The sequence below is a fragment of the Apium graveolens genome, chromosome 4 (genome assembly GCF_009905375.1).
Source record: "Apium graveolens cultivar Ventura chromosome 4, ASM990537v1, whole genome shotgun sequence".
Taxonomy (NCBI): domain Eukaryota; kingdom Viridiplantae; phylum Streptophyta; class Magnoliopsida; order Apiales; family Apiaceae; genus Apium; species Apium graveolens.
This window is the reverse complement of record NC_133650.1, coordinates 709,293-774,639: the sequence shown is the minus strand read 5'-3', so window position 1 is coordinate 774,639 and position 65,347 is coordinate 709,293. Positions and strand designations below refer to the sequence as shown.

Sequence of the window (65,347 nt, the reverse complement as noted above, 5' to 3'; positions counted from 1 at the left end):
ATGTGACTAAGATGATATTTATCCTCTTTTTGACCACCTGAGTCAACCCTTGCGGACAATATAAACGTTTATTTGAAAGGATTAAAAGAAATTATTTAAACAGAATTATAATTCTCATATATTCATATAAAATCTTACAACATGATTTTTACACATCGTAATATATACATATATATAAATTGTTTAAACAATCCCATGGAATTCAAAAGAAACATTATGTAGTCAGCTAAAAACTCCATTTTTATTTAGAAAAATATAATATTAGATTTTTTGACATACACTTTAAAAAAATTGGACGACATTCAATCACATTTTTAATTACATAGACTTTAAAAATCTGATATTTCTTTTAAATTTTGTTGAGTTTAAATATTTTAACAAAATATTTTATTGAATGTTTTCAAAATGTTGCACCTATAATTGTATAATCCAGAACTTTTATTTAATAAATAATTAGGTTTATATAAGTATGCGTTCTGAAAAATATAAGGACCGAGCAAAAATCAAACAAGTGGGATAGTAAAAATAAACACCTGACATGTTAAAAATTCAGAAAAAAATTATAAGAAATAAGTACCTTAAACCACAAAGTGCATATAAACAGGGCAGAAATTACTTCCTCTCTCCCATTTATTTTTTTACTTAGTTTTTTTTTCAACACCCGACACATATTTTATGGTTAATATAAAATATATTTCCGTAATTTATTTTTTAATTTTTCTTCTTTCGTATTAAATTTTAACATTAATTTTTTCTTAAAATATTTTTTTTATAATAATTTATGAAATCATATATTGTTGAAGCATTAAAATGTGTGTCAAATTTTATGTCCCCAAATATAGAGATCTTAATGGGAGCAGGGCTGAGCAAATCCAAACCGAAACCGAAAAACCGAACCGAACCGTGCTAATTCGGTTCGGTTTGGTCCTATTTTTTCATAAATTCGGTCTATTCGGTCCGGACCGAATAAATCGAAGTAAAATTCGGTTCAGTTTGGTTCTTTTAACAAATATTTCGATTCGGACCGAATAGACCGAACAGGCCAAATAAAAAATACTATAATTTCATATTACATACATTTTACATATATTTTAAAATTTATAATTATAATATATAATTTTTAATTATATTTATAGACTATTGAAACTCTACATATCACATTTTTTTAATTATATTTTATATTTTATAATTTTTGATTTAATTTTCTATTCAATTTTATTTTGAAAAAAAGTTCAATCTGTTCGATTCAAAATCGGACCGAATCAAATAAACCAAAAAATCGAATTTTTTTTTTTCTTTGACCGAACGGGACTGAACGAATGCTCAACCCTAAATGGGAGGAGAGGAGAGAGTAAATTGATTAGCACAAGCCAATAAGTGTGGGGTTAGGGCAGAGTGAGACATGATTTAGATAATGTGGTCAAGGGTCAACGAAAGAAGATGATTAATTTAAAGTAAGTACCCTCATTTTTCGAAATGCAGAGGCCTTCGGAGGCAGATTAAACTTTGGTCCCACACACTTGCACCTGTCCATTCTCGAGGAGACAGCTTTTGTACCCCCTCCATTGTTTATAGTTATACCTCCATTATTACCCCGTTTCTGTATTCTCCGTTACGACGTCCGTTCAGCGAGTTAGATTATGGAGAGATCGGCGATATTGTGTCAAAACTCAAATGCAATTACTCTCGCCGCGTTGATTAAGTTTACTCAATCAATAAAACTTTCATACATAATTCACAAAATATAAGATAAGATACGGATATACTATTTTGAGTGGTGAACGTATCTTAAATCCGTTTTCAAAATTTATTTCAAATAATTTGACATGATTTTTATCATATTTTAAGTTATAAATGTATTTAAATATACGCAAGTCTTATTTCATTATAAAAAATATTATCAAATAGGGTTAAATGACATTTTCGTCACTCAACTGACCGCAAACTTGCAGTTGGGTCATCCAACTCAAAAAATTTTCAATCACATCATTTTACTCTTAAAACTTTTCATCCAGGTCACTCGCCGTTACATTCCGTTAAAAACTTTTAACGAAATGTAACGGCGAGTGACCTAGATGAAAATTTTTAAGAGTAAAATGATGTGATTGAATTTTTTTTATGTTGGATGACCCAACTACAAGTTTGCGGTCAGTTGAGTGACCCAAATGCCATTTAACCCTTATTAAATATCTCAAATCCAAATCCACGTATGAAAACAATTTTAAGAACTATTTGGAGATCCAGGCATTTCTTTACTTGAATTATCATGAACGTGAGTATTTTTCTGATTAATCAAACATGAGTAAAGTAGTATGTATATATACAAACATGAGTAAAGAAGTATGTATATTTTACCCCAAAATGCATATTTAACAATTCAATAACGTCTGAATTAAAAAAAGAAACAAAGTTAGAGAGAAATTTTAAAATTAACTTTTCTTTGAAAAAAAGGTCATTGTTGAATATCTCCAAAATAATCACATATTTTAAAGATTATTTTTTTAACAAGAAACGTATATTAGTTTAATTTTCTAAAAATTTTCCATCTACACTACTAGCTCAGTTGGAAAAAAGTGAAATATATAAATATTGTAATTATCCCGGCAACAGTGACAAAGAAGTAAAAAGCGTATGACTTCGTAGTTAAATTTAGGGGTCAGCAAAATGGAACTAGAATCGAAAAATTGAATCAAATCGTGTAATTCCTGTTTGGATTCGGTCTAGAAATTTTTAAAATTTGGTCGGTTCGATTCATTTAGTTACGGACCGAAATAAATTTAGGTTCAGTTCGGTTTATTAGATAAATTTTGCACGGACTGAACAGACCGAATTATATTTATAACATTAATTTAAATATATTATAGTTATACTTATATTAAATTGTTAATAAACCAAAATACTAACGAAACGTTACATTTTTCCCGTACCTACGAATATATTTGTCAGAGAAATTGATGTATTATCTGCGTAAACTAGGGGTGTGCACGGGTCAGTTCGGTTCGGTTTTTATCAAAAACCGTTACCAAATCGTACATGTCGGTTCAGTTCAGTTTCTACCTATTAATCGTAACCGAACTATTAGGAACGATTTTTTTCGGTTCGGTTAACCGTTTATCGGTTTTTTATTTTAATTAAAACTATTTTGAAATTTTAATAATAATAATTTTGAAAATACCATAACTTAAAAAATAAAATAAAAAATAATACACTTTCTATGATCAAAAAGTTACATGTGTGTTTATATTGAAATTTCAAGTACTCAATATAAATAGAAGTAAATAATAATATAGAGGGTATTAGAAGTAAAACTAAAAAACTTAAACATGCAGGGCATCAGAATTAATTTAAAGGTCAACTAATGCGTGAAAAACTTCGCCTGGGGAGTACAGTCGCAAGACCGAAACTCAAAGGAATTGACGGGGGCCTACACAAGCGGTGGATCATGTGGTTTAATTCGATACAACCCGCAAAACCTTACCAGCTCTTGACATATGAACAACAAAACCCCCCGTCCTTTAATGGGATGGTACTTACTTTCATACAGGTGCTGCATGGCTGTCGTCAATTCGTGTCGTGAGATGTTTGGTCAAGTCCTATAACAAGCGAAACCCTCGTTTTGCTAAACAATAAAAGTATAAGTATTGAATATCCTCCGCTCTCCGCTGCATAACTAATTATATTAGGTTATATATATATCAATTATGTATTATATATAATTATATTATTTATTATTTAATTATATAATATTATATAAGCGGTTCAGTTATATGGATAAAATCATAACCGTTACCAAACCGTTCCATTGGTTCAATTCGGTTACGATTTTTTTCGATTTTTATCTGTTTCAATTTTTCTCGATACAGTTTTTTGATTTTTCGACGCGGTTTCAGTTTTTATTTGATCATCCTAACTTAAACCAACTAACCAAGTGACACAAAATAAAGGTAAAAAGAAAGCAAAAAAAGAAAAAAAGCAAACACGGTTAACATGCGCCAGAAGAGCAATAAGGGTGTGTGCTAACGTACCCTTCCATCCATCCATCTCTCTCCTCAATCTCTCTCTCTCGATCTCTCCCTTCCATCCATCTCTGTCCGTTAATAGCAGGACAAACCCACTTGCCCAATTAAAACACAACAACTTTCCGTTAACGTTTACAGACAAACATCGTCTCTTGTTATCCAATCCCATGCCGACACACTTAACGACACTAACGCCGTTTACTCTTAACCCCCCTCACGAGCCGCCTTTATTTATTGTCTCCCCTTGGACATGCTATTGCCACTCCCCCTCCTTTTTTTAGTCATTTCCTTGTGTGTTTGTTGCGCCAACCGGCTATTCCCGGTTATATTTGCAACCACTATTCACCCTTATTTGGTAATTTTTTTCGGGATTTAACCCAAGGAATATATTTCTAAATAAAATTTCCATCAATCAATTAGTGATATTATTATTTTTATGATTAAATGTCAATCTTCTAAACATCATCAATGAAGTGACGGTAATATATTGATGACTTATGAGATCAGTAATATTAAGTAGGAAAAAGTCATTTGCAGAACAAATTTTTTATTTTCAGAACTGAAAAAGAATGAAAAGATGAAATTATCTTTCATATTATTTTTTTCTTTTATTATTATGTATGCATGGGTAATTGTGTATTGTTTTGTTTCCTCCGGAAATTAAAAATCAGCTCTGAAAATAATATTTACCTATTAAATATCCAAAAAATGTTACCAAAATTAACTTTTAGAAGAAGTGACATATTATATCTCTCCGTGTCATAGTAGTAGTTTATTTTCATTTTTTAATATTTTTATGTTTTTCTAATATTTTAAGTTTTATAAAATAATTATATTAATTGATTAATACATTTTACATGCAAGATCATAAACTCTTTGTCCATCCCTTATTATGGAAACTTAAAAGATGATATATATTGTGAGATTTTTTTTTAAAGTTACTAATATGAAATAGAAGGTGTAATTCGTTAGAATATATATATATATATATATATATATACATGCATGTAGAATCACATATTATTATATTTTTAGAAAAAATATGAAATTGCGAAATGTCAAATCAACATTTACGAAAACTTTTTGGGATTTCTAATATCTTCTCTATATTTTGGTATCAATCAAATATTTGTATATTTTAATCAATTATTATTGTTTAAAAATTGGATGATTCCGAATTCCAAAAATAAAAGACATATCGAATAAAATTAAATATTCATATTTTAGGTGTCTCCAAAATAGAGTCGTATTTAAAGGTGGTGCCCCAAAATATTACCTTAACCGTAATTCAATTTACCAATTTATGATAGCACTACTATTCTGCCAAGGCATTGTTTGTTTGTTGGCATTAAAAAAAACATCTCTCTCTCTCTCTCATTCTCTCTCATTTATCCATCGCGTGCAACATTCATTCTCAAGTCTCCTCCGACGAACTCTCCAGCGAGACTCTCTCTCTCACAAAGCAACCAAACCGTGAAATTGATGATAGATCTGAGTTAACACCGAGTTAACACCGAGTTAACACCGAGTCAACACCGAGTTAAACAATGGCTTCTTCAGAGATATCAAGTAAAGGCAACGCTGCGCAAGCAGAAAGCTTCTCTTCAGGATATAGTGATCGTAACGACGTTGATAGAGGTCCTCGTACTGTTCATCCACCTTCCGGCGGTAGTAGAGGTAAGTTCCGGCTGGTTTGTTGATTTTCCGGCGAGTCTCCGGCGATATTTGTAATTTCCGGCGTGTTTAATGTTTTGTTTTTGTATGTGTAGTTGATGCAGAGACGGCGCTTTACACGGAGTTATGGCGAGCTTGTGCTGGTCCGTTAGTTAACGTGCCATGTGAGCGTGAGCTCGTTTATTATTTTCCTCAAGGTCATATTGAACAGGTATTTTTTTTAAATAATTAAATGAATTAAACTAATTTTAGAATTTATATATAAAAATAAATGAAGTTTGTTTGTGATTTATTGCTTAAACTTTAAAGTGATTAATAAATGTATTTTTTTTTCTATAATTAGTATGTGTGTTATTGATTGTGCTGTACTGCTGTGTGTTTGATGTATGTGATGAATTAACAATAATTTAATCAAATTTAAATATAAATATTATGAAATGATTAGATAAATGATTATGTGTTATATTGTTCGTATCGAGTTTTAAGGAGAATTATGGTGGTGATTAGGAGGTTTATTTGTGTGATGATGTGTAGGTGATTTGGATTTTGTGTAGAAATGATTAGTTTTTTAGTTACGGAGAAGGTGTGTTGAGAGGTTTACAGATCGAGGTAGGTTTATAGTGTTGTGATTATTTTGATTCTGATGAGCTTTGTGTTTTGTATTGGTAAGGTGGAGGCATCTACTAATCAGGTAGCTGAACAACAAATGCCTGCTTATAATCTTCCGTCCAAGATACTATGTCGTGTTGTTCATGTACATTTGAAGGTAATGCTCTTGTCGAGCTTGTGGTTTAAATTATAGAGGTTAATTTGTGGATTTTACTGTTTATATGGAATTAGTAGTGTTTGGTGTAGTATTCTAGTGACTAATATTGGGATATTTGTGTTGATCTATGTATGTAGGCTGAGGCGGATACGGACGAGGTGTTTGCGCAAGTGACTTTGATGCCCGAAGCAAATGTAAGCAGTGCTTCAAGTTATATAGTAATATGTACCTGGGTTTTAAGATAGATAGACATAGATTGATGTTTGTGTCTTTACTTTGATAATGCCAGCAAGATGAGAATGCAGTAAAGAAGGATCCTGCACCTCCTCCCCCACCTCGCTTTCATGTGCATTCCTTTTGCAAGACACTTACTGCATCTGATACGAGTACTCATGGAGGGTTCTCAGTGTTGAGAAGACACGCTGATGAATGCCTACCCCCACTGGTAGGGTGCTCTGTTTTCATTAGATTATATTTTATTTCTATATTACATTAAAATTCCATTCTCAATTGTCGTACATTGCATATATGCAACAGGACATGACAAAGCAACCTCCTACACAAGAGTTAGTGGCCAAGGACTTGCATGGAAATGATTGGCGATTTAGACACATATTTCGGGGTATTTGCTACTATGCTTTCACTATCACACTTTTGAAATTTGGTCATTTTCTCTCGTCAAACTGTGTAAACATTGACCTAGGAAGCTGATGATAGTTCTTGTTTTATTATCATGATTGTATTTGTTTTCTTAATATATATCAATTAATTATTTTATGCAAGACATCTGCATAATGTTAATATCCAATTATACCTTCAGTAGAAGTATCTGCTTAACTTTCTAGCTGTCTAGCATATTCATCAAAACAAGATGTGTTTTTATGTTAAAATCTAGGATTTAATTTCTATGCTCAAGAAGGAACATATTAAAGTGGCTGTGTACATTTGTTTCTCATACATGTTAATACCACAAAACAATGTCAGGTCAACCAAGGAGACACTTGCTTCAAAGTGGTTGGAGTGTCTTTGTCAGCTCAAAACGGCTCGTCGCTGGGGATGCTTTTATATTTCTGAGGTTCAAGATCTTATCCATTATCTGTGAAATTCTGTATTTACTACATGCGTATTAGTATTAATAGTATCTAATTGAAAATTATACAACTTGTAGGGGTGAAAATGGTGACCTTCGGGTTGGTGTTAGACGAGCTTTGCGACAGCAGGCTAATGTTCCATCGTCAGTCATATCAAGTCACAGTATGCATCTAGGTGTCCTTGCAACAGCTTGGCATGCAATTCAGACGGGCACAATGTTCACAGTTTATTACAAGCCCAGGTAAGATACAATATATAGTGGCCGGTAGACAAGTAATAAGATCTAGCTTTAGAAAGTAGTATAGTTTGAAACTCCTGTTGCATTAATTTTGACAATAATTTCCAATATCATATACAACAAGCGAGGTTAAATTATGTAGATTAAGCTCAATTTTATTATTAAGTATTGGCAATTATTATTAGTTATAGTTTGACCAGTTTCAGTTATGATATTTTTGTAGTAATGTTCATCAGATGTATATTATTAGAGTATTGAGCTGATTGTTTTCATCGTTCTTTTGCAGAACTAGCCCTGCGGAGTTTATTGTTCCATTTGATCAGTACTCGGCATCGGTTAAAAACAATTATTCTATAGGAATGCGGTTTAAAATGAGATTTGAAGGAGAAGAAGCGCCAGAACAAAAGTATGGTTAATCAAGTTTGCATTTTTGAGCGTGGCCTCATTTCTTCGTTATGATCTTGGATGTGGTTTTAATATATATCTTTCTTGTAGGTTTACTGGTACCATAGTTGGAACTGAAGAGTCTGATCCCAAAATATGGCCAGATTCTAAATGGAGGTCTCTAAAGGTTTGCAACTCTTGCGTCCTTCCGTTCGCATAAATTTATAATTCTGATAATGTTTACTAATTTTATTATATCTGAAGGTCCGGTGGGATGAAATTTCTAGTATACCTCGTCCAGAGAGAGTTTCTCCGTGGAATGTAGAACCTGCTCTTACTCCTCCGGCAATAAATCCACTCCCAGTGCCAAGATCAAAAAGACCTCGATCTAGCATGTTGCCTTCTTCCCCGGACTCCTCTGTTCTTACAAGAGAAGGTATGACTCTCCGCATCTGGTCATCTTGGATATCTAATACTTTGTGCAAGTTAATCTAAAATACTTATGTAACTCTTATATAGGTTCATCTAGATTAGCAGTAGACCCTTCGCCAGCTAGTGCATTTTCAAGGGTCTTGCAAGGTCAAGAAATACCGACCTTGAGAGGTGCTTTCGCTGAGAGTAACGAGTCCGATTCATCTGTTAAGCCTGTGGCATGGACACAACCCACTGATGAGGAGAAAATGGATGCTGTTTCTGCTACGCAAAGATATAGGACAGAGAAATGGTCGCCCTTAGGTAGGGCCGAATCATCTTTCACAGATCTATTGTCAGGTTTTGGTGGACAAACTAATTCCTCCAATGATTTTTCTACTGCCTCAAGTACCCAAACTGTAGCTACTCCCCACTCAATAAAAGTCCAATTGCCAAATAAGGATGGAAAATTCAACTTAATGTCAACCCCATGGTCCATGATGCAATCCAATCTCTCGCTGAGTTTGTCGGACTCCGTCACTAGAAATCATTTTCAAAATGATGCTTCTTACCAGAATCGAGGGAGTACTAGATATGGAAATTATAATGGTTACACCATGCATCCTTCTGGTCAGATAGATGATCACCAGCAGGGGAACTGGTTGATGCCTCCACCACTTCCATCTTATTCTCATGTACCTGCACATTCGAGAGAACAGATACCAAAAAACATGTCAGCCCAGCAGCAGGGAGTGAAACCTGGTGATGGACACTGTAAGCTTTTTGGAATACCCCTCATCAGCAACCCAGTTACAAGAGAGCCAGAAGTGTTGCATGGAAATACAATGATTGAGGCTACCCAACTGGGGGTACACTTGCATCAGTCACCTACCTTTGAATCTGATCAAAGGTCTGAGAAATCAAACGTGGGGGACAAACCTATTGAAAATTGTGAGCAGGAGAAACCAATCCAAAGTCAGCCTCTTCCTAAAGATGGTCAAGGGAAAGTTCAGGGAAGTCTAACTAGGAGTTGTACCAAGGTACTCATATGTCTGCACACAGTCATGCTTTGCTGTATTCATCTTTGTGAAACTTATAAAGAAATTGTTTTCAGGTACATAAGCAGGGGATTGCACTAGGTCGATCCGTAGACCTTACTAAGTTTAGTGACTATGATGAACTTATAGCGGAACTAGACCAGTTATTTGAATTCAATGGCGAGCTAAAGGCTCGGGGCAAGGATTGGCTAGTTGTTTATACTGATGATGAGGGTGATATGATGCTTGTTGGAGACGATCCATGGCAGTAAGGATCACCTTTAAATTAATGCATGCATATGGATACAGGATACATCATATACATATATTTTATGATGTGATGTCTCAGAGCAACTCCGCTCTATTTCATTGCCTGAAAGACCTTACTCTGGTTTGTTGTTTATGTCATAGGGAATTCTGTGGCATGGTTCGTAAAATCTTTATCTATACCAAAGAGGATGTCCAGCGAATGGATCCAAAAAGGTTAAATCCCAAAGGAGAGGAAAGTTCATTAGCTGCAGAAGGCGCAAGTGCAAGAGAAACAAGAAATCTACCACTTCTATCCATTCCCGAAGATTCTTAAGTTTGGCTCTGTTTATAGGTAAATGTAATGGAAACTGCACATCTTTTAAAACTCTCTCATTTCAACTGGAGCATAAAAAACTGATCATTTAATATTCAATTCTTTTACAGGCACATTTATGGGTACTCTGCTTCCTAAAGCTATTAATAGCTTTGGCAGTTGGGACATTGAATTTAAATTCTGAGATGCAATCTCGAACCAGACAAATTCTTATATTGCAGTGAAACTCTTGTTTCACAATTTTGGACAGCTTATGGTAGTGTGTATTGTGTTCTGTATAATATATAAATTTATACATAATATACTTAGTAGAGTACTTATGCAGCAGTTAGGACTGCCTGCCTATGGTTTTTAGCCCTTTCAGGCTTCCGGGCTTGTACAGAGGTTCTTTTACATATACCTTTCCATGTCAAATTCTAATATGAAATACATCTATTTGAGAGTTATATGTAGCATAAGTAGGATAGTTTGCCTTTATATATTGTTGTCTAGGACGACCTGGTGACGGGTTGATCACCGCGATGAGAATGGAAGATTAGTAGAGAAGCTGATACATATCACATATATTCTTTATAAAATCTGCAGAATGGGATGTTGTTTATACCTGTTTAGTTGGTAAATCAAAGTATCTTTTGGATTGAGCTTGGGTACTTTTGCTGTAGCCGGAGTGTGCAACAGCCAACAAGTTCTTATTCATGTTGTACATGGCTTCACTCAAAGAAAAGTATATATCATCAACTTTGTCCGGACGTTATCAGTAAAGCTTCATGATTTTACAATTTAATTTTTTTAAATATATTAGGAAAATCATAAAAAAATGAAGGGAAGTTTTGGTATTTTGACATTTACTTTCATCTTTCTTCGACAAAAAACTACTCTCTATTTCATTTTCATTTTAAATGCAAACATGACTGCCTAGTAAATAATAATTATTTATTTTTTATTATAAATAAAAGTTTAAGTTACATAATTTTATTCAAAACAAGAAATTTTAGAAATTGTTATTTTAACTATGCTATCAAGATACTCGAAAATGTGCGCAAAAATGTCAAGTTACAAGTAATGGATTTTCAGAAAAATTGCTTGAAAATATGAAACTAACGTTGAAATATAAATCCCCGATTTTCGATAAATCGTAAATCGGTACGTCAACCGATGTAATTCGATTTCCGATTTTTATAACACTATGAAATTACAGACAAACATTGGTGCAATGTAAAGTTTGACAATGTCAAAAAATGGGTAGAAACATGGCATGAACAAGAAATGATAATCGTGGAGGCGTAATTAACAAGAATTATGTTTTTGGGTCCCCTACGCACCTCGAATGAAAGGCCCAGTTTGTAACATGTCTCGCTTCACTCTGATATTTTTGTTTCCCCAGTTTTCAGTCAATACATCTAAACCTGCATATCACAATCACCGTTGCTTGTGAAACTTGTAAATACTAGCTCCAAAAAATATATTTCTAAAATTAAAATAAATAATTATCAAATAGGTAAATTTATTAATTTACACAGGGAGATTCCTAACTACTTGCAGTTAAACCTTTTTAATGTAATACGGTCAGAACCAAAAACAAATATTATTTTAGCGAGTTTATTACTTTACCGGGAGTAAAAATACACTGTACATTATATTGGAACGGGAAAAAAATATTATTTTAACGAGTTTATTACTTTATCGGGGGTAAAAATATACTATGTACATTATATTGGAACGAAAAAAAAATATTATTTTAGCGAAATTATTTTATCGATTATTACTTAATCGAGGTTTAACTAGCTTGTTCGAATAATTAAAAGAGCCCCAGTATATATGTTTTTGCTAATAATTTTCAACCGACTATTAGATCATATTTAGATTTATTTTGATCTAACGAGACAAAAATAGAAAAACAACACAATACACAAAACAAATTTCATAAATAAATAATCACACTCTCTAAATGTAAAACCAAACCTTCTTTTGACTACATAAATTTCCAACTTTATTATCATTCTCAATTACCCAATTTTTTTAAAATACTTACATATTTGTTCAAACTCAAATACACAATTAAATAAATTCACATAACAAGACATATTTTTTCAATAATTATGTGTCGGGATCATTTCACGCATAATATATATCCCACTTTCAATACCACTACTTAAATTCGAATATTTACTTATAATCGAATTTAAAATTTTGGGATCAACTAATTCTAAAAAGGGACAACGTAACATTCTAGCATCACGATTCTTAATTAAATCTAAGTATGTAGAACGAAAGAAATAAAGTTCCGGCCTAAATCAGCTGAACTAATTGCGGTGAGTCAAAAATTCATAACTTCACTGTCGAAACAAGTCGGTTCTCAGATTTTTTGTAAAATAATAAATTAATATTGTAATTAAAATTAATATAAAAAAGTACCACAATATAATATATATCCACAGTGCAGCCAATCTATCTAATCTTCAGCCCCTCTCTGGTCTCTTCTCATATCCTTTTATTTTTCTTTCTTTCTTTTCCTCTTTTTCATCTACTCATCTTCGTCTTCAGGTACACCATTTTTTCACCTACGTTTTTATCATCCTTATCTTAATTATACTTACATGTTTTGTGTCTATATATCGTTATGCGTGTTTTGTGTATTTTAGTCTTCGTTTAGGGTTTCAATACGTCTTCGATTTGTTGATTGTTTTGCTCAATTAGGTTGTAATTAATTGATTTTAAGTCATTTTGTGTTTAGTTATGTTGAGTTTGTTGATAATTAGATTGTATTGTGTGTTAATTTGAGCTGTCAGTGAAATGATGTGTTTAATTGCGTAATTCTAATGGAATTTAGGAAAAGGATTGTCGATTATTGGTTATCGGTTGTGCTTGCTGGTAGAATTTTAAATTTAGCTGTATTGTGAATTTGTCGACTACTGGACGTGATTATGTATTGTTGCTATATTTATTGTTTTTCCTCGGGAGAAGGTTATACAGATTAGACACTACGTACATGATTTGTAATTTACGTATATGATTTGTAATTTACGTATAGTCGTATACTGACAAGATTAATTGTGTTGAATTTGTTGATAATTGGATTGTATTGTGTATTAATTCGAGCTGTCAGTGAAATGATATGTTTAATTGCGTAGTGTTAATGGATTTTAGGAAAAGGATTGTCGATTGTCGGTTGTCGGTTATGCTTTCTGGTCGAATTTCAAATTTAGTTGTATTGTGAATTTGTCGGCTACTGGACGTGATTATGTATTGTTGCTATATTTATTGTTTTTCCTCGGGGGAAGGTTATACAGATTAGACAACACATATGTGATTTGTAATCTACGTATAGCCGTATACTGACAAGATTGAGATTTTCTCTAAATGCTTTTGGATTTGCTATTTGTGAACTTATCGACAAGTTGAAGTTCAGTTTTATGGAAATGTTTAGGTTGCATTCTTGTTTTTCGGAGGCAAATATGTGTGAGTGATATTATTGATATTTTGCAGATTGCTTGGTGACAGTCATGGCCGGGGCTTTGGTTCAGTCGACCAGCTTCCCATCTTCAGTTGCTGGAGAGAGGATTGCTCAACCAAAATCTGGGAAGACCAGAACGTCGAGAAGGACGGTGAAGATGATGTGTACCGTACATAATGTTCCATCGAGGGTTAGAGGTTTTTCAGGATTACGAGGAGCCAATGCTTTAGATATGATTGGAAAATCTGGCCAAAGTTTTCATTCAAGGGTGGCAGCTTCGACCTCTGTCCAACGTGGAAGAGCTAGCCGAATTGCACCAAAGGCTATGTTTGAGAGGTTCACGGAGAAAGCTATTAAAGTTATTATGCTTGCACAAGAGGAGGCAAGGAGGCTCGGTCACAATTTTGTTGGCACAGAGCAGATATTGTTGGGTCTTATTGGCGAGGGCACTGGCATAGCTGCTAAAGTGCTCAAGTCAATGGGTATTAATTTGAAAGATGCACGTGTGGAAGTAGAAAAGATCATTGGTAGGGGTAGTGGATTTGTTGCTGTTGAGATTCCTTTTACTCCGCGTGCAAAGCGTGTTTTAGAACTCTCACTAGAAGAAGCCCGTCAATTAGGTAGCTTCACCAATCTCTTTCCTGTCAATTTCCGCTATTTGTTGTTATTTTTTGATCATTTTCAACAATATATGACCAACATCACTAATGAATACCGTACAGTTAATGTATACAAGCTGATTGACTAACCCCACTATTTTAGGTCATAATTATATTGGATCTGAGCACTTGTTGCTGGGGCTGCTACGTGAGGGTGAAGGTGTAGCAGCACGAGTTCTTGAGAATCTAGGTGCTGACCCTAATAACATTCGCACACAGGCAAGAGATACAACCTTCACATTTTCTTGCTAGTACATCAACTATAATCCACTAATATGACGTTATAATTTTGGTAACAGGTTATTCGAATGGTTGGGGAAAGTGTGGAAGCTGGTGCTACTGTTGGAGGTGGAAGCTCTGGCAACAAGATGCCTACACTGGAGGAATATGGTACCAACCTAACAAAGCTAGCAGAGGAGGTGAGTTTGTTTGTTGTCCTGTTCACTTTTCAGATGTCATAGATGATTTCAAATATTGATATAGGAACTCCACTTTTGCATGTTGTAGGGTAAATTGGATCCTGTTGTGGGAAGGCAGCCACAAATTGAACGTGTTACTCAAATTCTGGGTCGACGTACGAAAAACAATCCCTGCCTAATTGGAGAACCTGGTGTTGGAAAAACAGCCATTGCAGAAGGCCTTGCTCAAAGGATTGCAAATGGTGATGTACCGGAAACAATAGAGGGGAAAAAGGTAATTATGATTTTAATAAATGTTGAAAAAATCTGTGCAGAAGAATAAGATTAGTAAAAACATATGGCCTATAGCTCATAAAACCTTTTTTTTGGTTATATTATTAAGTGCATGTTACATGGTATATAACCAGGCAGTTGGAAGATATATGCAGTCTTGAAATTTTTTCCTGTTACAAAGTTATAATATTGGGCACCAACTTTATATGTTGGGAGGATTTTCCTCGATACTGGTTTCATATTTTTTGTGTTTGGAGCTCGTTCTGAGATTTATATGTCTTTATGTTCAGGTTATAACCCTTGATATGGGTCTTCTTGTTGCTGGAACAAAATATCGTGGAGAGTTTGAAGAGAGGCTAAAGAAGCTTATGGAGGAAATTAAGCAAAGTGATGAAATAATCCTGTTCATTGATGAGGTTCACACTTTAATTGGAGCTGGAGCTGCAGAGGGTGCCATTGATGCTGCAAACATTCTAAAACCAGCCCTGGCTAGAGGAGAACTGCAGGTTAGAAGCTGAAATGTATCATGGTCTATTATTTGTTTATAGTCCTTCCCTTGTCTGAGTTGATGCACATAAAATAAATACTAGATCGTTGAATCCAAATGTGGTTGTGTATATAGATGCATAGAGTTGTTCCTTGATCGGCTGTCACTAAAGTGGAATTTGTATTATTTTGTCAGTTTTTATAGTAGTAAGCGTTATATATACTTGAGTATACTATGTTTGAATGATATAACAAATAGTGTTTTTTGGTGTTCATAATTATAGCACCAGCACCTTAACCAGATGCAGCTCAACCTGAGAGCTTATGATAATTGATAAAGAAAGCTGCTCAATTAGTTTTCAATGCATTTTGCATATCATGTGCAATCTATCTTGACCTCAAGTGTCGTAGGTGTTTGCTGTCATATTGCCTTTTCAAAGTAATAAAATGCTATGTTGTATTGTTCAGTGCATTGGTGCTACAACTCTTGACGAGTACAGAAAGCACATTGAGAAGGACCCTGCACTAGAAAGGCGATTTCAGCCAGTCAAGGTGCCTGAACCCTCTGTGGATGAAACCATACAGATTCTTAAAGGGCTGAGGGAGCGATATGAGATTCACCACAAACTTCGATATACCGATGAATCACTAGTTTCTGCAGCACAGCTTTCATACCAATACATAAGGTACATGGCTCGGTGGTTCCAATTTCCATATGAGTTTGTCTTCTGTATTGTATTATCTTTTACCTTTCGATCTTTTTCTCTATGGCTGGGAGGTACCTATTTGTTTGTGTAATCTGTAACTCTTGTTATGTGAAATATTGCTGATCTTTTTCAAACTTCCATTTCCAAATTAGCCTTAATATAACGGGTCAAGGGTGGTATTTTTGTTGTAATTAATTAAGTTAGTTTCTAAAATTCTAGCTCTTATCAGGGAAATATCTTCTTCTGTTCCCTTTAGCTAGGCAGATGTATATTGATAGCAAGTACTAGGAGTCTATGATGTTCTTGTAAAGTGTGAACAACTGACAATAATAGCGGTGGTCACTGATTCATTTCTTTACCTTGATGAATTCACTAATTTTAAATGTCTCCATCTCTCTAATTGATTTTTCGTCTACTGTGTGTATTAGTGATGTTGCCACTTCTATTTTGTGCTTCATCAAGATTTGTTTACTTAAATATCTAATTTTGTGTTTGCTTGGGGTGAATGAAATAGAATGAGATTTTAAGTAAAAAATGGTTCAATGTTCAAAACTTTCTTTCTTTGGCCAATTCCATTTCTAACCACCTAAAACTATAATTTAAACACCCCAATTTGAGAGGGAATGCTCCATTTCTTACTACATCCATTTCCTTCCCTATTGGCAATTCTTATCATAAAAAATTTGCACCACATCTTTACTCCAAATCTTCCCTCCAATTCCCAGTACTTGCCTTTAATTTCATCCATTCCATTCACCCTAATCAAACACAACATAATTGATTGCTTAACTTATACTGTGTTTCTATAAGGCTTTGCGTCATAGTTACCTTCTTACCTTAGTGGGAAGTAGTTGTGGCTTGTTCCACTTATTCCGTTGTTGAAGTCCTTCAGACTTCAGTGTTGTATCTCATTTTTTTTCTTCTGTTAAGTTATTGCATCTGATTGCTCTAATGTAACAGTGATCGCTTTCTTCCCGACAAAGCAATTGACCTAATAGATGAAGCTGGTTCAAGGGTCAGACTTCGTCATGCACAGGTATATAGTTAAGCTGTTTTTGTTTGTTGTTTCTCAAGGGATTTGTATAATATTTACGTTCTTTGCAGCTTCCAGAGGAAGCCAGAGAGCTCGAAAAAGAGCTTAGGCAGATAACAAAAGAGAAGAATGAAGCTGTTCGTGGCCAGGACTTTGAAAAGGTACATATCACCAGAGGAACTTTTAGTCTGGTGTCAGCCTAATTAATTTTATTTTTATATTGTAGTCTTAGTAGATGGAAAATATTGATTGGTTTATTATCAGTAGCCTTGCTCTGGCAAAGTCTGGCTTGAATGGACTTGTTTGCAGCGGTATAAACAAGAAAGATGGTTCTTGATTATAGGAGGCAGCCATTTTCTCCCAAGTTTTTGCATCTTTATGTATCTGTCTATGGTGCTCAAAAATATTTTTTTTAATGTTTTTTACTTAATCCCGCATACTTTAATATTTGAACAGGCTGGGGAGTTGCGTGATAGAGAAACAGACTTGAAGACACAGATATCAGCTCTTGTAGACAGAAACAAAGAGATGACCAAGGCAGAGACCGAGGCAGGGGATGAGGGTCCCATGGTTACAGAAGTGGATATTCAGCACATTGTCTCTTCATGGACCGGGATACCCGTCGATAAAGTATCATCTGATGAATCTGACAAACTCCTGAACATGGAAGAGACCCTTCACACACGAATCATTGGTCAGGATGAAGCTGTTAAAGCCATTAGCCGTGCTATTCGTCGTGCCAGAGTTGGACTTAAGAATCCTAATAGGCCCATTGCTAGTTTTATCTTTTCTGGTCCAACTGGGGTTGGAAAGTCAGAGCTGGCAAAGACATTGGCTACGTACTACTTTGGCTCTGAAGAAGCTATGATCCGGCTTGATATGAGTGAATTTATGGAAAGGCACACGGTCTCAAAGCTTATTGGTTCACCTCCTGGTTATGTTGGGTATACAGAAGGTGGTCAGCTAACTGAAGCTGTCAGACGCCGTCCCTACACAGTGGTTCTATTTGATGAGATTGAGAAGGCTCACCCTGATGTTTTTAATATGATGCTTCAGATTCTGGAGGATGGGAGGTTGACAGATAGCAAAGGTAGAACTGTTGACTTCAAGAACACACTCTTAATTATGACATCAAATGTTGGAAGTAGTGTGATTGAGAAGGGAGGTCGCCGTATAGGTTTCGATCTTGATTACGATGAGAAGGATAGCAGTTATAACCGTATCAAGAGCCTGGTTACTGAGGAACTCAAACAGTATTTTAGGCCAGAGTTCCTTAATAGATTGGATGAGATGATTGTATTTAGGCAGCTCACCAAGCTTGAGGTGAAGGAGATTGCAGATATTATGCTGAAGGAAGTGTTTGAGAGGCTGAAGGGTAAAGACATTGAACTCCAAGTTACAGAGAGGTTTACTGACAGAGTGGTTGAGGAAGGTTACAATCCAAGCTATGGAGCCAGGCCTCTAAGAAGAGCCATAATGAGACTCTTGGAGGACAGCATGGCTGAGAAGATGCTTTCCAGAGAGATCAAGGAGGGTGATTCTGTTATTGTTGATGTCGATTCTGATGGTAATGTTACTGTTCTCAATGGCAGCAGTGGTGCCCCACCAGAGTCATTGCCCGAGCCAATTGCCGTGTAAACATTCATCTGGACTCACCAGTCACCACCTATCCCTTCCCGGAAGAAGGGGAATAAGCTATTGTACCTGACCTGAGAGGTGATGCTACAATTGAGGTGGGGGACGATGCATTACAGTAAGTCTCCCTTGTAATGTCTTTCTAGTCTGTATGTTCCCTTAAAAGGCATGTATAAGTATAACTGTACAAGTAGATTCTGTTCATCTTAGATTTTAAGTTATTTGATAATTGATAGAATATTCTAAGTTATAGTACTCTCTAATTGAAAATTTTCAGTTTTGTTTGAATGATGATCAATTGTCATTAGGATTTTCTCATCTTACCTCCTTATTCTTTACTCTTTATAAGAGTAAATTTATTATCCCCAGTGCCATAATAATTAACTTGTTATTAGCCATTTTCTTTGTGAAACAGTTGACCTAGTTTGACTGTTATTTATTGTTCTATTTGATCTTCTAGAGTACATCTGTACAATACCATCAAAATTCAAAATGCTGCCATGGCATTACAGACCATCACAAATTTGCATTCCAAAGAACATGTCCCGCTTAATTTACAAACAGAAACTGGAATAGCTTAAATGTTAAATGCGGCTGATTGTAATCCACTGGCTTGGATTTAGGATTGTTACCATGAGCCCTGAATCCCTGATGAAGTTATGCTCGTAAATTAGCTTCTCGGCTGAACAGGTTTCTGGTTCTGGTCCTTCTGATTATGAGCTTGTAGAATAGCCATAATCGGACAAGCCTTGTAGCCCTGACCGGGGTAATGAGCATGTAAGTTATTAATATTGCCGGCAACCATAGGTGCTTGAGGGATATATGATTTACGAGCTTGCCTTGCAGCAGAATTGTATCCAAATAGTTCTAGTAAATCGCCCATCGTTATTTTGTAAGGGCCTCTTCCAGCTCCAACACCAAGGAGGTGGGTGCTCTGGGAGACCTCAGTAAGCAACTTGGTGCCTCTTTATACCCTTGATGGTCTTGATCTTTTCCTCAGTTACTATGCCTCTAGCTCTTCCAGCCTTTTGCCTAAGATAAGGGCTACAGTTGCAGTATACAGTGCTCGCTACTGTGGCCTAGCAGCCCTTCCCTCGCCAAATAGCATATCCCTTGTTTGTATACTCGTTTACCCGAGAGTGCTTGCATTATGGTTGTAAACTTCCCTAGTCTTGGTTAATCTCGACAAAACTGCCTCTCCTATCGGCCAGGGACCTCAACTGCCTCTCCTATCGGCCTGGGACCCTCTACGCAAGTGACAGCATTACAGCAACTGTACTATTTCAATTAGATAAGATTATTTGTGTGAGTAATGTGAGCTTATGCTTTCTTTTTCTAATGCCCCCCCCCCTAGCAAGCTGAACCTGAACCCTCTGATACGTTTCTTAATGCTCCTCTGTGTGGCCAGTGTCTTTTGCACCTTCTGCAGAAGGTATCACTCCTGAGATAAGTTCTTATTGTTGAATTAACTGAACTTTGTATCCATGGAGTCCCACCGTGGACATTGCTTATTTGTCAACTGGTTAATCGATTGCCTCCATCTATCAGCTTCCTGCTTCTTGATGCTGCTCTTGCCTATCTGCTGCTCTCATCTTTCTGTTTCTTTATTCTTGGCTTTACCTTTAGTTCTCTGATATTTTTTCTTGTACAATGACTTATACATTTGATGGGTATATAGAGCAATTGACAAATGCAACGTAGGGAATCAGAATCTGCCATCAATACTTCCTAGATTTCCAATGTACATATATAATCTGGAGATTTTGCAGTCTATCATAATTGTACGAAATCTTTATAAATCTATTCTTAACTGATTGGAAGTTTTTTTGAATAGAGAGCATAAGAGAAATGATTTGCATAAAACGCTTCAACCTGGCCTTATAAAATTTAAAAGAAAATAGAAGTTAAATAACGGGATAAAAAAGTTGAACACTGGAACTGGAACAGCTAAATTAACAGTGAACACCAGCTTAAAAATAATGAATAATTAATAAAAGCAATTGCGGTATGGATTGTTCTTCAGTTCTGAAGAATGATCACTGGGAAGTCAGTTGAATCTTTGTACAAAGATTTTGAATCTTTGATACAGGAGACACCATAACATATATGGGAAACACAAGACTAACTACTTACAACAACAAATCTCAATCTATTTACTCTCCTAGGACGTTGTTGATGTATCATGAGAACATTTCTGGCAAAGGCCTGCCTTTCAGGAATGATTTAAATAGAACCAGAGATCGCTCCGGCTGTGAAAAAGGAACTTCATGAGCAGCTCCTCGTATGGTTGCAAATGATAGTATATCACCGTAAACTTGAGTCCATCCACCAACCTTCACAAACCAAATTATAATTAAGAGAGTATCGACTTATATAATCACACACACTCATTAATCATCGAGTACTAGGGGCATATGAACTAAACGTTGTTGCAGGCATCAAATGGTGGATCTTTATGAATCGAGTGCATTTTGCAACTTTTCCGCTCTTTGTATTCACTTTGAATTTATCTTATTTTTCAAGGAGTTAATTCCTATTCCTATTTCTTCCTCTTTATTTAACAAAGCTGAAGGTTTTAGCTAATCGAAAACTGTACAGAATAGAGTTTATACCTGCTGCCCTTCGAACCAAACTCTGTAAGGTACAGTTGTGTTCAGTCCTAATTGTTTTGCCAGGCCACGCACCAAGGTTCGGCTTCCAGTCAATGGAATGACAGAATCCTGATCTCCACTGTATATATTAGTTAGCAATGAAACTTTCACCGGATTTAGTTGATGTTTAGGAAATGGAAAATCGTAAATCTCTGTACCTGTAGACCAAAACAGGTATTCCTTCCTTGACAAGTGATCCAACTAGTGATATTGTAGGTATCTCAATGTTGAGCAGCTCATAATCTAGAATGCTTTTGTGAAAAAGAAGATAAATGCTTTAATTAGAACATTCTTATGTTTATATATGTAAAGAAAGTGTTTTCAATTCTGCATACTACTTTTACATGTAAACTGTGTCTAGAACTAGAAGCCACACCTGCTGCAAACATCCCACTTACGGACTCCAACAAGCCGAGCATGAAGAGCCTTCTGGACATCTTTCCGGTTAAGATACTTAACAGTTTCGTCTTCCAAGCATACATCTATTCTCTCAGAAACCTGCTGCAAGAATTATTATTCGAACAGCATCATGATCACATGAAGTACCTTCAATATAAGTTTCTAATGACGACAATGTCATTTTTAACAATTAGATTACCTGAGGGCTAATAATCTTAGACTGAGCAAACACTGATGAAATGCAGACATCAAGTGTAACATCATATTTGTCCACAAATCTACTAGTTTCTTTAGTAACTTCACTCATCACCCTTGAACATAAGGGTGAAACCGAATCTCTGTAATATTCACTTACATAGCGAGAATAGTTGCATACAGAAGTAAAGATACTGTATGTTGAATCTGATATTAGTCCATGAGACCAGAAGAATTCAGCCCTGGAATTGAAGTCTGTCGTGTATTCTAAAACTGGATTACCTAGCTTTAAAAGAAGAGAGGAGAACAAATTTAAAATTCTTCTCTGGTGTTATTACTTCATGCAAACAAGGAAGTGTAATTAGGTCACTCAATATTTGATCTTAAAATCATTCATAAAAATTAAACACAAACAAATCTGATGATTACCGCAATTCCTTTCAAATTGAAGATCTTTTGCTTTTTATTGGATTGAATCATGAGCTGCGCAAGCTGAGGAATGTAATGACCTGATTCAAGAACTGGTCAAATATTACAAACCGGAAAAATATCAAGAACTAGTTCGCGATAGGCAACGACAAATACAAACCTGCATAGCTTTCTCCTGTTATAAACAACTCTCTCTGCCTATACTGAGGAAACTTCAAGAACCAGCGTTTCATAAACACAAGATTATCCCTGGCTTCAATATCAAAAGTTGAACAAAGCTTTAGAAAAGGCATAACTTTAAAGTAATGTATCTTTTCTTAACTCCTCTTCTAATCAGTGTACTTAACTAAACTACATTCTTGAAATCTGCACTTGAAAAAGAACAATCTATCATTATTATGAGATTGATTAAAGGCTATTCAAAGTTGGATTTTTGGATAAATGCATATCCTCTTTCAAGATTCTCAAGAAAAAGGATATGCTTGTAAATCTTTCCTTTTCTATCTTTTTAACTCACTGTTCATGTTCCACTTGTGGAAGCTAGTTCTTGAGAAATGTAAAATGGGAAACACAAATTTACAAAAAATGAAAATGTATGATTCACACCTGTTATTTCATCATTCATTGTCATTGTAGATGAATCAGTTGAATAAGAAAACCCTACCCCTGCTGGAGTCTCCAAATACAGCATATTTGCCTCTACAATTCCATATAAAAGACATTAACATACAAACATTAATACAAATATACAAGTACATTGTCTTTGATTCTGAAAATACCATTGTGCAGAAATCTTGGAACAATAATTAACTTCAGAAAACTATGCTTTAAATTCTAATAATTTTACCTGAGTTCCAACTGTAATCATTCTTGACTAAAACATCCCCATTTGGTCTAAAAGGCCCATTCTCAGAAAATGCTCCAACACCAAGAGAAGAACAACCAGGCCCTACCAAGAATTAACAATTACAATGTCAGTGCCTAAGAAGCATGATGAGTGCGGGGATACGAGAATTCGACAAATCAATAAAAATGGTTGATTAGTGCATTAAAGGAAAGAAATTTTGATACCTCCATTCAACCAAAGAACCAAAGGCTTGGAAGCAGGATCAATCTCAGCTTCAACAAAGTAGTAAAAAAGAGCTCTTTCTCTCTTGTTACTATCTACAGTAACATAACCTGAGAACTGCTGAAAGCCCACTTGAGGTTGGCCAGGTAACTGTGTGATCTTGTCACAATCAGACAATGAACACTCAATTCTAGTAAAACAAGAACAAACAAGAAGAACAATAAACAGTAAATGAATCATTGACATTGTTTTAAAAATTGTTGAATCAAGAAAAGCCCTGGAGTAAGAGTGGTAGAATTTAATGCTGGTTCAGTGGAGAGCATGTAAGCATGGACTATATCAGTGGGGTGCACTAAACAAACAGCATGCTTAGCTTAGCTACTTAGCTTCTTCTTTTCTTTTTTCTTTATTTAACATCATAATGATTATATTTTGTGTCTTTTCTTGTTTTCTTGGGCCTGAAATGGATAAAAATGAGTTGGTTTTCTCATTTTTGGGATGACATGGGCTGACTCAGAATAGTGTAGGGTTAGGTTCTTGAAAGTGAAAAGAGAGAAGTGTGGAGTATGAATAACTCATCTGCTTGTCTTGTATTTTTCTACAGAGACACATGACATTACAATTGTGTTGCTTTTGGTCACACTTGGCTTCCCAATAAAATAAAAACTAACACATACATTTCACCCTTTTTATGTTTTTAGCATGATCAGAAGATGCATTTTCTACAGAAAGGGCCTTTTATGAGCTTACTTTCCATCTACCAGAACACATTTTGAAGGTGATCATTGTTATAATACCATACATTCCAACAAAATTATGCAACTTTAACCTAATCAGTTTGGTCAAACTCTGGTCAGAAAGACAGGGAGGAACTAGCGGAAGAGCAACTAGGCTGAAGTTCCGATTAATATCCGAAAAACAATAGAATTATTTTACTCCATCCTTTGTAGAATTCGTAAAATTACAAAAAAAACTGTTACAAATATAATTTTTATTTAATCCCGACTCTTTTAAAATTCTAATTTCACTGATATATAGAGAGTTGAGATAGATATATACTTGACCTCATAATTTTCGCTGATGAGAAGAACCTAAGACCAAAAATTTAAATGCATATAGATTGATGTGCTCCTATACTCCTTTTTAGTATTAAATCAATCGACGAAAATTTTCCGCGAACACATGATTACTCAGCGCCTTGTATATATGGATGAGAACTGAATACAAACCAATCAAACATTTTAATGGCCCGCCTTGTATCAACATCTAAAGAAAAGACCCTGTATTGACTGTGCAGGAACAGTAATAACAGATGCAAAATGAGTGAGATTTTTTAAAAATGTAATCTTTGGTTATATCACCATATCTTTTGAATCTTAACACTCATGCATGCCATTCTGTTGTGTACTAATCTGAGCATACACCTATTTTTTTTACCTTTGTGAGAAAAAGCTTTTAGTATAATAATTAGTCCTCCACCACCCCACCATTATCAACTGCAACCAATTTTTACTTGAATTTTACACACATTCAATAAGCCCATCATAGTTTTTTTTTTAAACAAGGTCCCCCCCCCCCCACCATCTTCTGATCTCTGATTAATAAAACAGTAATTCACCTTTGACACTTTAAATAAAATTGTGTAGCTACATCAGTTAAGTTCCATGAATACCAGATTTTCATCGGAAATCGGGGTATCATATATATTCTGCAAGTAAAAATATAAATTAGAAAGTCGAGTTGGTCCAGTATTTATCATTGATTCTACTTTTTTATCGGACATGTTGGAGTTCATTTTATAAAAACTACCTTCCATGTCATTTTTTTAGAAGTTACCTCCCTCGTTATGCATGCGTATATCTCAACCTCATCGTAGCAATATTTTATAAGCGGGATAAAAAAGTAATTCTAATATACAATGGGCGGAACTAGGGGGACCGGAAGGAGCACAGGTTTGGAAAAATATAAAATAATTTAGTTCGGTCTCTAAATATTATTCAGTTCTTATTGCACTATATTTCTCGTTCCGCTCCTTCTAACCTCATTTCTTTATGTTTTTTCTCATTGATACGCATTTTAAGACTACCGTAAAATATAGCTACACATATTTTTTTAATTTTTTTTATATAAAAATTTAAACATCATATTTTTATTTAGAAGAAAAAATAAATAAAAAATTAAGAAACTATTATTAAAAGTAATTTTAAAATACATGTCGAACCCAGTCTGCCGACGTAAAGAATCTATGGGTCGTTTGTTTCAGGAAATTTGGATATCAGGTATGAGTTTTGTACATTTCAAACTCATACATAGTGTTTTGTTCATAATTTTTATTAGTTGAAACGCATACTTGAAACCCACTAGGAATCAAATTTGATACCTTAGGGGGAAGGTGGGTATGATGTATCATTTTTATTTTTATTATTAATCTTATTTCTACAATTAAATATAATTTCAGTTCACACATTTTTTAATTTGATATATTATTAATATTTGATGCCAATTGTTAAGATTTAATTTATTCAAAAATATTAAATTATTATCTATTGGGTAAAGTATATTATACTAACAATATACCTTTTTATTAAATTTTTATTTATAAATTGTATAAGAACCTAATTTTAATGCACTATATATACTTAATTACACATAATATTAGAATCAAAATTGAGCTATCTATTATTATATATAAAATTAAACGTATTCATTTCAGAATTGAACCAAACACATAGTATGAAGAATCATTCCTCATCCCCATACCAGCTTAACCCGATTTCTGATTCCAAACTCATACCGACTTCTGAACCAAACAACCCCGGTGGGACGGAGGGAGCATAATATTATTCCACATTCATGAAATGCCACAGACAGGGACAGGCTAAAAATGTAAACCACTTTCCTACACTAGCTGGTAAAGTGAGGCCCAAGTCCAACTATGAAGCCATTAGAAAGTTGAAGGGGTTGATCCATAAGCAAGTGCAGAAAAAGTGTTTTTCTTTTACTGAAAAATCAGGTCCACTGTGTTAAATGTAATCATGTCATGTCCACTAGCTGTTATAAAGGGACCTCCTATGAAAATTGACAAAACATAGAAAAATAAAAAAATTGAAAAACAGTCAATCAAAGGAATATACATTCCCTCTCTTCGTCGTTTAGTGTTTGTGTTTATTTCTTGCTTCTCCTTCTATTTTCTCTCTTTTCTTTTTGTTCATTTCCATGGAGTTACTATCACAGGCATGTGTTTCTTATTAAATAATTTTAAAGTATTACAAACTTTTTATTAAAAGTTTAATTTTTGAAAAAGATTAAAGCTGGACCTGACTATAATTATTTGCATCGGTAAAGAATAAAGAGTACTCTCTGTATCAGTTTTGAATAGCTGTTTGATTTTTCTGCACACATTTTTAATTTCTTTAACTGTATATTTAAAATAATAATTTTTAATTTTGTTTTTGACCAAACTTAATTTTTTATTTACAAAAAAAGTTAAAAATAATAAATTTTACTATGTTGTCCATGCATTTTAAGATATGTGCAGAAAAGTCAAGCGACGTTTAAAATGAAACAGACGGAGTTAAAATCAATGTATTTTGAGATGTGTGCAAAAAAATCAAACTGACAGTTAAAATGAAAAATTTGAAGTTTATTGCTTTGTTACTATTTTAATACTAGTATATTCTTAAGAAACATGAGTAGCTTTACCTTAAGAATCAAGTAAATAATTGAAACGATAGGTGCATTATGGAGTTAAACACTTGTAAGATCAAATGTTTGATATAATCAGTAAGAGGTCAATTATTTTTGCTATTAGTTACTGCAAAATTGATAATTTAACATAAAAAGATCTTTTTGCAGCAAGTACAAAAATATTCAAATGTATGCAATTACTAGTTTTTTTATTGCTAAGACTCGGTTATTTTTAAATTAAAAATGCATAATTTGAAGTATCATAATCATGAGCTTAAACATGCTTACTTTATAATGATGAAATTGGAGAAGTCCAGCTTCCTCCGTACTCTTCTGGTTAATGTTGTTAGCTTTCAAGTGTACTTGAATGATGTCTTCTTTATGACAACATGGGGTTTTAAAAAAAACTAGTTTACTTTCTCCTAATTCATATTGTTAGTAGTAATAAAACAAGAGCAGTAAGAGTTAAGTTCTATGGAGACCACTTTTTTTTGGAAGCCACTTATGTTCTGCAAGTAAAATATTGCATAAAAATATTGCAAAACATATTATTTTGCGAATCATACTTTACAATGATCATTATTTTATTCAAAATCTTGAATATCATATATGTACTGTATGTAAAACATTATAAAAATATTTTATTCTGCAAAACATGTTAAGTTTGCAGAACATTTGTTTAGCTTGCAGAACATACAAATTTTAATTATTAAACTTAAATGATTTTCAACAATTTTAATGAATTAGTGATACTTGTAGAACATACTTCAGAAAATAATATATTTTATAGTGTTTTGATTGCAGAACATATGTGGTTTCCAAGGTCTCCGATGAAAAAGTGGTCTCCATAGAACTTTCCTCAGAGTTTTAATACATAAAGGTGGTAAAGTTTCGGTTAATTCGTAATGATAGCCCATATTAGTATAGGCCCATAAAGAAGAGCCCAGGGCCCAATTAGCAATGACCACGTAGGACTCCAGGACGCGTGGCAGTATCACCACCGTCCAGGTGGTCCGGATCCAAAACCTTCCAACGGTCCGGATCCAGAAGTACTTTAGCTCATCATAGACGTCCATGCGTCTTTCAGTCCAGGCCTCACCTACGGTCCAGATCCAAGGTACAAATCCCTAAACCTTAATGGGAAGCCTATAAAAGGCTGAACAAAAGGTGTATATTGGGTATTACAGAATCTTTACTACCTTCACACCTATACACACACCATATATATATTCGAGTAATTCCTATTTTACCCTTTCTTCTCCAAAACCCCTTCTCATTCTCACACCGGAGGTGCCGCGGGGACGTCGCCCCCTCCGATTTTGTTTTGCAGGAGCCCATCCTACAGCTACACCACACACCGCCATCATTTCTGCTCAAATAGAGGATGAGCCCGGGTAGCACAAGGAGAGGACCCCGGGGTGATCTGGAATTATCATTGGCGCTAGATCTTTTCAAAACTCACTTAATTTTGTATTAAAATTAAATATATTTTGCTACAAAATTTGTAGGCTCTTTGGTGTTAAAGAGCTTAGCTTCTTTCTTGAGAGTGTTACAAGATACTATCTAAATTGTTGCAACTGACTAAAGGACCAGTGTTAACTTTATAACTTAGTTAACTGTTGGTTTACACAGTGTACAATAAGACATACTATTAGTTTTTCTAAACCGTCACTTGTCATTTCTATTTATAGAAAAGTAGATCTTCCATTTCTGGCTTAGCATATCTTGGCACCCCATGTTCACTTTGATCTTCCTTTGTTAGTTACTCTTCACCATTGATCTTGCACATTCTTCAAACTGCTTTTTGTAGACTTGTCAATCCAGCTGTTTGGATTGTTTGTTGATTGTTAATCTTGGATATTGAAATGATCTGCAACTTTGTACTTTGAGATTTTACCTCGAGATCTCCAATTTAGGTCTATAGAAAACTTGACATCTCGATAAGTATATTGGCTTATTGAGATCTCTAATACTCTATATTTAGTTTGGCTTGTAGAGGTCTTCAGTTCTCTATAAGAGAATTGAGGCTTGTCGAGATCTCTAGTCTTCACATCTTCACTTTGACTTATCGATAACTCTTAGTTCTCTAGTGGCTTCTTGACTTGTCGATATCTCAGAGTTCTCTAGTCAAATTTAACTTGTCGATATCTCAGATTTCTCTAGTGAATTTTAACTTATCGATATCTCTGAGATCTCTAGTGAATTTTGACTTATCGATATCTCTGAGTTCTCTAGTGGAACTTGACTTATCGATAACTCAGAGTTCTCTAATGAATGTTGACTTGTCGATAACTCTGAGTTCTCTAGTGAATAAATGACTTGTCGATATCTCCAATCTTCATGTCTTCAATTTGGCTTGTCGATATCTCTGAGTTCTCTATAAGCTATTATGGAGTTCTCGAATGACTTCTCTATAACATTAAATCTGTGACTTGTAGAGATCTTGACATAAGTATTTTTCCTAAAACAGATTTATTCAACTCCAAGCTTCTTCATAATTCTTCTAAGGCATGATCTTCTTGATCTTCTTCCAGATAGAAATCTTAGGCTTGACACTGTTTATAGAAAAAGGCTCCAGTCTGCTCCTTTGACATTTTTACAGATTTTAAGTGTTACAAGTACAAAATACAAATTAAGATAACAATACAACTTACTTAGGGTTGACAAAATGTCTTAGTCTTGTTAAAGTACATGCATGTCTTATACAACAATCTCCCCCAATTTGTGAGAAGATTGCTTAACACAAATTCATGTCTGTTAACAAGACTAACCCCAAGTTTAAAGTGATGGAAAATAAAATTAATACATAAAGCTTGATAGAATTACAACTTGTACAACATAAGATTCACAAGGTTCAATGGTTACAAGTATCAGGTAAAGATAGTTTTTGTGTCTACTTCTTCTCTAAGTTTATCCTTCAAGTGGTCAAGAATTTCAAGTTCTTCTATGATAAGTGTTCCACTTAGAGCTTTTACAAGTTTTTGTCTTGCTGCCTTAGGATAACCATTGTCTATAACCTCTATGCAGAATCTTGAGAATCCACCAGCTTTGATGTTTAGAAATCTCCCATCTTTGGAAATTCTGCTCATTCATTTTCCTTTCAACTCTTCAGATCTTTTTATATACATATCTATTTCTTCATCATGCCTCATTCTTCTTTCTTAAGCTTCAGTCTCATTTCTTTTCTTTGTTTCCTCCCTTTTAATCAACCATTCATCTAGAACTAGAACTGATCTCCGGGCTCTTGTAGCAGTATCCTTTTCCTTTAACAAACTTATCACTCTCTTAATTTCTGTTGGAGACAAAGAATCCATTAAGTCATTTCCAAGAAAAGTGAATGTCCCATCTTCAAAATAAATTCTAACTTCTCTCAGGGATACAAACCAGATTCTAACTATTTCCTCAGCTAGATGTTGGAAATGGTCTTCATCTGAGGTGCACCAATTTAGAGGTAGAAAGTCAGACCCCTAAAATAATTCCAGATGGACCTTTCAGTGACTTCTTCTTTCTTTGTAGGCTTGACTTTCTTAGGTTTTCTCCCAATAGATTTGTGCTTGAATTTTAGTGAGGGCTTGGCTAAAGGTAGGGTTGTCATTTTCTTGAGATTAGTTTGGCTTGAGGTGATTGGAATTTTTAGGAAAGAGTTGGCTGTTTGTTTGTACAGAAATTTTGGCTTAGATGTTTGGGAAGGTTTGATGTTTGAGATAGTTGATGTTGTAGGTTGAGCTGAGGTTTAAGTTGGCTGTGTTTGGATATTTAGGGTTTTATGAGTTTCTGAATCATCATGAGGCTTTCTGCTCTTCCTCTCACCTCTTCTCTTCCTTTCTTCATTTTTCTTGTCATCCTCCTTCTTCTTCTCTCCAACCTTGCTGCCAGATGGCTTACTGGACTGACTTGGATTTGAGCCAGAAGGATTTTGATCATCTTTTATTCTGCTCATCATCATCCAAGTCATCCTTGTTGATTTGTGTTTTGGGCAAGTTGGCTTCTGCATTGTCCAGATATCTCCTCAGTAGCTTTATCATTTCTATATCATCATTGTTCTTATTTTTCTTAGCTCTTAAGCCAGTTCCTAGGATCATGATAAGCTTCTTGTTGCTCATGACACACTGTTTGGGGATATTAAAATATTTGAATTATTTGGTGTTTGGACAGATGTATGCTATACCCTTGTTTGGCTGTAGATATGCTTCAGGAAAGGCAACCACTTGAGCATCTCTCAATTCAGTTAATAGCATGATATCTTCATGAGTTATAACTTTAACTTTGCTGATGAAGATATCTAACTCAGATGCCCTCCTTGAGACAAGGTAATTGAGGGACACCTGCATACATTTGTCTGTCCCTGAGTCATTTGCATTGATCACTATCCTCTTACGCAAAAAGTCATCCTGATTGACCATGATCACTCTTATGAAATTAATTGTCTTGTCCAGGGCCTTCTTGTATGTGAAGTGATTATTATTGAGAGAAGCTTTTAAAGTTGTGAGTAGTTTATCAAACTCTCTGCTTAGACTAGGTCCTTCAGCAGCCCTAATAAGTCTCTCCATGTCAAGATCAACTTCTTTAGATTTCTTTTCAGCACCCTGGACTTGCTGTTGAGATGACCTTGATCGTGTCAACCTAGCCTCTATCTCCCCCTTAGTCTTGTTGACAGGCATTAGAAGGGGAGTAGGGATTTCAGGCCTTACTTGTTCAGGCAAATAAGGTAGTGGTATGTTGAGTTTACCCATGATGGCTCCCAAAGCTATAAAATTCTGCATTTGAAGATGCTTATGGGAGTCCACCAGGGTCTGGATATCTGTTTGTTATCTTTTGACAAGAGAATTCAAAGCTTGAACCTGGATTCTTGCAATGCTGAGATTTGAGTTTGTAAAGACTGAATTTGCAAATTGGTTGAGGTAGATCCAGGCTGATAAGATCTGTTAGATGTGCCAAAGTGTTCTTCTACAGCCTATTTGATCCCTTCCATTAGCAAGGCTGAAGGCTCATATCTGCTCTTGTGAAGTTGTTCCAGCTTGACCTTAGTGTCATTTGAGTGAGTGATTTGCTGCTGGACAACTGTGTGAAGATTGATGAAAGACAGTTTGAGGTTTTTGACTTCCTTCTCAATAGAGGCAAGATCCATCCTAGCCATTTGCTCAGTAAAATGCTTGAATTTGGCAGAGATCTGCTCTTGAGATGGTATGATCCTGTCCATCTTCTCATTCACCAGTTTTCTGATTCTGTCTTCATGGCCAGTAAGCTTGATTTTAAGAACCTTACCAAACAGATGAAATGCTTTGAGCTAGCTTTGTATACATATGTAATGGCATCATAGACAGCTTCTGGACTCAAGTCTTTTGCATTGCTGTCCTGAATAGTAACATACTCTTCTCTGAATCTGGCCAAAACTTGATTCATCTCCAAGGCAAAATCATCAGACAGCCATGCATCCACATTCCCATCTTGCTCAGCATCATCGACAATTTTCTCCTTTTGCTCCTCAACCTCTTCATTGTAAGCAAGCATGATAGCTTCATAGTCCTGGTTGCTCATATTTGAAGTCAAGAGATGCTGTGAGATGTTGTCCAGTCCAGATATCTGCTCTACTATTAGATCATCTACAGAAGCTGGTTGAGAAGCAGATTTTTGCAGCCACTGAGAGAGTATGTGAGGTTGTTGAGGTTGTGAGGTGGATGGTTCATCAGAAACACCTGTGACCGGGGTCACAGTTTGACTCACAGATTGCTCTGCGGTTTTGATAGTGTGTTGTCCTCCACTTGTAGTGGGAACCTCCAATTGAATTGGAGGGGATTTGACTGGGTTACTGTCATGTACACCAGTCTCAAACCCTTGTGTACCTTGCAGCACACTGGAACTTGAATGTGCTATACTTGCCTCACCTATGATAGGATCATGGGCAATTGTACTCCTAGCTTCAACTGCCAAGGAAATTTCTGCTAGGGTTGTGAGGGGAGTTGTCCCTACTTGAGGAACCTCCAATTGAATTGGAGAGGATTTAGATAGCTCCCCCTCAGGAGTACTACCCTCAAACCTTTCAGTCTGTGAAAACTGTTTTGCACATGAAGGTGCATTAGAGGTATTCATGGGGTCTTCGGTAAAAACTGATTATACCCCCATGTTTGTGATGGTGTCATCAAGGTCTACCCCGGCATGTAGCCTCTCACCATCTAAATGGAGTGCCTGGATGGTGAGCAAAGCTTCTTGAGCTAAGTCACTTGACTTTTGTTGCACTTGAGAAGTGGATTCAGGTGGAATTGGAATAGAAGAAATTTTAGATATTAGAATTTGGTGCTCAGTTGTGAGTGTTGGCAGCTCCCCCTGAATGAATGAGGGAGTTTCAAGAGATGTGTCCTCACAGTGTGTGCCTTCCTTGTTTCTCCTACCATACACTTGAATTGCTTCTTGTGCAGGCTGTGCAGACTCACTACTGGTTGTTTTTACAACTGCATCATGTTGGGAGGATGCAGAAGTGGCTAGAGTGGTCAGCTCAGTTTGTTTACTCCTTTTGGATCTTTTGACCAGAGGTGATTCTTTTTCAGCTATCTCCTCACCACTCTCGGTTATCATAGTTAGGTTTATCTTCTTTTTACTTACCTCATCCTTTTGAGAAGATGAGGTAGTTGGTTTCCTAGCTTCTAAAGGTTGTGAAAGAATGGTTGCAGCTTGGGAAGATCCCTGTTGGTGTTCCTGTGTTTGTACTTCTACAGGTTCAGGAATCATAGCTGTGCTAGATTGTGTATTAGATCTCATATCAGACATAGGATAAGGGTAAGTCCTAAACCTCTCCAACATAAATGGAGTGATTTTCAGACTTACATTGACCTTATTCTTTGTAGTAAGTGAGCCAAATATTATTTTGGACACTTGCTTACAATTGCCTATTTTAGTACTATCTATACCATTCAGTAGGTGTATGTCAGCTACTTTATTATTTAAAGTGGACATAATAAATCTAGGGAAGAAAATTTCCTTACCTCTAGCTGACATGGGCATAGTTAGTCTGGTTGCAAGTCTTCCAGGATCAGCAGACCAACATTCAAGTGCCTGTTGTGGGCAATTGAATACACCAGCTTTTGCACCACACTTGAAATGTTGTCATATCCAGTCTTCCTGCATGTAAAGGCTCTCTTCCTTCCTTAGATTACTTCTGTCCAGGCTTGATAAGTTGATTCTTCCACCATAGTTGATGAAGTCCAGAAACTCAATCAGCTCATCAGGAGTTGGCACCTCCACCAGATTTGTAGTAGGCAGTCCCAAAGCTAGGTTCACATCCTGCTCATTAAACTTATTAGGTCCCAATATGTTTGTAGAAGGGGGGGTTGAATACAAACTATACCGTTTAATAGAATTTAATGCGGAATAAAAATTGAAACAAAATTCAAGTTAAATAAAACTATTATTAAACTTGAAAGGTATTACAACAACGGTATCGATTACAAGGGATTAATCTCAAATTAATTATCACAAATCTAGAATAAATTCGACATGAACTTTTTCTATTTTTGCAATAAAAAGATCAAATGCTAGAAGCAATTTGAGATTAAGTTCTTGGGATTTTGATCCGCTAGATAGTTACACAAGAACAAGTGAATGATTTCTAGTGGTTTAGATTTAACTTTGATTCCTAGAAATTAATTATCTTAAAGTTGCAGTTGAGAGTTGAATATTTTTCGGCTGCTGCTGTTTCTTGTTCTTGAGTTTGTTGATGTTCTGAATGAATGTCTTCTGATGCTTGTCTTTAATAATTCACTCAACAGAATCAATTGAACTAGCATGACTATCTGAGAATTGGCATGACTTTCGGTGAGACAATCTTTTGAACTAGCATGACAATCGGTGAGACAATCACTTGAACTAGCAAGACAATCAGCATGACAATCTGTTGAACTAGCAACACAATCCCATAGCTGGTAGAACTTTCGGTATGACAATCAATTTGAACTAGCATGACTTTCGGTATGACAATCTGATTGTCATACTAGTTCAATTGATTGTCATGCTGAATTAATATTGAATATAAATTCAAAATCAATTCTGAAAATTCATAATATTAATTCAGAATTAATTAATCAATTAATTCAATTAATAAATAAATAAATCTTTGCAGATATAATTTATTTTCTTAATTAAACTATATGACTTAATTAATTAATAGAGAATTAATACTACTCTTCAACAGCAACCATTCTTCTGAAAATCACTGTCAATTATGAATCAATTCCACCACTTCAATGTTGACACTCGATGTACTGTCTGGTTCATGAGTGACTAACTTCCGTAACGTTTCTTCATGTCTTAACTTTGATAACTTGATTTTCTTCAGACTAAATCCCTGTAATTATCTGATACCCTGACAAGATCTCTGTCACTTGATTAAATCCACAATCTTGATTTATATCACTGAGGCTTGATCAATTTTTTGAACTTCTTCCAGTGAATTAATTCCTCAATTCTGTAGATGAACATTGTTTCTGAATCCTTTGACATATGTTACTTTGAGAGATCTCTTTGACGGTAGATACACTATTTACTTGTTACATTCTTATTTGAGTTGAGTTAAATCCTCGAATAAACAAATAGGCTATGACATATGTCTTTCAAAACTCAATTTGTTGACCTCCAACTGAGCAAGTCACTACCATGGATACAACATCATCATGCATCACAGTCCTCACCACAGCTGTAGTCCAAAAAGCATGCAACACATCCAAGTAACATTGGATTAGCAGTCAAGGCTCCTGCAATGTAAGATTCAGACAGAAATTTCACAAACCCCTTGAAACTGTCCGGGGCTTGGTTAGTATCAGTAAAAGCCAAGTAGTTTGTTCCTTTCTCTGGGATAGTTGCTCTAATAGTGTTTTGTGCCATTGTAGTATAGTAAGAGAGAATGGGTAAGAAGAATTTTTGAGAAAGGAGTAGAAACGAGAGAGAAATGGGTTTTTTCTTGAAAGGCTAGGTCAATTTAGATCTCGAAAGTTGTAAGTATGTGTATGTATCGAGAAGTCTGAGTATTTATAGTAAAAGTAAATGACTTGTCGAGAACTCAAAAATAGACGTTTGGAGTTTGTCTATCGAGAAGTCATTTTAAGAAATGAAGTACATATCGAGAAGTCATTTTAAATTACTCTTTTGAAGAACTCAAAATTGACTTATCGAGATGTCAAATAAATACCCAGTTTGTCCAAAAAGTGGACTGAATTAATTCCAACTTTTATTTGAATAAGTTCAAAATAAAATTAGAATAAATTTTCCAAAAGTAATTTACCAAAATAATTTATTAAATTAATTATTTCAGTTCTGAGTTATTGAAAATTCAAAAATTACACTTGTAGAGAACTATGTGAATTAACACTACTAGATAACTCTACAAAGACTTATCGATAAGCCATATTAAGCCTATCGAAAAGTCACTCGAGAAGTCAGTAATTGACTTATCGAGGACTCACTCGAGAAGTCCTAAAATGACTTGTCAAGAAGTCAATTTGACTTATCGAGAACTCAATTCTTTATATACTTTTGGTTATTGCAATTTTGTCTTGTATTAATTTTACATATTAAAGATGTAAATTAACAATTAAGTAGTTTACTTAGAATTTGAAAAATTCCAAGTTAAATTTTTAAATTTGAAAAATAAATATGCAGAGATTTCTGAAATATTTATAATTCATATTCCAGTTAATTTCCTGGTTAAATCAAATTAATTTTGATTTACTAGAAATCAATCTGCTGCAACACATTAGCTGAGTTCTTTCCTTAGGATGAAGAATTTAACATTCCAATTTTACCTACAAGTCTAGTGAAAATTGCTTCATCCAAAGGTTTAGTAAAAATGTCAGCTAATTGTTTTTCTGTTGGAACAAAAATGAGCTCAATGGTACCATTTGCAGCATGTTCTCTAATAAAATGGTACCTTACATCAATGTGCTTTGTTCTAGAATGATTAACTGGATTAGCTACAATAGATATAGCACTAGTATTGTCACACATAATTGGAATTTTGTGTAACACTAGGCCATAGTCCATTAGCTGATTTTTAATCCAAAGCACTTGAGCACAACAACTTCCAGCAACTATATATTCAGCCTCAGCTATAGAAGTTGACAAAGATTTTTGTTTCTTGCTATACTAGGATACAAGTCTTTGTCCAAGAAATCGACAGCTTCCACTAGTGCTTTTTCTGTCAACCCTGCATCCAGCAAAATCTGCATCTGTGTAATCAACAGCTTCTAAACCAGTTCCCTTGGGATACCATAATCCCAAGTTTGGAGTTCCCTTCAAATATCTGAAAATCCTCTTTACAGCCATCAAATGTGATTCTTTTGGATTGACTTGAAATCTTGCACATAGACATGTAGCAAACATGATGTCTGGTCTACTTGCTGTTAAGTAAAGCAATGATCCAATAATCCCTCTATAGCTTGAGATATCTACACTTTTTCCCTTTTTATCTTCATCCAACTTTGTTGCAGTAGACATAGGTGTATATGTAGGTGAATAATCAACCATACCAAACTTCTTCAATAGATCCTTGACATACTTAGTTTGGCTGATGAAGATACCATCACTTCTTTGACTGACTTGGAGTCTAAGGAAGTAACTTAGTTCCCCCATCATACTCATTTCATATTCACTTTGCATAAGCTTGGAGAATCTTTGGCAAAGTTTTTCATTAGTAGAACCAAAGATGATATCATCCACATATATCTGAACTAAGATCATATCATCACCATGTTTCTTATAGAAGAGAGTCTTGTCTATGGTGCCTCTAGTAAAACCATGCTTTAGTAGGAAATCTGACAGTGTGTCATATCAAGCTCTAGGTGCATGTTTTAGTCCATATAGAGCCTTGAGTAATTTGAGTAACTTCTTTCAAACTGATTCAGCTCTTCCTGCATGACAGATATGACTTGTGCCTTCATCATTTTCTTCATTGTTGGTATGACTGCTAGATTCTTCTTCTCTTTCTCCCCCTGAGTTTGTGCTATCAAATTCAGGTGTTTGAGATGAGCTTCCATTTTCATGATTTTCCTGTTGAGTAGTCTCTTCATTCATTATCTGTTGTGCATTAACTTCATCTTCCCCATCAGAATCACTATCAATGTTGAGGTTTTCAAATGCAAGGGCTTCAGCTTCATTATCATCAAGGCATTCCAAGCCTGGACACTTGTCATCATCAAAAGTCACATATATGCTCTCCATAATCTTCTTTTGATCAATCACATAAACTTTGTAGGCTGTTCTCTTCAGTGAATATCCCAGAAAAATTGCTTCAAAAACCTTTGAGTCAAATTTTCCCACATATTTAGAGTTGTCTTTCAAAATGTAACACTTGCTTCTAAATACATGAAGATGCTTTACAGTAGACTTTCTTTTAGACATGATTGAATAAGGTGACTTGCCATGTGCCTTGTTAATGAGATATCTGTTCTGAGTGTAAAATGCAGTGTTAACAGCTTCTTCCCAGAAACTTGTTGGTAACTTGGCATCTTGCGGCATTGACCTGACAGCTTCAACTAATGTTCTGTTCTTTCTCTCAACTACTCCATTTTGTTGAGGTGTTCTAGCAGCTGAGAATTCTTGAACAATGCCTTTGCCTTTGCAGAATTCACTCAATGTAGCATTTCTGAATTCTGTTCCACTGTCACTTCTCAATCTTTTCACACAATTGTAATCTTCAGCCTATTTTTCTATCTTCTTGATGTGCTCAATTATGATATGTGGAGTTTCATCTTTAGAGTGCATAAACTCTACCCAAATGTATCTTGAGAAATCATCCATCATCACAAGTGCATATTTTTTCCTTGATTGATAAGACATTTACTGACCCAAACAAGTCCATGTGAATTAGTTGCAAAGGAGTACTTATAGAATTCACAGTTTTTGACTTATGACTTGATATCTTCATTTTTTCTTTCTGACAAGCTTCACAAAATTCAACTTGAGCAAACTCCAGTTTAGGCATGTCTCTTACCAACTCCTTTTTGACCAAGGTGTTAATTGCCTTGAAATTCAAGTGAGACAGCTTTTTATGCCAGAGCTTGCTTTGTTCTTCTGATGCCTTGGTGTAGAAGCAACAAACACCATCCTTATTTGTTGAGTCAAAATTTGCAACAAACAAGCTTCCTTTTTTTGCTCCTTTCAGAGCAACTTCACCAGTTTTCTTGCTGATAAAAGTGCATTCTTCTTTGTTGAATAAAACTTCAAAGCCTTTGTCTGCAAATTGGCTAACACTGAGAAGATTCACTTCAAGACCAGCTACCAGTGCTACATCATCAATGAAAATATTTTCAGAAACAATCTTGCCATATCCCATTGTGAATCCTTTGTTGTTGTCTCCAAAGGGTTAGCCTTCTCCTCAAATTTTCAGAAACAATCTTGCCATATCACCAGTCATGTGCCTGGAACATCCATTGTCTATGATCCAGATGACTTTCTTCACTTTGCCCTGCACACAATGAGTTTTAAGTGTGTTTAGCAACCCAAGTAGTGTTGGGTACTTTCTTCTTGTTAACTTGTTCAGCAGAAGTAGAATGAGTTGTTTTAGAAAAAATAGAGTTCAATGACTATTGTGCATGTTTTCCATCTGATACAGACTCAATTCTTGTTTCTTTAAGGTCTACTCTCAGTTTGTGGCAACTCTTCATTACTTTCAAGTTGCATGGAATGCAGTCAAATTGTCACATAATGAATAGGGATCATTTGCATTTGCTTCATTGTATTTGCAGGCTCCCTCAGTTGGCTTGCTAACTGCCTTTTTACAAAGGTGAGTTAGGTGATTCACAGAGCCATATTTTTCACACTTTTTTCTTGGAGCAACTGCAACATAAGCAAAATTGTTGCTTTTGTTTATCCCTATTTTCCCATTTCTATTTTTCTTTTTCTATCTTGCATCTTCACTTTTGGTTTCTTTGATAGGAGTCTTGGGACTTTGTTTATCCATGAGCTTCTCTTCAGTATTGGAAGACTGAGTTGATTCTGCAGTTTTCTCCTCTTCATCCTCATCAGCAATTTCTTGCTTGATTATCAATTCCTCTTCACTGAAGTTGACTTCACATACTTTGAATATATGTGCATTAACCTCCTTCAAAAAGGTTGGAGCATTTTCAGTTTTATTTGCTTTCCCTTTGTCACCTATAGTCTTCTTTTTGTCATTCAAAGCATCATAGTCAAGGCCAATAGCAATGTTTGCACATGGCTTGTTTTTCTCATGGTACTGTCCAACTAGTTCAGATGCATTTCTGAAAGATTTCAGCTTCACTTCATTCTTTTCCAGCTTCTCCCTTAGCACTGCCTCAATTTCACTTGCACACTTGAGCTTGTTCTTTAGATATGCATTTTCTTGTTTTAAAGCCTCAAACTCCACCAACAACAATTCAGTTTCCTGTTTCTCACTTTCAAGCTTCTTATTCAACTTTATCAATCTACTAACTTCTTCATTTCTGTGCTCATCTTCTCAACAGTTTCCTTATATTGACTCACATTTAAATCAATTATGGTAAGAGTTGGTACATGTGATTTAGATAAGGATGATTCTCCTTGCTTCAAGGCCATGAGTGCATAATTTCCAAATTCTTCATCTTCATCATTCTCAGAGTCATCCCAACTTTTACCCTCTGCAATATAAGCTTTGTGTTATTCCTAGTGGACTAACAATGAGATTTACAGAAGGGGGGTTGAATGTAAATCTCAAAACTTTTTCAAGTTTTGAGCAGTTTATAAAGTTGTGTGTTCAAGAAGAACAAGTGTGTGAATTGCTTTAAGCTAATACAGACAGATATATATTCAAGCACAAATGTAAAGAACACAACAGACCTTAAAAACTTTTCTGGTGGATTTGTTGTTCCACCAGAGATGGTATTTTAGAAAATCTGTGATTAAACAATGTTGATCACAGCTGCATCCTAGTACAAACTAGATGAATTTTCTCTCAATATTTTTCTAAACAGCTCTGGAAAATTCTCTTCTAATTACTAGCTTCTACTTGGTTTATATATTACCAAGTGTACAAGTGAAAAACAATATAAAAATACAGTAATAAAATAAGTTCTTCACTTGCTTCTTTTCCTGTTCACTCCAGTACTTTGTTGACTATTGCATCTTTGTACTGAAGAAGAACGGCTGCTTTTTCTGTTGTTCCTGAAATTCGGCTACCACATCTCAGTTGTCTCTATCAACCCATGTGCCTCTGTTTGTACGTACAACTACCCCTTATCAACGGCTAATCATTAGAGCATCCGTTGAAGCTTTCATCCGTTGATGCACTCATCCGTTGAAGGATGTTATCCGTTGAAGCTTTCATCCGTTGATGCACTCATCCGTTGAAGGATGTTATCCGTTGATGACTTTATCCGTTGAAGCTTTAGAGACATCCGTTGAAGCTTAGCTTCTTATCCGTTGAAGGTCTTTAAGTCATCCGTTGATACCACTTCACTTATACAAAATTACAAGGCATGAAGTATTTACAATTGGCCTTCCTATCTGCATATCATCTAGTAGTCAACATGACTCATAGTTTCTCTCAACTTCCAAGAATTACATTTTAAATACAGAGACTGAAATATGCTACAACACTAAACTTATTTCTAAGTAAAGCTTCACCATCAACGGATAGCCAAAGTGGTCTTATCCGTTGAGGCTACAGACACTAAATTTCTACTTAAGTATTTTGTTAAACATATCATCAAACTAATGCACATACATTCCTAACAATCTCCCCCTATTTATGTCTATAAGAATTGTAGGCATAAATTCAGGGTTAACTTGATGATAACAAAACACTTAACAGATATATGAATTGAAACTAAGTAGAAATTTAAAAATGCTGCAAAAGTGTATGTACTAGGAGGTAATTGAAGATTTACAGTGTTTCCAAGGACACTCCTTTAATCTGAGCAGATCATCTTTTTCTTCTTTGTTCCCTGGTTTTCTTTCCTAGCCTTTTGTCATTTTCCTCAATTTGGAGTTGGAGTTGTCTGAAGAATTCAGCTTCATCTTCAACACTGACATCCAACTTAGATTGCATTTCTTTGAGAGTTTCATTGCTGGCAATCTTGAGTTGGTCTTCAAGTCTGAAAAATCTTCTGACTCCTTTATCATCTCTAAATTCCATCAACCAATGAGGTGATTTGTGAATTGTAATTCCCCTTTCTTGAATGAGTAAAGTCCTGGGTAAAGCATTGGGCTCCCTCTAAGTTTTCCTTATATTGGCTATCTTGTTGAGAATTTCAGTCTTGGCAGTTCTGGTAAAGCTAGAATCCTTTTGTATGGCTGAAAAGACTCTAATCAAGGTAGAGTAGCCTTCATCCAGAATCCTGTGGAGAGGCCATGTTCTTTCCCCAGCTCCTTTATATCTGAACACTAATCTCTCTGGTAGCTGTCTGTAGGCAGCTATTCCCCTTACATCCTCCAGCTCATCCAGATAGAGTTCAATGTCTGAAATTTCTTTTATGTCACAGATGTGAACATAATCATCTTTAGAAATGGGTGACTTAGGCTTAGGTTTTTGTTTTTGAGTGAATTTCTTAGAGGTTATGGGAGGTGTAGATTTTGGTTTTCTTTTCTGTTTCTTTGGTGGTGGAAGAGTGGTTAGAAAGGTAGGCAATTTGATAGTGTCCCAATCAATAGGTTCCTCTTTTGGAATGATTGGTTCACCATGGATGTTTATTGTGGGATCAGCAACAAGGGGTTCAGGTATGGAAGATAGTGGTTTAGATATATATTTGGTTACTTCAGTGTTATCTCCACTCCTTCTATGTGCCTTGGCCTTTCTTCTGTTTCCCTTCTGCCATTCCTCTCTTTCTTCCACACTCTCACCAAATATACTCCCTAAAACCTCATCTAGGTTTGTAGTCTTGTCTTCACCCCTGACTTCAATCCCTTTTTCTTTTTCAACTAGACTTGACTTTAGCTGTTGTTCAAGCTTTGCTTGTGCTCTTTTGTCAGCCTCTAATTGCTTGGCTTCTTCCTTCTTGGCTATTGAGAATTTGGGATGTCCTTGCATCACACATATGCTCTTTCCCTCTCTAATGATAATAGCTCTATTTCTCCTTCCAGCCTCATCCCTGGACTTTTTGAGATAGGCAATACTCCTGCCTAAAATCTTGTTCTCATCATCTTTTGGAGGAGGAAAGTCCACTTCTTTTAAAGGATTCTTTGTTGAGTCCTTATTGGATCTTTCATTGGGCTTGAGGATTATAGCTTGTAGTTCTTTGGAAGAAGCTTCTCCATCCTTATGACTCCCTACTGGCATGAGCTCCATGTTGATTGGTTCAATTTTTGTGCTGTGTTTCACAGATGTTGATTTGTCTTGTGTAGAACCAAACAACAGTTGCAACCTTTCATCAATTCTCCTCCTTTGCTCTTTCACTTGGATTTCAGCTGCTGCAAGCTGAATCAAATCAATTCCATCAGGCTTGCCCTTGATTTGAATGATTGGAGAAGTAGTGATGGCAGGAACTAGCACTTTAGATATGTTGACTTTTGTAGATGGCTCTCCTCCCCCTTCCCTTATACTCTCCCCCTTTTTGTTATCATCAAGGAGAGGGGCCAAGCCTTGTGCTTTTGCCAGCTGCATTAGGAGACTGGTTTGAGATTGTTGATTGTGAAGAATGGTGGCCACAGAATCTTCAATAACTTGAACCCTGTCTTCTAACTTGGCCAACCGTTTTTCAGTAACAGATTCCTTCTTCAATCTCAAAACCAAGTCCTGCAATGTACCATAGGGCATGACTGAATCCAATTTATCTGAAGTATAGGTTTTCAAGTCAGCAATATCCTTCCTTAGATCATCCATACCCAGATTCTGCTTCACTTGCTGCAGCTTCATGAGATGCAGTGAGTCCAGGTGAGCTTGAAGGATAGCCTTGATACTTGCATGTGAAGTATTCTGAATGGCCTGTTGAATAGTGTTGATTTGTTTGACTAAAGAGACATTGAATTCCCCTGATCTATACTCCTTAGTCAAGGCCCATTCAGGTAGATTTGGAATTGAACTAGGGCCTTCATCTCCCCCTAAGTCCATGCTTCCATCAAAAGAAATAGAGTCATCATCATCAGAATTTGCTCCAAATTCCTCAGATGGCTCACCAGCTGTAGAAGGCATTTTGTTAATGGCAGCTTTATCCCTTTGAAGAGATTCTGTTGTGTGCACTAGATGTAGTGACCTTTCTGCCTCCTCATTGCCCTGAGCAGCCAACATTTGATAGGCTGTCACAGGATGAGTAAAAGTGTCAGCATCCAAGGAAATGTTATCAATTACAGCTTTGTAAAGTTGCTGAAATTGTCTTTCCTTTTCAGCATCATCCACAATCATTGACTCATTAGCAATGGCTGGTTCCACCCTTGTATCTACTGTACCTGCTTTTCTCTCTTTATCTCTATGTTCTTGCATCAGGGGCTCCCCCTGGCTCACACATCTCACTCCCTCACCTTCACCTACTAAGGTGGTACTCCACTCACTCACTTTTGCCATGCTGGAAGAAATAGCATGCATTTTTGAGCTCTCAATCTCTCCTTTTGCCTGGGAGCAACCCAGCCTCTCACTCAAATTGTCACTCCCTTCCCTCAATCCTAAGAGTGATTGCACAGTATTCATGTCTTCTACACTTGGGATTAATTCAGTTATTTGTGTAGAGACTGTCAACGGATGTGGAATATCCGTTGAAGGTGAAACTGATGTTATCAACGGATGACTGCTGTTAAGCTTATCCGTTGAAGAACAACCACTTGTCAACGGATGAGTGATATCCGTTGAAGAAGGAAAAGAAGTTGAAGTTGAAAGTGATATAACTGTTGAATCTGTGTAGATTGATTTGAGATGTGGTGACACAGATCCTTCAATTATATCTGAAAGAATTTGCGGGTGATCCAACAAATCATCTAATAGATGATGATCACCTGTATTTGAGTGGGGCTTCTCCCTGAGTTGTAAAGAGGGAGAATCAGGAATTGATGGGAATAACATATCCACATCCAGAGATGGTGATGAAGTGTTTGGTGATTGATGTGTGATTATTGTGAGAGAATGGGGCTGTGACTCCACATTTATTGGAGTCACATCAAACTGAGTTTGAGAAGGCATAGATACAAATGGATGTATCTGTGCAGTGTGTGCACCCTGTGTAGAAGATTGGGTTCTGGCCTTCTTTCTTCTAATAAAGGCTTTTGTTGGTGAGTGTTTGGCTTTAGTGTCCCTCCCTCGTTTGTTCTGTGTTCCTGGTTGGGAACTATTTTCAATAGTAACATCCTTTTGGGAGGATGCTACTAGGGATGTGCTAGATACCTTTTCAACCACCACAGCTTTTTGAGAAACTGTGGCTTGGCTAGCTTGGGAAGCACTCAACTTTCCTTCCTTATCCTGGGGGTTTCTTTGATGTTCACCCCTCCCCTCACCACTCACACCCTGTTCACTCACCTCAGGGTTAATAGTTGGTGTTACAACTGTTGTCTTTTGAGAAACAACAGAGGTGGATTTCTTTGTCTTGGATTTTGAAAGTTTAGTTTTGGTGACCTTGGTAGAAATCTGTTGGGGCATCACAGATTTCATGGCCACACTAGAAGATAAAGAAATAGAGGGGTTGGAAGAAGTAGGAGTTGAAGAAGCAATTACCTCACCTACCTGAGGTGCATTCATGATTGGTAAATATACCAATGGCACACTGCTGTTAAGATCCATTCTCTTCAAGTCTGCAAGAACTCTTTTCTCTTGTGCCCAGCACTTGAGTTTATTATTCTCATTGATTATGACTAAACCTTCAGCAACATGGTTAGCCAATAACATAAAGAATCTAGCATAATAGATGTTATTAGGTCTATTAGCTTTGTTACCTAACCTAGTACCTAATTCTAGCATCATATAGTTGCTAAAGTTAAAATACCTATCAGAAACAAGCATATAGAACATATTAACCAGAGATGAAGTTATGGCATCAAAATTACTAATTTTCCCAGAGAAAACCTTTATAAAGGCATCCCCAAGGAAACTCCATTCTTTCCTAAGGCCTTTTCTTCTAATACTCCCTAAATTAGCAGAGTTAAGAGAATAACCTATGGAATCTAACATGCTGGATACATCACTATCAGTGTGTGGTGTCATGGCATTGTTTTCAGGTAATTTAAAACATGCTTGTAAATCATCACAGTTAATACAGTGAGTTTTACCTTTGAGAGTGAAGGAGATAGTCATATCCATGGAGTTGAACTCAGCAGTTGTCCAAATCTCCTCAACTACTTCACAGTAAATCGTTGGGGCTTCCAGCATTGCATAGCTAAGTTTACAGTTTTTGATGAAGTCCATCATTTTGTGATAATCTGAGTGGGCTTCATTCTTTGCTACCAAAGCTATGAAATTGTTCTTCTCATAGATGAACCCAGATTGAGACATAATTTTTACTATAGGTGTCATTGTTGTAAGTAGAAGTTGCAGAGAATAACTTGAAGGATTTGCAGAGAGAAAATGGTAAAAGCTTTGAAATTTCAAGAAAGCGTAAAGTAAAAATGAAAAATCAGAAGGGCTTATATACTTTCTCAAATTAAAAAGTATAAATAAAAGATTAAATAATAAATATATGTTAGTGAATTTCAGCCGTTTAAGAATAAACTGTAAGTATTCTAAAAACTACTTTTAAAACAAATACATACAGCTGTATGTATGAGTATCAACGGTTAAGAAAATAGAATCAACGGTTGTGAAACACCTGAATCGACTGATGTGACATTTCAACGGATAAAGTAAACTGTCATCCGTTGAAAGGTACTTCAGTTTTATCCGTTGACGGATAAAAATTCCAGAAATGTATATGTCTTTCAACGGATAATGAACATCCGTTGACAGAACAATTTTGACTTTCAACGGATAGGAAATATCCGTTGATGGAATAATCTGTGTTAAAAAGTCAAATTTGTTCTAGCAACTAATACATTTCAGGCTTCAATTCAAATTGCAATAAGGACATAAATTTTATGAGTAATTAAGCATACCTAGCTCACTTACCAATCTTGTGAATGTTGATTCATCAAGTGGCTTGGTAAATATGTCTGCAATTTGTTGTTCACTTGGAACAAAATGTAGTTCCACTGTACCATTCATGACATGCTCCCTGATGAAGTGGTACTTGATATCAATGTGCTTGGTCCTTGAGTGTTGCACAGGATTCTCTGTTATGGCTATGGCACTTGTGTTGTCACAAAAGATAGGAATTTTGTCAACATGAAGTCCATAATCAAGGAGTTGATTCCTCATCCATAACACTTGAGAGCAGCAACTTCCAGCAGCAATGTATTCAGCCTCAGTTGTAGAAGTAGAGACTGAATTTTGCTTTTTGCTAAACCATGATACAAGCTTGTTTCCCAGGAATTGGCAGGAGCCTGTTGTACTTTTCCTATCTATTCTGCAACCTGCATAGTCTGCATCTGAATAACCAATTAGATCAAAGCCAGATTCTCTAGGATACCAAATACCTAAATTTGGTGTACCCTTGAGATATCTGAAAATCCTTTTGATAGCAATTAAGTGAGACTCCCTAGGATCAGCTTGGAATCTAGCACATAGACATGTAGCAAACATTATATCTGGTCTGCTAGCAGTTAAATATAAAAGTGAACCAACCATGCCTCTATAACTTGTAATATCCACAGACCTTTCAGTCTTATTTAATTCAAGTTTGGTGGCAGTGGCCATGGGAGTTTTTGCAGATGAACATTCCATTAAGTCAAACTTCTTTAAAAGATCATAAATATATTTAGTTTGACTAATGAAAATTCCATCACTAACTTGTTTAACTTGTAAACCAAGAAAATAGGTTAGTTCTCCCATTAGGCTCATTTCATAATTACTTTGCATTAGCTTAGCAAACTTTTTGCAAAGTTTGTCATCTTTAGAACCAAATATTATGTCATCTACATAAATTTGAACAAGTATACTAGAGCCATTAACATCCCTAAAGAAGAGAGTTTTATCAACAGTACCTCTAGTGAAGTGATTCTCCAAAAGAAATTTTGATAAGGTCTCATACCAGGCTCTAGGTGCTTGCTTCAGTCCATAGAGTGCTTTCAACAGATAATACACATAGTCTGGAAAATTTTGATCTTCAAATCCTGGAGGTTGACTTACATAGACTTCCTCCTCTAATTTCCCATTTAGAAATGCACTCTTGACATCCATTTGATAGACTTTGAAATTGGCATGGGCTGCATGGGCTAGAAATATTCTGATGGCTTCAAGTCTTGCAACAGGAGCATATGTTTCATCAAAATCTATTCCCTCTTGCTGAGAATAGCCTTTAGCAACCAGTCTGGCTTTATTCCTTATGATAATGCCATTTTCATCCATCTTGTTTCTGAATACCCACTTTGTGTCAATAGGACTCTTGTTCTTTGGTTTGGGTACCAGCTTCCATACTTGGTTTCTCTCAAATTGGTTCAGCTCTTCCTGCATAGCTAATATCCAATCTGGATCCAATAGAGCTTCTTCCACTTTCTTAGGTTCCTCCTGAGACAGAAAACCACTATACAGACATTCATCTTGAGTGGCTTTTCTTGTTTGCACTTTAGATGATGCATCACCAATGATCAGTTCAAAGGGATGATTCTTGGTCCATTTCCTTTGTGGTGGAAGATGTGCTCTAGATGAGGTGGCCTCAGTATTGTCATGATGTGAGACAGAGTGTTGACTAGTTGAAACTCCCCCTGAGTTGTTGGTCCTTTGCAGGGAACTTGGAGTTCTATCAACTGATGATGTAAATCGATTATCCGTTGATGAACCATGATCAACGGATGCTTCATTTTGTACTTCAACGGATGATGCACTATGTCTTTCAACGGATACTGCATTGCCTCTATCAACGGATGCAGTATTTTGTGCATTATCCAAGGGCAAGTTTTGAATCCCTTTTGAAGTGTCATCTCCATCAGTCTCCTCTTCACTATCATCACAATATATCTCAATGTTGTCAAATTTGAGTCTCTCATTATGTCCCTCATCTGTTAGTCCATCAATCTTTTTATCATCAAACACAACATGCACAGATTCCATAACAATGTTGGTTCTTAGATTGTAGACCCTATAAGATTTTCCAGCTGAGTAACCAACAAATATCCCTTCATCAGCCTTTGCATCAAACTTCCCTTTATGGTCAGATTGATTCCTCAGTATAAAGCATTTACATCCAAAGACATGAAGAAAGTTTAGAGTTGGTTTTCTTCTCTTGAACAACTGATAAGGAGTCATTCCTTTAGCTTGATTGATCAAAGAAATATTCTGAGTGAAGCAGGCACAATTAACAGCTTCAGCCCAGAAATATGTTGGTAACTTTGATTCTTCAAGCATTGTTCTTGCAGCTTCAATTAAAGATCTGTTCTTTCTTTCAACAACCCCATTTTGCTGAGGTGTTCTTGGAGCTGAGAACTCATGCATGATTCCATTTTCTTCACAGAACAGCCTTAATGTCAAATTCTTGAACTCAGTTCCATTGTCACTCCTGATATTTTTAACCTTCAAGTCAGGATGATTGTTGACTTGCCTGATGTGATTGATAATGATTTCACTTGCTTCATCCTTTGATCCAAGAAAATAGACCCATGAGAACTTTGAGAAATCATCTACAATCACTAAGCAATATCTTTTTCTTGCAATAGACAATACATTGACTGGTCCAAACAAATCTATATGTAGCAGCTGTAATGGTTCATCAATTGTTGTTTCAAGCTTCTTTTTGAATGATGCTTTCCTTTGTTTGCCTTTCTGACAAGCATCACACAAACCATCCCTTGAGAATTCAACTAGAGGGATTCCTCTAACTAAGTCCTTTTTGACTAGATCATTCATTGTCTTGAAATTCAAGTGGGATAGCTTCTTGTGCCATAGCCAACTTTCAACTGAGCTTGCTTTGCTGAAGAGACAAGTAATGGATTCTGCATCTGTAGAGTTGAAGTCAGCTATGTACACATTTCCTTTTCTAACTCCAGTTAGAACCACTTTGTTGTCTTTCTTACTAGTGACAACACAGGCTTCAGAATTGAAGGAAACTGTATTCCCTCTATCACATAGTTGACTGATGCTCAGTAAATTGTGCTTGAGACCATCAACTAATGCAACTTCATTAATGATGACATTCCTTGTTGAAATCAAGCCATATCCCATAGTAAACCCTTTGCTGTCATCTCCAAAGGTTATGCTAGGGCCAGCTCTCTCCTTGAACTCTGTGAGCAGGGAGAAATCTCCTGTCATGTGTCTTGAACAACCACTGTCCAAGTACCATAGATTTCTTTCATTTCCCTGCACACCATAAAATCAATCAATTTGATTTTGGTACCCAAGTTTCCTTGGGTCCATTCTTGTTAGCCTTTCTCCTAGACTTCATTCCTCCTGCATCTTTAGACTTAGGTGAGTTTGAGTCAACCTTGGTCTTAGATGTAGTTGGTTGAGGTGTAGGGTTAGTCACAGAATCATTTAGCACATTTGTAAAATTATTAGGCATTGATTGTGCAAACATGTTATTCCATATGGGCATATTGTATGACATTTGAGGCATACTACATGCAGCAAGATAAGGATTGTTAAAATATGGCATGTTTACAAAATGTGCATAAGGATTTTGTTGAGACATAACAGGCATAGCATGCAGAGGTGATGCAGACATATTAGGCATAGAAGAGGGTACAGTTATGGGAGTCTTCTTAATGGATTTACAATTAGCAGATAGATGATTAACACTACTACAATGCACACAGCTTTTTCTAGGAGCATACCTATCAGGTGTGTAATTGTTGTGTTTATTAATTCCTACCTTCCCATTTCTGTTGGATTTTCTTTTAGATTCCTTTTTATCCTCAACCATCTTGAGCCTATTATTTAACTGTTCTAAGGTCATGTGCCCTACATTCACCTTACTGACATCTTTGGATGTGCTTGCTTCTTCTTTGACAAAGTTCTTTGAAGTTGAACCAAACTTTTTGTTGAGTTTCTTTAGATTCTCTCTTTTAGAAACATCTGCCTGTTTTAATTGAGGAACCTTCAACGGATGCTCCTTTTCTTCCTTCAACGGATAACTTTCATCATCCGTTGATTCCACATCCGTTGACAGTCCATCAATTAATTCTAGTTTCTTTTTATTTTTATTCCAGGCAGTTTCACAGAATGATTCAATTCCTTGGACCTTAGCAATTTGAGCACTTACATCCCTAGATGTCTTCCAGGCTTTAATCACCTCTTGCTCTTTCTCTAATTGATTGGAAAGTATTTCTACTTTCTTAACAGATTCAGCTAGTTCATTTTCAACAGATATACAATGCAACTTAGTTTTCTCTAGGTCAATCATCTTATCTTCTAACAAAGCATTTCTATTACTTAAAAACAGATTGTTCTCTTTAATCCTACTATTTTCTTTAGCAAGAGATTTAAGAGATACACGCAAATGATACAATTCAGTAGACATGTCATTAAAGGCATCATTGCACTCTTCTTTAGTAAGCTGTGTTAAGTCAGTAGTGATTACCTGATTGCTTGATGAACTAACTTCATTTTCTTCAGAATCAGCCATGAGAGCAAGGTTGACATACTCCACATCTTCATCCTCTTCATCTCCATTAGCTGCCCAGTCCTTTTCTTGAGTAATGAAAGCCCTCTCCTTTTGCTTGAGCAGATCAAAATATTTCTTTTTGTAATCTACTTGTTCAAATTTCTTCTTTTCAGAAGTTGGCTTTCTGCACTCACCTGCAAAGTGTCCACTTATACCACAATTGAAACACTTGAACTTGGATTTGTCCACAGTGTTTTTGTGAGGTTTAGTGGCTCTAGTGTTTTTCTTGAATTTCATCTTTGCAAATCTTCTGGACAGAAATGCAAGATGCTCATCAATTCCATCTGAGTCATCTTGGCTGGAGTTGTCTTCATTTTCAGCAACTTGCTCTTTCCCCTTGCTTGATTCCTGACTTCTTATACCATCTTTGGAGTTTGATGTAGATCTCGCAGTTTCTTGTCTGCATTTCCTCTCATTTTCAGCTACCAATGCAACTGAACTTCCTTTCTTTCTCCCCTTCTCCAATACCTCATCCTGTTCCAGCTCTAGTTCATAAGTCTTCAAGATTCCATACAATCTTTCAAGAGTGAAGTCCTTATAATCTTGAGAGTTTCTTAAGGAGACAGTCATGGGTTTCCATTCCTTTGGCAAGGATCTTAAAAATTTAAGATTTGAATCCTTCACTTGGTACACTCTTCCATACAGCTTCAGTCCATTCAACAGCTTTTGAAACCTATTGAATGTTTCATTTAAAGATTCATTTTCTTCAAAATGAAAGTATTCATACTGTTGAATGAGAAGCTGCATTTTGTTTTCTTTCACTTGTTCTGTACCTTCACACAGTAGTTGAACTGTGTCCCAAACCTCTTTGGCAGTTGTGCAATTTATCACATTATCAAACATATCCATGTTAAGACCATTAAACAAAATGTTCATAGCCTTCTTATCCTTGTGGACTTCTTCTGTGTCTTCCATTGTCCATTCTGCTCTAGGTTTTGGAATGGATTGACCAACAGCAACTGTGGCTGTAGCAACTGTTGCTACTTTGTGGGGAATGTGAGGACCATTCTCAATGCAGTTTACATAACCTTCATCTTGGGAGAGTAGATGAAGGTGCATTTTCACCTTCCAATGGTGATAATTGTCTTTGTCAAGAACTGGGATCTTTACTCCAATATCCTTCTTACTCATCTTTGTTAGATTCCAAGATCTTTAAACTCTTTGTATGTCAAGAGCTTGCTCTGATACCAATTGTTATTCCTAGTGGACTAACAATGAGATTTACAGAAGGGGGGTTGAATGTAAATCTCAAAACTTTTTCAAGTTTTGAGCAGTTTATAAAGTTGTGTGTTCAAGAAGAACAAGTGTGTGAATTGCTTTAAGCTAATACAGACAGATATATATTCAAGCACAAATGTAAAGAACACAACAGACCTTAAAAACTTTTCTGGTGGATTTGTTGTTCCACCAGAGATGGTATTTTAGAAAATCTGTGATTAAACAATGTTGATCACAGCTGCATCCTAGTACAAACTAGATGAATTTTCTCTCAATATTTTTCTAAACAGCTCTGGAAAATTCTCTTCTAATTACTAGCTTCTACTTGGTTTATATATTACCAAGTGTACAAGTGAAAAATAATATAAAAATACAGTAATAAAATAAGTTCTTCACTTGCTTCTTTTCCTGTTCACTCCAGTACTTTGTTGACTATTGCATCTTTGTACTGAAGAAGAACGGCTGCTTTTTCTGTTGTTCCTGAAATTCGGCTACCACATCTCAGTTGTCTCTATCAACCCATGTGCCTCTGTTTGTACGTACAACTACCCCTTATCAATGGCTAATCATTAGAGCATCCGTTGAAGCTTTCATCCGTTGATGCACTCATCCGTTGAAGGATGTTATCCGTTGAAGCTTTCATCCGTTGATGCACTCATCCGTTGAAGGATGTTATCCATTGATGACTTTATCCGTTGAAGCTTTAGAGACATCCGTTGAAGCTTAGCTTCTTATCCGTTGAAGGTCTTTAAGTCATCCGTTGATACCACTTCACTTATACAAAATTACAAGGCATGAAGTATTTACAATTGGCCTTCCTATCTGCATATCATCTAGTAGTCAACATGACTCATAGTTTCTCTCAACTTCCAAGAATTACATTTTAAATACAGAGACTGAAATATGCTACAACACTAAACTTATTTCTAAGTAAAGCTTCACCATCAACGGATAGCCAAAGTGGTCTTATCCGTTGAGGCTACAGACACTAAATTTCTACTTAAGTATTTTGTTAAACATATCATCAAACTAATGCACATACATTCCTAACACTTTGGTTTGTTGTTTCTTCAGAAGAGCTTCATACTTTGCTTCAAGTTTAAGATAAGCTTTATCCTTCTTTGCTTTCTTGGATTTCCTGCATTCTGTAGCAAAATGGCCCAACTCATCACAGTTGTAGCACCTTATCTTAGATCTGTTAACAGATCCAGTTTTGTAACCATTCTTGCTCTCAGAATTGTACTTCCCTTTTCCTTTCCAGCTGCCGTCCTTGTCGAAAGACTGTCATTTGCCCTTAAAAAATCTTGGCTTCTTTACTCTAATGTTATAGAATTTTCTAGCCAAATAAGCCATTGACTGATCTAGCTCATCCAGTTCATCAAGAGTGTAGAACTCATCTTCTTCCAATTCCAGAATGACTTGTTCCTGTAAATCATTTGTTATTTGTTCACTTGTTGAGGAAACTGGAGTTTAAGATCTTGATTCATCATTAGATGTTTGGCTTTCAATTACAATTAAAGCACTTGAGCCATCTACAACATGTCCTTGGCCATATCTCAATAATTTTCTCTGAATCATTTCAAGTTCATATGTTTTAAGAATTCCATATAGTACTTCCAGTGTTATCCTACTCAAGTCTCTCCCTTCCTTGATTGCTGAGATTTTATGTTCCAAATGATCAGGGAGAGTAAGCAAGAACTTCAGGTTTACTTCTTCCTTCATAGTATTTTCATGGAGCTGCAAGTCATTTATCAGCTTGTCAAATCTTTCAAACACTTCAGTAATACTTTCCTTTGGCTTAGCCATGAAACCCTCATACTGTGAAATCAGTATCCTTCTCTGGTTTGACCTAACTTCTTTAGTTCCATCACAGAGTATCTCAATCTTTTCCCATATTTGCTTGGCAGTGTCATAATTGACAATGTGATGTACAACAACATTATCAAGTAGTTGTGTTGTTGTACATCACATTGTCAAGTGACTCAATCAATATTAATTGTAGGCCACTATCCAGGGAAACTTTCTCCTTTTCAGGCTCAGTATACTCAGAAGGGTCTTTTGGAGCATAATGAGCTGGAATGACCATATCACCATCTGTTGATTCTTTAACTCTAACTATAGGAGTGAAGGGCCCATTTTTGAGTATCTGAATATAGAGTGGATTGGCCATCCTGATAAACAACAACATTTTCTTTTTCCAAAGAGTGTAGTTAGCTTTGTCAAAGGTAGGAATTTTGATGCTACTGATTTTCTGTGTATTCATTCTTCCAAGATCTTTAATCTGTTTACTTTCAGATTTTGCTCTGATACCACTTGTTAGGAAATGAATAACACACAGAGGGGGGGGTGAATGTGTTTTACTATTTTTAAGCTTTTTTTGAATCTTTTCGGCTTGGTTGAACAAAGTAAATTGAATCTTGTAATGAAATGTGTTACTGCAGAAATTAAAACATGCAAGAATTAGGAACACAGATCTTTTCAAAACTCACTTAATTTTGTATTAAAATTAAGAATATTTTGTTACAAAATTTCTAAGCTCTTTGGTGTTAAAGAGCTTAGCTTCTTTCTTGAGAGTGTTACAAGATACTATCTAAATTGTTGCAACTGACTAAAGGACCAGTGCTAAATTTATAACTTAGTTAACTGCTGGTTTACACAGTGTATAATAAGACATACTATTAGCTTTTATAAACTGTCACTTGTCATTTCAATTTATAGAAAAGTAGATCTTCCATTTCTGGCTTAGCATATCTTGGCACCCCGTGTTCATTTTGATCTTCCTTTGTCAGTTAATCTTCACCATTGATTTTGCATATTCTTCAAGCTGCTTTTTGTAGACTTGTAAATCCAGCTGTTTGGATTATTTGTTGATTGTTAATCTTGGATATTGAACTGATCTGTAACTTTGTACTTTGAGATTTTACCTCGAGATCTCCAATTTAGGTCTATAGAAAACTTGACATCTTGATAAGTATATTGGCTTATCGAGATCTCTAGTACTCTATATTTAGTTTGGCTTGTAGAGGTCTTCAGTTCTCTATAAGAGAATTTAGGCTTGTCGAGATCTCTAGTCTTTACATCTTCACTTTGACTTATCGATAACTTATAGTTCTCTAGTGGCTTCTTGACTTGTCATTATCTCAGAGTTCTCTAGTCAAATTTAACTTGTCGATATCTCAGAGTTCTCTAGTGAATTTTAACTTATCGATATCTCTGAGTTCTCTAGTGAATTTTGACTTATCGATATCTCTGAGTTCTCCAGTGGAACTTGACTTATCGGTAACTCAGAGTTCTCTAATGAATGTTGACTTGTCGATAACTCTGAGTTCTCTAGTGAATTAATGACTTGTCGATATCTCCAATCTTCATGTCTTCAATTTGGCTTGTCGATATCTCTGAGTTCTCTATAAGTTTTCTGAGTTCTCTATAAGCTATTATGGAGTTCTCGAATGACTTCTCTATAACATTAAATCTGTGACTTGTAGAGATCTTGACTTTGAGTATTTTTCCTAAAACAGATTTATTCAACTCCAAGCTTCTTCATAATTCTTTTGAGGCATGATCTTCTTAATCTTCTTCCAGATAGAATTCTTAGGCTTGACACTATTTATTGGAAAAAGGCTCCAGTTTGCTCCTTTGACATTTTTACAGACTTTAAGTGTTACAATTATAAAATACAAATTTAGATAACAATACAACTTACTTAGGGTTGAAAAAATGTCTTAGTCTTGTTAAAGTACAAGCATATCTTTTACAACAGAAGGGAGCTGCTCTGGATCGTCCCGAGGAAGAAGCGAATGCTGAGCTAGAGGAGACTCGGGCAGAGGAGACGCATTGGTCGATGGTCCAGCTCCGGACTCCCTAGCCAAGATGGCGTTGGCTTCGTTCTCCAGCCAGATCTCCTTTTCAATATACTTCTCAAGGAAGACATCGATGGTTCCCTCGGGGTTGTCAGCAAGGTACCGGGAGGCAACCTTCCAGCATATTTGAATGTTTTCTAGAGCTTTCTCATTTAGCTCTTCGAAGTAGGCAGGAGTTCCGCGAAAGCCTGCCAAAACCTCTTCTGGAGTGGGCCTTGCAGCCAAATCATCCTTCAATCTTTGGTTCTCGGCCCTCATCTACCGGACAGAAGCCTCGGCCCGATCCTGCCTCTCCCTTATCTCGTCCAAAAGCTTCTTCCTCAGCCTCTTTCATATTGGCCTCTTTCAGCGCTTTCACCTCCCGGGCCAGATTCTCGGCCTCAGTCTTGGCTACCTCCCCAGCATCAGCTTTTGCTTTTAGGCTCCGGACAATCACCACCAAACCTGTAATTCGTGAATTGGCCTGCGAAACAACCATGTATCAAAACTGTGGAATGCGGACATAAAAGAACACAACTACCGAAAGCAAGGAAAATACTTACAGCGGTGACATCCTCCTGCATAGAAACTAGGAAGTCCTCCAGAGGCTCTCTCCGGTACTTCCTCCTCTCGATAGTGGTAGCATAATTCTCGAAGAGCTCCTTCCGGCGAGTCTCCGGAGTAACGCTAGCCAACAATGCCTTGAGGGTCTCCGGAGTGTCCGGAGCCAGCTCGGTAGCAACTTTCTTCGAGGCTCTGCTCGCCGAACCCTCAGCATCTCCCTCCCCGGTCTCCACTGGTACATTCTTTCTCTTCCTGGGTGCCTGGTCCTTCTCCTCAACAACCTCAGCCCCGGGCTCATTTATCACAATCGTTGTCCTCCCCGGACGTGTTGGAGCGGCCTTCCCGGCCCCGGCACCAGCTCCACCTTCCTCACCCTCCCAAACCTTCTTTTTCCCAGTGTCCAAACTGTTCAAACCACCAATCCTCCTGCACCTTGCAGCCAAATCCTTCAACTATGCAGACATGTTACTTGGGTACGGGATCAACTTCGGAATACCTGAAATTTCAACAATTCAAACATCAGTCCCGGATAACAGAAGGACACAATAATGAAAATCAAAGGAAAAATCTAATGTGGAAAGGACTTACACCCGGCAACATGCTTGTCTACATTATTGTTAAAACCGTCCCGGGTCCAGTGCGCTGTGAGTACCCCACATAAGGCATATACCATCGTAAGAGCTCCTTGCCCGAGCTGCTGGACCGGAAATTTATCTGTTTTCAAATTAAACTTATGGAGTGGCATGAACTCCAGATCCCCACCCCGGACAAATATGAACTCCCGGTGCCAACCCTTAAGGGAAGTTAACATGCTAACCGGGAGAACCATCTTGTCGGACGGATACCCACAATCCTCAATCTGAAACAAGAACTCAAATATTGGCCTACTAGTGGATCTTTTAATCTTGAAGAGGTGGTGGAAGAGTATAAAAGTGGGCAAGTAATCTTTGGCATGACAACATGCCAAGAACCAGCTAATCCACTTCACAGAGTTCGGGGCTAACTGTGTGAAGGGAATCCCATACACATCCCGTCAGAGGGATTTCGTGAACTGATGTAGACCTAAGCGCATACCTCGGAGATGCTCTAAAGGTACCCCGACATAACCCCCCGTCGGTCTGTGATAAACTCTCTCATGGGCCTCGAGCCACCTCCACTCATACTCGTCCCTGAGATTAAAGGCGAGCCTAAGGGCGCTGTCTACCTCTGCATCGGTATGTTTTTCCCCGATCTCCTTATGAACAAGGTCGCACTCATACCGGGTCCCCGGGGCATTAAAGAATTGCCTATCCATGGCAGCCTCATCGTATGGATCCCTCCCATCTAAACCTTCCGGACCCCCCATATACCTCAGACAAATCTCTATAATAATTATCCAAAGGCTTAGGGTCTCTCCTACATTGGACGAAGTAATGGTCCACGTCCTCCCAGGACCCGTCCGGATTGGACAGAGTACCCCCGGGACCCAAAACTAAGGTCTCGGCTAAAACTTGGACTGGTCGCTCTTCTCGGGGAGGCATCTCTAAGGAACTACTACTAGAGGAGGAAGGAGAAAGGTTCGAAAATAAGTCACCTAAACAATCGGGTCTATCCGAATAGAGAAACTTAAGGTTAGATGTCTGCTTAAACCTCCTACTTTGCATATACTATACATATATATAGACGCACCCCGGAGTCAATGCCACACCCGAACCCAAAAACAAAAATAAAAACAAAACAAGATAGATTCAGAAACATATTCTACTAGAATCAAAGATCAAAAACAAAATCTGTGCTATATACACATAACTATTGCCAAAAACATAAACTAAGAACATACCCCGGGCCCAACTACTTTTTACACTACCAAAAACACATATTTTCGCATAAAAATCTAGCAAAATCAATGTTGTTTACACAAAATACACATCAAACCCATGCCAAAACACTACACAAACCCACAATATTACAAAATAAACGCATAAACTACAAATCATTCACAAGAGTCGAACAAAACTTATGGTTATCAAGCATTTTTCGCACAAAACAATGGCATGCATGGTGAAAAAATGAAAGAGAACATGAGAAAAGCACGAAGGAGTAGAGAACTTACAAGTAACAGGAGGAAGAAAAAGGCTTCGAGTAGAAAGCTTCGAGATCTTCGACAAAATCGCTGGTTTTCTGTTCTCAAAGTTGTATTTTGTGTAAAAGAAAAAAGAGGAGAAGAGATGGATATTTATAGGTGGGTAAAAGGAAAGAGAAGAGGAGGTGAAAAGCTTTTTGGCTATGGGTCACGTCCTGGTCACGTGGCGGCCTCCTATTGGTCCGCGTATTATAATCGCACAACAGTTAATACACACCCTGTCACGGTAATTATGACAGGGGCATGTCTTTTCAGAAAAAAGGGGGGAAGAGGAACATTTCATACACTCAAACATACATATATATATATATGCATATACATATGCGAGTCCGGCTGGAATCCCAACAGACTCCTGACAACCCGGATTTTCCGCATCTATTTTTTAGGGTCTGGTCAAATCAAGGAACATCATTTCCTTATCCATCCAACCTTATCCCAAATTCAAATTTCAAATCAAAGAGACTACCCAAGTTAACCCCGAAGTCTAATATTCACAAGACCCCGGGGTTAGGGGGCAACAAATCAAAGAAAAACACCAAAAATTTTCTCCCAACAGTTTAAGGAACTCCACCTCGAACAAAAATCAAAGAGACTACCCAAGTCAAACCCGGAGTCTCATATTCACAAGACCCCGGGGTTGGGGGCAACAAATCAAAGAAAAAACCCAAAAAATTTCTTCCAACAGTTTAAGGAACCCCACCTTGAACACAAATCAAATAGACTACCCAAGTCAACCCCGAAGTCTCATATTCACATGACCCCGGGGTTAGGGGAAACAAATCAAAGAAAAACCCTAAAAATTTTCTTCCAACAGTTTAAGGAATCTACTCCCCCATCCGGGAAACCCGTATAAGGGAGTGGGAGGCAAAAGATAGCCCATATTAGTATAGGCCCATGAAAAAGAGCCAGGGCCCAATTAGCAATGACCCAGTAGAACTCCAGGACGCGTGGCAGCATCACCACCGTCCAGGTGGTCCAGATCCAGAACCTTCCAACGGTCCGGATCCGAAAGTACTTTAGCACATCATAGACATCCACGCATCTTTCAGTCCAGACCTCACCTACGATCCAGATCCAAGGTACAAACCCCTAAACCCTAATGGGAAACCTATAAAAGGCTGAACAAAAGTGTATTGGGGGTTACTGAATCTTTACTACCTTCACACCTATACACACACCATATATATATTCGAGTAATTCTTATTTTACCTTTTCTTCTCCAAAACCCATTCTCATTCTCACACCGGAGGTGCCGCAGGGACGCCACCCCCCTCCGGTTTTGTTTTGCAGGAGCCCATTCTACAGCTACACCACACACCGCCGTCATTTCTGCTCAAATGGAGGATGAGCCCGGGTAGCACAAGGAGAGGACCTAGGGTGATCAGGAATTATAACGTAAAATGTTGGATGGTGTTTATATTTAAGTGGTAATTGTTATTTTCCGTCTTTTTAAATTGATGTTAATTGTCACTCTTTGTTAAGTTTGTTCTGTTAAATGTTTTAAAAATAAAAGAATAAGTAGAGGATATTTCAGAAATTTTACTAGAATCCCACACATATCCCACGGGAAATAGACCAAAATCACACCACTGTGCACGACCCCAATATCGCGCACATATATATATATATAGGAAAATGATCAAATAGAAACTAAAATTAAAATAGAAATTAGAAACTAATCTAAGTCATCAGATTAATCTAATCTAATGGTCTCCCTCAAAAGCACCACACTCAATTAATCTGCACCTTCTCACACACAATCTCAGTTTTTCCCATCCGTTTTTAATTTGATTTTTCCCGTCAAACGGTAAGTTTTTTTAAAATCCAACTTCACTGTATTTTTCTCCGTCTCTCAACAATCGATTTGCATACCATATGTGATATATTTCAAAGTAATTTTTTAAAAAAATTATTTGATTTCTAGTTTCTATTCTAAAATTGGTTTTTATTAGAGTAGCTCGTAAGTTTTACTCCAATACAAACTAAATTAAAATACAAACTACAAACTACACCACCCCACACACAACTCCACCTTATTCCCTCTATTTTAATTGAATTTTTCCCGTTATTTGGTGAATTCTTTTTAAAATCCAACTTCACTGTATTTTTCTACATCCTCCAACAATCAATATGAATACCATATTTGATATATTTCGACGATAAATCAGTAATTATGCCTACGAGAATCACTAAAATCTATTGGTTCTTGAAATAGTGTTGATTTCAGTTTAGTGATTTAGTTAAGCTTAAATACTGATTTCTTCTCAATATATAGAAAATATGTTATGCAAATTGATGAGTGGGAGATGGAGAAAAATATGGTAATTTTTTTTTGAAAAAGTTAACCGATTAACGGGAAAAGTCAAATTAAAAATAAAGGAGAAAATATATACATATATACATACTACACATGGAGGAGAGAGAAATGGATTAAAGATGTGACTGTTATTAGTTTGTAATTTATATTCTAATATCGGTTTGTATTTGAGCACCTGACATGTATATCCCCTAGAATCTCTCAACGCCCCTCTCCGTTTCTAACACACAGAAATGCACTACACACACCTCATCTGGCAATTTGTTCGTGTCGTGTATTTTCGTGTTTCGTATACTTGAATACCAAACACAAAACCAACATGTTTAGCGTTCGTGTACATTCGTGTTCGTGTACTTTCGTTTCGTGTCGTGTATGTCATGTTAGCTGAATATTAATATATATTAAATTTAATATTAATATAAATTAAAAAACAAGATTTTTAGGTAAAAAATTTATAAAATATATGAAAAATATATATTTAGATCTCAATTCTATACAATATAATGAAATCAAATAATATTTTAAAAATAAATATTCATACATTTATTATAATTTTACATATATTTATAGAAAATATTAAAACTTAATTATAATATTTATTTATGTCATATACTTCGTGTCGTGTCGTGTACTCGAAGGTTAAACACAAAACCGACACTAAATCTCGACCGTGTACTTTCGTGTACTAAAAATGCAAACACAAACACTAAATTTTTGTATCGTTTCGTGTCGTGTAAATCGTGTCGTGTCCAAAATTGTCTGGTCCACCTCAGTCACTTTAAAAGGTTGAAGATAGCAATAACCATTAAATGATTTTTTGAAACGCATAACCATTAAATTATTATTTAATCACTCATCAACATTTTCCGAATTTAGTAAAATTTAGCATAAATTTAACAATTTAAAAGGCCGAAGATAGCAATAACCACTAAATTGTTATTTAATCACTAGCCAACATTTTGCTAATTAGCAAAATTTCATCCGCATTTATGCATTAAACTCTAAAAACAATTACATTCTCTCTCCCGGTGAGTACATTTGAACGGAGTCTGTGGCACCTCCAGTTTTCGCACGAGGAAAAGAAAATGTACCAAGCTCCATCTTGTAAAGGTAAATTATTCTTTTAAATATATAAATCAAATATTACAGTTTGTTAACCTTTCAGGCTTTTGAATAAGATACATATATATTATATATAAACAGCAAGAATAACCATCATACTTGCTATGGGTACAGGAAGTCATCTCTCAGACGGGATTAAAAACTATACTCAACAGTCAACAGGCCACGACAGATCTCACAATGCGAATTTGACAATGACTCCTACATCCAACACGTATTACTTCTTACAAGTTTAAAAAAAAACAAGCACAGTTATCAAAAAACCAAAAATGCCTGGAAAGTATGGATTGGGGAAAATATCACTAGAACTTGATAATAACTACTTCTACTGAAATAGGCAAGAAAAGGTTGGTAAAACTTTTACAAATTGAAAAAACAAAGAAAGAATCGACAAAGTATAAGAAAATTTATCATAATGAAGCGTCTTCTGGCTCTAGAGGAACTTTGGAGTTGCCATTCGATAAAGCTTGCTGGTCAAATTCCCTACGAGATGCTTCCCATAGTTGCTGTTCTATGCTCAACTTCCTCAACTCTGTCAGACCTCTTTCAACTGTGACAATGCATTACTTCAGGACGAGATTTGCAAAAGTAGCCACAATTATAATTTACAAACATAGAAGGATTATTATTCCAGCAACTAGCTTAGGGAAAACATGTTTATTACCAATTAGGAATATACAGGAGATGGTCATTATTTGCAAAAAACTTAGGTAAAGAGCTGCTCTTGCATAAAGAGAAGTAAAAAGTCCTTAATGTCAAATATTAAACAAGATTAAACTGTCCAAGAACCTAGTTGTATGAAGATTTAAAGTCTAAACCATCTACCATCTCTTTTCTTAAAGTCCAGATGAATATGATAAAAAAGCAAAGAAGAACGACTATCTGTATCAGTACTTGGAACTTGGATGCATCTAGGGTCATGCAGATGTGTTTGGTTTGGATAAGGACTCACTGGATCTGTTAGAAGTTTTATATTATAAACAGAGGGAACGAGCAGGTCCCATTACCATATAGTTTGCAGTGGAGTGTGCTTTAGCTTTACGCCTATTTTATCATATCTATACTAGTATATCAATGGACTTTATTATATTCAATTAGATCTATATCAGAATTCCAAATATTATTTATATAAATATTCTGTTAGAAATACAATGTATTATTTATATTAGAATCTCCTTAAAATTAAATATATTATTATTATTATTATTACTATTACAGTTATTATTATTCTTTTATCTATAATTTTTGTGTTACAATACTATTAGAACATCATATTATATATTTTAACAAATATAAATCATTTAAATAATTTTAAAGCATGGGATCTAAACGTGCTAGAAGTATTTTTTGCCGAAATTAATTTTAATCGCAATATCCACACCATATTTAAACTCTCCAATCCTTTTTGCACCATTTCCAAACAATTTTTTTTTAAAAAAGAAAAAGAAATAATACTTCTTCAACATATTCCCAAATATTCACAAGATTCATGGAAACAATAAAAACAAGAGAGCGTTAAGGTCCAAGTCCTTGCCGCTCTACTGTACCCTACTTTCGACTGGGACATACTAAGGCCTCGTTTGTTTCACGGGTTTTATAGTTGCGCGGTAACTTGAAATTCCATGGAACCTAGTTACAGTACTAGTTACCGTTAAAAAGTAGAAACCTGTGTTTGGTTGTAAATACCTGATTCATGGTTACTTTATTCTTTTTACTCTCACTTAGTGTCTAAAGCTATATTATTGATTATTATTCATTTATAATAATAAAACTAATTTACTTATTGAATGACAAATCAATTTAATTATAAATAATAATAGTAAAATAATAGAATATGAATTTTTATGTAGCAACTAAACTTAAAATAAGATTATAAATAAGATACGATATATATAATGATTTAAAGACAAACAAAGATATATAGTGAAATTATTAATATAAAATAATATATAATGTTAAATTGAAACTAAAAATAATTTAAATTTATAATTACATATATAAAATATGATAAGATGAAAAAAAAATTAAATTGAAATTAATTTATTTTAACACTTAATCTGAATATACAAATTTTTATTTATTTTATAAAATAAGAGTTTTGGTAATTGATATATGGTACCCGTTATAAAAATTATGAATATGCAACAACTACGTAACTCAGAAAAACCACGTAATAGCTAAGTAACTAGGTTACAGTGTTTTGCAGGAACTAGAAGTACCATGGAACTTTGAGTTACTTAGCTAAATCAAAAAATTACACAACTAAACACGTGATTTTAAGAAG

At 35.9% G+C, this 65,347-nt stretch overlaps 4 protein-coding genes across 7 annotated transcripts in view; 2 read left to right on the top strand and 2 right to left on the bottom strand.

The window, feature by feature from the left end:
* The first annotated feature begins 5,342 nt into the window (after window positions 1-5,342).
* LOC141717416 (auxin response factor 2B-like) lies at window positions 5,343-10,650 on the top strand. Of its 2 annotated transcripts, XM_074519463.1 has the most exons (16): window positions 5,343-5,579; window positions 5,628-5,696; window positions 5,789-5,904; window positions 6,364-6,459; window positions 6,597-6,653; window positions 6,749-6,904; window positions 6,997-7,081; window positions 7,444-7,534; window positions 7,628-7,792; window positions 8,076-8,195; window positions 8,285-8,360; window positions 8,438-8,609; window positions 8,693-9,624; window positions 9,699-9,889; window positions 10,033-10,222; window positions 10,315-10,650. In XM_074519463.1, the coding sequence occupies exons 1-15, from the start codon at window positions 5,567-5,569 to the stop codon at window positions 10,202-10,204; spliced, it is 2,511 nt and encodes an 836-aa protein (XP_074375564.1). In that variant the 5' UTR covers window positions 5,343-5,566; the 3' UTR covers window positions 10,205-10,222; window positions 10,315-10,650. The 2 variants fall into 2 exon arrangements, with proteins under 2 accessions (XP_074375564.1, XP_074375563.1); XM_074519462.1 differs by having other exon boundaries at window positions 5,343-5,696.
* A 1,953-nt stretch (window positions 10,651-12,603) lies between these two features.
* Window positions 12,604-19,161, top strand: LOC141717415 (ATP-dependent Clp protease ATP-binding subunit ClpA homolog CD4B, chloroplastic-like). Its single transcript, XM_074519461.1, has 10 exons — window positions 12,604-12,748; window positions 13,691-14,278; window positions 14,421-14,536; window positions 14,617-14,736; window positions 14,825-15,010; window positions 15,300-15,515; window positions 15,964-16,181; window positions 17,163-17,238; window positions 17,307-17,396; window positions 17,692-19,161. Exons 2-10 carry the CDS (start codon window positions 13,708-13,710, stop codon window positions 18,871-18,873), a joined length of 2,775 nt encoding a protein of 924 aa, XP_074375562.1. The 5' UTR covers window positions 12,604-12,748; window positions 13,691-13,707; the 3' UTR covers window positions 18,874-19,161.
* A 1,679-nt stretch (window positions 19,162-20,840) lies between these two features.
* On the bottom strand, window positions 20,841-24,126 carry LOC141717414 (serine carboxypeptidase-like 45). 2 transcript variants are annotated; one of them, XM_074519459.1, is made up of 10 exons: window positions 23,616-24,126; window positions 23,392-23,493; window positions 23,151-23,243; window positions 22,705-22,797; window positions 22,545-22,624; window positions 22,120-22,401; window positions 21,898-22,022; window positions 21,680-21,772; window positions 21,483-21,600; window positions 20,841-21,203 (listed from the first exon to the last, which is right to left on the bottom strand). In XM_074519459.1, exons 1-10 carry the CDS (start codon window positions 23,857-23,859, stop codon window positions 21,051-21,053), a joined length of 1,383 nt encoding a protein of 460 aa, XP_074375560.1. In that variant the 5' UTR covers window positions 23,860-24,126; the 3' UTR covers window positions 20,841-21,050. The 2 variants fall into 2 exon arrangements, with proteins under 2 accessions (XP_074375560.1, XP_074375561.1); XM_074519460.1 differs by having other exon boundaries at window positions 21,898-22,019.
* Window positions 24,127-63,234: 39,108 nt separating this feature from the next.
* The window catches only part of LOC141717413 (coiled-coil domain-containing protein SCD2-like), a 13,242-nt gene continuing 11,129 nt past the window's right edge, over window positions 63,235-65,347 (bottom strand). For both annotated transcript variants that reach the window (XM_074519457.1, XM_074519458.1), the window contains exon 17: window positions 63,235-63,613. In XM_074519457.1, coding sequence (XP_074375558.1) covers window positions 63,474-63,613 — 140 coding nt within the window. In that variant the 3' untranslated portion in view covers window positions 63,235-63,473. The remainder of the gene's footprint in view (window positions 63,614-65,347) is intronic.

What these genes read in the sequence shown, in the direction of transcription:
- LOC141717416 (XM_074519462.1), top strand. Translation starts at nt 5,567, where the DNA reads ATGGCTTCTTCAGAGATATCAAGTAAAGGCAACGCTGCGCAAGCAGAA. An exon ending in ACAGTTTATTACAAGCCCAG is followed by an intron (nt 7,793 to 8,075) that starts GTAAGATACAAT and finishes GTTCTTTTGCAG; the next exon opens with AACTAGCCCTGCGGAGTTTA. An exon ending in TAACTAGGAGTTGTACCAAG is followed by an intron (nt 9,625 to 9,698) that starts GTACTCATATGT and finishes AATTGTTTTCAG; the next exon opens with GTACATAAGCAGGGGATTGC.
- LOC141717415 (XM_074519461.1), top strand. Translation starts at nt 13,708, where the DNA reads ATGGCCGGGGCTTTGGTTCAGTCGACCAGCTTCCCATCTTCAGTTGCT. An exon ending in TGGCTAGAGGAGAACTGCAG is followed by an intron (nt 15,516 to 15,963) that starts GTTAGAAGCTGA and finishes TGTATTGTTCAG; the next exon opens with TGCATTGGTGCTACAACTCT. An exon ending in TCAGACTTCGTCATGCACAG is followed by an intron (nt 17,239 to 17,306) that starts GTATATAGTTAA and finishes CGTTCTTTGCAG; the next exon opens with CTTCCAGAGGAAGCCAGAGA.
- LOC141717414 (XM_074519459.1), bottom strand. Translation starts at nt 23,859, where the DNA reads ATGTCAATGATTCATTTACTGTTTATTGTTCTTCTTGTTTGTTCTTGT. An exon ending in AACAGGAGAAAGCTATGCAG is followed by an intron (nt 22,625 to 22,704) that starts GTTTGTATTTGT and finishes TTCTTGAATCAG; the next exon opens with GTCATTACATTCCTCAGCTT. An exon ending in TTTGGTTCGAAGGGCAGCAG is followed by an intron (nt 21,204 to 21,482) that starts GTATAAACTCTA and finishes TGGTTTGTGAAG; the next exon opens with GTTGGTGGATGGACTCAAGT.